The sequence below is a fragment of the Monodelphis domestica genome, chromosome 1, assembly GCF_027887165.1.
Source record: "Monodelphis domestica isolate mMonDom1 chromosome 1, mMonDom1.pri, whole genome shotgun sequence".
NCBI classification, from domain to species: Eukaryota; Metazoa; Chordata; class Mammalia; order Didelphimorphia; family Didelphidae; genus Monodelphis; species Monodelphis domestica.
Genome location: NC_077227.1, coordinates 383,617,788 through 383,689,876, shown reverse-complemented (window position 1 = coordinate 383,689,876; position 72,089 = coordinate 383,617,788). Strand labels below are relative to the sequence as shown.

General features: G+C 35.5%; 2 protein-coding genes across 5 annotated transcripts; both read left to right on the top strand.

Annotated features, from left to right (window-relative positions):
• The first annotated feature begins 21,284 nt into the window (after positions 1-21,284).
• On the top strand, positions 21,285-24,186 carry LOC100031455 (serine incorporator 1-like). Its single transcript, XM_016428548.2, is given in 2 exon segments — positions 21,285-21,883; positions 23,038-24,186. Coding segments are annotated over 2 exon segments (1,368 nt in total). The 5' UTR covers positions 21,285-21,302; the 3' UTR covers positions 23,825-24,186.
• Positions 24,187-32,115: 7,929 nt separating this feature from the next.
• DRD1 (dopamine receptor D1) lies at positions 32,116-38,421 on the top strand. 4 transcript variants are annotated; one of them, XM_007474039.3, is made up of 3 exons: positions 32,116-32,694; positions 33,533-33,768; positions 34,611-38,421. In XM_007474039.3, exon 3 carries the CDS (start codon positions 35,285-35,287, stop codon positions 36,623-36,625), a length of 1,341 nt encoding a protein of 446 aa, XP_007474101.1. In that variant the 5' UTR covers positions 32,116-32,694; positions 33,533-33,768; positions 34,611-35,284; the 3' UTR covers positions 36,626-38,421. The 4 variants fall into 4 exon arrangements, with proteins under 4 accessions (XP_007474101.1, XP_007474100.1, XP_056667571.1 ...); XM_007474038.3 differs by having other exon boundaries at positions 33,533-33,809; XM_056811593.1 differs by lacking the exon at positions 32,116-32,694 and adding an exon at positions 33,079-33,232.
• The last annotated feature ends 33,668 nt before the right edge of the window (positions 38,422-72,089 follow it).

Sequence of the window (72,089 nt, the reverse complement as noted above, 5' to 3'; positions counted from 1 at the left end):
TTTGGAAAAAAAAATCAAAATGTTCTCTTGGTTTCTTAGTTTCAATAATTCTGAGCCTGTACATAATTATTACTATTGAATTAATATGCAAGTTTACCTTAAGAATGTCTTTCAGTCTGAGGCTAGCCTCCCGATTAGAGGCTCAGATCTTTTTAAGGGAAAATTGCTCAGAAAGCAATTTGTAACCATTGCTAAAAAGGTGAGATGAATAAAGGAGAAAGGGGGAACAACACTTCTGGATTTGAAGTCAAAAGATATAATTTCAAGTTCACTTTAGACCAGGTTTCCATCCCCGCCCTCCCCCTTCTCAGCTCTCCTTTGTGTATTATCTTTCTTCATTAGAATGCAAATTTCTTGAGTCAATACTTTTATTTATAGCCTCAGTTCTAAGGCTGGCTTATAGTATACAGTTAAATGTTTCTCTCTGTGTGTCTTTCTGGTTGTCTCTCCTCTGGCCCTTCCTCAAGTCAGGTCATTTTGTAATATATTGCTATAATCTTTTTGCTAGCATTTTATTTAAAAGTTTGGATTAATATTCATTAGTTTATTCTTTCTTTGCTTTGACTTTCCCTAATTTAGTTATTCAAACTGTATATGTATCAAAGAATGAATTTGATAGGACTCCTTTTCTAAACTATTTTTTCAAACTGTTTCTGTAGTTTTGGAATTAATTGTTTCTTAAGTTTTTGTAGAATTTTCTTGTAAGTCTTGCTGGTCTCATTTTTTCTTTCTTTCTTAGGGAGCTCATTAATGATTTGTTCCATATTTAAGTTAGAGTTGTTTTCATATTCTATTTCATTTTCCATTAATCTGGAGAATTTGTATTTTTATAATATATAATCAACATAAAATTCTGCAATATATCATCCTGCTAATTAATAATTTTCCAATATATCATTCTTTTTATCTGGACAAATTATATTTTTATAATATATCATCTATATAATTTGAACATATCATCCATTTAATTTAGATTATCAGTTTTATTGGCATTTTGTTGGGCAAAGTAGCTCCAAGTAATTGCTTTCATTCCCTTTCATTGATTGTGAATTTCCCTTTTTCTTTTTTCATATTGTTAATATGTACCTGAGAAACAGGTATGCTCCTTTCCTTTCCTATTCAATATTCTCTAAAGGTCTATGATAGCTAACTCTTCTAAAATTCTGGTCATTTCCTTATTTATTTTATTGTTAAATTTATCTGTTTATGAAGGGGCAATATTTTTATTTTCTATTACCTTTTATAACTCATTTAGCTTTTCCTTTAATAATTTGGATATAAGGCCATTTGGTGCATATATAGAACTAGAAATATTTTTCTATTTCCTTCCCTCCATATTTTTTTCTCATATATTAAAATTAAATTGTTAAAAGCTACTATCATCCTTGTGACTTAAGGGTTAATTATTTTATAAATGGCAACCATACTAATTTTTTTTACTAATATTATATTTCCAAACCAATTTCTAAATAGTACATTTAGAATACATTCTCTTTAGAATAATATTATTTTTTTTTGGTATTACAACTGAGAGAATCTGAATTTAGCTGGCATAGTATGGTTACTTCTGGGTTCTGAGGGATATTCAGGGAAGACTAGCTCCTCTGGTGTGAGGGGTTATGAAGTCCTTTTAAGGGCTGCTCATCTACCATTGATATCAACCTGTCACCTGTCACTTGTGGCTCCAAGAAACTGTAGCATGTGCAGCAGCAACACCTTGATAAAATGATCTTAGTAAATGGGCTAAACCATGTGAGGAAATTGGTCAGGCCTCAAAACCATTAGTGGATTAGGTGGAATGTGTACCTCAAGTATTTTAAGACTCCTTTCAGAAGAATTGGTAGATGAGAACAATTTGTTCCAGTAGCCAAGAAAGCAGTTGAAACAGTGGCCATGGATCACTTAGAGATTGGTCAGACACTGAAGATCCCAAGGTCAACCATTGCATCCTGGGTCATCCCCAGGCATCCTGACTTATATTGCCACTGGACTTCAATGACTGGAAGAGAATGTGAGAGTGATGTGCAATTCCTTATCACTTACATTTAATTAATGCAAGAGTCGACATAATCCTATGATGTCATTGGTTCTCTTAGAAATGAAGGATGAATAGTAACAACATCAGGATTACATATACACGATAATGAGGCACCATGAAAGGAAGTTTCCTTTTCATTACCTATAATCAGAAAATCCTTTTTAAAAAAGAACAATTTTAATTAAAATTTCTCTTTTGTGCATGGAGGAAAGAGACAAACTAGATGATCTTGAAGATCACTTCTAGTTGAGAAAATCTTTTGATTAACAGCTTGATATAGTTGAAAGAGAATTGGACTTGAAGGTGGAGGACTTAGGTATAAATTTCATCTTATCCATGCATTCTCTTGGGAGTGACCTTGAGAAAATCATTATAGGCCTTAATTTGTAAAATATTTGTAAAATAAGAGAGTTGAACTATATGACCCATAAACCTCTTCCAACTTTAAATATGTACTTCTCTTATATAATGAATGAAAAATCATATTTTGCCATGTTTTTGACTTTTATTAATGACTGTGGTGAAGGGACTATGAATGTTGTGTTTTTTTTTCCTTCAAAACATCAAAAGATCCATAGTCCCATTGGTGTGGACACTGCCTCCACACAGTGAGATTCTAGTATCTCCATGCCCTAGTAGACTGATCTTCATAGGCTAGTATAGGAAAGAAAGAAAAAAAAAGGAAGAAGAGAGAGAGACAGAGAGAGAGAGAGGCACAGAGAGAGAGAGAGAGAGAGACGTAGACAGAGACAGAGAGAGGAAAAGAGGAAGGACAGAAGAACAATTTTCTAGGGATATATATACTGTAGCCAAGGCACCCAGATGATCATATTTTGGCTACTCATCATATGTGATTATCTTCATGTGTTGGCATTTCTTTTGCATGCAGACATTTAATTTGAAAACAAACATCTGGTCATTTCAAGACAATTTGTATCTGATTAGAACATATCCAGAGCTTTTGCCCAAAGTGTTGCCTGCCAGGTGCAGAACCAAATCTCTTTATATATTCTTATTTGTTCAAATTACAAAAATGTGTTCAATCCATTTGAGAGATAACATGCTGTTTTATTTTACTTGAGCTACTTAAATAAATTTGAATCCAAATTTCGTTTTCCCTTTAACTAATACAGATATAACATTAATCATTAAGCTCAGTGTATTTTGACAAGTTCAGTAGGGAGATTTCTATACTTGAATAAATGTAGTTTTAATCCTAGATCCAGGACTTAATAGATATTTGACCCTGAATTTGTCACTGCTCTTCTTTGAGTTTCAGTTTGTTTATCTGTCAAATAGTTATATTTGTCTCACTATTCACCCTTGCAGTTATTGAGTGATGTGAGGTTAGAGAGTGCCTTGAAAACCGTAAACATGATAGAATGTAAGCCATTATTTCATCTAAAAACATAAGTATTTTTACTATTAGATTTAGATATAAAAAAACTTTTTTTACTGAGAAGTACATGCATTGAAACATAAATAAGAATGAAATGAAAGATAACAAAAAACAAGTTTTTTTAATATAATCATACAATTTTATTATTTCAAAATTCTTAAAGGCAAAAAGAAACCACAGGCCAAAAAACAGAATAAAAAAGATATTTAAATCAGCTGTTGCAAGTTAGTAACAAACTCATCTTGATTGTTTTTGTTACCCCTTCTGAAACATCTTTTCTATGTATTTGTTGATATTATTGTTGCTAAGATAATTTATATATTTTTTAAAAATAGAATTCATTTGTTCTCTACCACCTTCAGTGAATATGGAAATCATTACAACTTTCACAAAATGACAACATGAGAAAAGACTTTTGTACTGGCCCTAATTCAGTACTCACATCTACTTGGGCTTGATTATATTTCAGAGTAATTCCATCCTAATGAATCATGCTGATCTCTGACTCTGCTTTAGAATCTCATATTCCCTAATTAGCATTTTGGAAATGGTTTTTGGAAATAGCATCTGTTGGCATATTTTTGTTCAATTTTGACTTACAGTTCATACATTGTCAGAGCTAAAAGGAAGCTTAAATATGAACTTATTTCATACATGGGGAAACTGAGGTCCTAAGATTTCATTTGACTTGGTTTACTTCTCATTTCTTTCTGTAATGAATGATATAGTTTGACCAAGGTATTCTAAAGGAAAGAGGAAAAATCCATTCATATGAGCTGCTAATAATAATAATAAATACACAGGAAATATATATACATATATATTTCCTATTAGAATATGAGTTCCTTGTGGGCAGTGACTTTAATTATTGTGTTTTAGTACCTAGGACCTTGTTCAGAGATAGCAGTAGTAAAGGTAAATACTCATTCATTCATTCAGTCATAGATATCTTTAGGTTAGGTGACAATTATATCTTTGTTATATTTATAGAGGAGGTATTACAGTGGGAGATATTTCACAGGGTTGGGGTTCAGACAGTTTCAGACAGTCTAGATCATGTGAGGTGCCTCTAACTATGTGACTCTGAAGTTCTATAATTCTTCAGAAGTAGCTGTTATACACAAACACATACATGTGCACACATATTTACATATGTATGTATATAGGTGGATACATTTTATGAATATATGTATACATGCATGGATGTATGGTGCATATATGCGTGGATGTATGTTTTTAAGGAAGAAGTTGATCAAGTCCACTTTACAGAATTACAAATTCTTAGGGTTGGAAGACATATCCAAGGTCTTCTAGCTTATCTTTAAACAAGAATCCCCTTTATAGCATTCTTGAGAAGTGGTCATTCAGTCTCTGTAGACAAGGACTATTGATTTAAATTTGTTCTTTCCCATATGGAAGCAACTTTTGGGTCACCTATCACACTCCAACAATATCAGCACTATTATATGGCACCCATCCCTTCTTTAGAACTGTTACTTAGAAATATTAGTCGGGAGGAATACAAAAGTAGGAAAATGTCACTTTAGTAGGTAATTAGGGAAATAACTATGGTAGGTAATACAAGTTCAACACCATGCCTTGAACATTTTAGTATCGATCTAGCTGTATTTAGTGTGGCTCCAGTTAAAAAACGTCACATCTGAATGCTCAAATATGTCCTCGAGTAGTCAGGGCAGATCAATAATACAACCAAAATTGTCTCTGAAAGCTCAGCAGTAGCTAGGAGGCACAGAGGGTAGAGTGTTGGACCTGGGATCAGGAAGTCCTGAATTCAAATTCAGCTTCAGACACTAACTATGTAAACCTGGGCAAATGACTTAATCTCTCTTCATCTCAATTTCATCATCTGTAAAATGAAGGTGATAATAACATCTATTTATTAGGCTTATTATGAAGATTTAAAATAATAGTTTGTAAAGTACTCTGCAAACTTTAAAGGGTTACATAAATGCCATTTATTATTCTGTACAAATAATTCAAAGAACTGTAATAAGATATAAGACACTAGGAGAATCAACACATAGACATTCTTACATGGCAGCTTCTCTGATAGTATATTAAAAAAGAAGCTATCTATATATATTAGCAAAATTCTTCCCCAGAAAATCTTGTCAATCCAAATACAGCCTCATCTACCTCCAAATGATAGGATTATAGACTTAGAGATAAAAAAGACCATAGGAAATACCTACTCCATTCTCTTCCCTTTAGTGATAAAGAAACTGAGGACAAGAGATATTAAGTGATATGGCCATTGCCATATAGATAGTGAGGGTCACTGCCAGTATTCAATATCAGATACCTTAATGCCATTGGATCTTGCCTTTTTTTTTTTTGAGAATTTCAGTGCTTTTAATTTTTTATTTAAATTAATTTATTTAGTCAATTTAGAACATTATTCCTTGGTTACAGGAATCATATTATTTCCCTTCCTCACCTCCCCCACACTTCCTGTAGCTGACACGCAATTTCACTGGGTATTACTTATGTCCTTGATCAAAACCTATTTCCATGTTGTTGGTGTTTGCATTAGGATGTTCATTTAGGGTCAATATCCCCAATCATATCCCCCTCGACCCATGTATTCAAGTAGTTTTTTCTTCTGTGTTTCTACTCCAACAGTTTTTCCTCTGAATGTGCATAGTGTTTTTTCTCATAGATCCCTCTGGGTTGTTCATGATTGCTGCACTGCCACTAATGGAGAAGTCCATTATATTTGATTGTGCCACAGTGTATCACTCTGTGTACAATGTTCTCCTAGTTCTGCTACTTTTGCTCTGCATCAATTCCTGGAGGTTGTTCTAGTTCCATTGGAATTCCTCCACTTTATTATTCCCTTCAGCACAATAGTATTCTATCACCAACATATACCACAATTTGTTCAGCCATTCCCCAATTGGAGGCCATCCCCTCATTTTCCAATTTTTTTTGCCACCACAAAGAGTGCAGCTATGAATATTCTTATACAAGTCTTTTTCCTTATTATCTCCTTGGGTACAAACCCAGCAGTGCTTTGGCTGGATCAAAGGGCAGGAGGTCATTTAGTGCCCTTTGGGTATAGTTCCAAATTGCCCTCCAGAATGGTTGGATTAATTCACAACTCCTCCAGCAATGCATTAATGCCCTGACTTTGCCACATCCCCTTCAGCATTCATTAATTTCCTTTGCTGTCATGTTAGCCAAATTGCTAGGTGTGAGATGATACCTCAGAGTTGTTTTGATTTGCATCTCTCTTATTATAAGATATTTAGAACACTTTTTCATGCGTTTATTAATAGTTTTGATTTATTTAACTGAAAATTACCTATTCATGTCCCTTACCCATTTATCAATTGGAGAATGGCTTGATTTTTTGTACAATTGATTTAGCTCTTTATAAATTTCAGTAATTAGAACTCTGTCAGAGGTTTTTATAATGAAGATTGTTTCCCAATTTGTTGCTTCCCTTCTAATTTTGGTTGCATTTGTTTTGTTTGTACAAACCCTTTTCAATTTGATGTAATCAAAATTATTGATTTTATATTTTGTGATTTTTTTTCTAGCTCTTGCTTGGTTTTAAAATCTCATGATTTCCCTTGATATCCTTTATCTTTTGTTCTTCCAAATGAACTTTGTTATTTTTTTTTAATTCAGTAAAAAAGTTTTTTGGAAGTTCAACGGGTATGGCACTAAATAAGTAAATTAATTTGCGTAGAATTGTCATTTTTATTATGTTAGCTCATCCTACCCATGAGCAATCAATATTTTTCCAATTGCTTAGATCTAGTTTTAATTGTGTGGAGAGTGTTTTGTAGTTGTGTTCACATAGTTCCTGTGTTTGTCTTGGCAGATAGATTCCTAAGTATTTTATATTGCTCTAGGGTGATTTTAAATGGAATTTCTCTTTCTAATTCTTGCTGTTGAAATGGGTTGGAGATATATAGAAATGCTGATGACTTATGCGAGTTTATTTTTCTATCCTGCAACTTTACTAATGTTGTTGATTATTTTGACTATCTTTTTAGTTGATTTTCTAGGATTCTGTAAGTAGACCATCATATCATCTGCAAAGAGTGATAGCTTGGTCTCCTCATTGCCTATTTTAATATCTTCAATTTCTTTTTCTTTTCTAATTGCTACAGCTGCTGTTTCTAGTAAAATTTAAATAATAGAGGTGATAATGGGCATCCTTGTTTCACTCCTGATCTTATTGGGAAGACTTCTAGTTTATCCCCATTGCAGATGATGTTTTCTGATGTTTTTAGATATATATTGTTTATTAACTTAAGGAAAGGCCCTTCTATTCCTATACTTTCTAATGTTTTCAATAGGAATAGGTGTTGTATTTTATCAAAAGCTTTTTCTGCATCTATTGAGATAATCATGTGATTTTTGTCAGTTTGCTTGTTAATATGGTCAATTATGTGGATAGTTTGAACCATCCTTGCATTCTTGGTATGAATCCTACCTGGTTATAGTGAATAACCCTCATGATCACTTGCTAGAGTCTTTTTGCTAGTATCCTATTTAAGATTTTTGCATCTAAATTCATTAAGGAGATTGGTCTATAGCTTTATTTCTCTGTTTTTGACCTGCCTGACTTTGGAATCAGTACCATATTTGTGTCTTAAGAGCAATCTGATAAAACTCCTTCTTTGCTTATTCTGTCAAATAGTTTGTATAATATTTGGATTAGTTGTTCTATGAATATTTGATAGAAATCATTTGTGAATCTAACTGGATCTGGGGATTTTTTCTTATGGAGTTCTTTGATGGATTGTTCAATCTTTTTTTTTTTTTTTGATATGGGGTTGTTTAGATAGTCTATTTCTTCCTCTGTTAGTCTAGACAATTTATTTTTGTAAATATTCCTCCACATCACCTAAATGGCCATATTTTTTGCCATATAATAGGGCATAATAGTTTTTAATTATTCCCTTAATTTCCTCTTCACTAGAGGTGAGGTCTCCCTTTTCATCTTGGATACTGTCAATTTTGTTTTCTTCTTTCCTTTTTTAAATTATATTGACCAGTACCTTATCGATTTTATTTTTTTTTCAAAGTACATTTTCTAGTCTTATTTATTAAATCAATAGTTCTTTGATGTTCAATTTTATTAATTTCTCCTTTGATTTTTAGGATCTCTAATTTAGTCTTTATCTGAGGATGTTCACTTTCTAGTTTTTTAATTTGCATGCCCAATTCATTGACCTTTGCCCTCCCTAATTTGTTAATATATGAACACCAGGATATAAATTTCCCCCTAAGTACTGCTTTGGCTGCATCCCATAGATTTTGAAAGGATGTCTTATCATTGTCATTTTCTTCAATGAAATTATTAATTGTTTCTATAATTTGTTCTTTAACTAACCAATTTTAGAGAGTCCTATTGTTTAGTTTCCAATTAATTTTTGATTTGCCTCTCCATGTACCCTTACTAAGTATTATTTTCATTGCATTGTGATCTGAAAAGGTTGCATTTATTATTTCTGCTCTTTTGCACTTGTTTGCAATGTTTTTGTGCCCTAATACATGGTCAATCTTTGTGAATGTACCATGTGCGGCTGAAAAGAAGGTATATTCCTTTTTGTCCCTATTTATTTTTCTCCACATATATACTAACTCTAATTTTTCTAAGATTTCATTCACTTCTCTTACATCTTTCTCATTTATTTTTTGGTTTGTTCTATCTAGTTCTGATAGAGGAATGTTCACGTCTCCCCCCAGTATAGTTTTTCTACCTATTGCATCCTTGAGCTCCACTAGTTTCTCCTTTAAATGTGAATGTTATGCCATTTGGTTCATACATGTTGAGTATTGATATTTTCTCTTTGTCAATATTGCCTATTATCAGGATGTAATTACCTTCCCTATATTTTTAAACTAGATCTAGTTTTACTTTGTCTTTGTCAGATATCATGATTGTGACTCTTGCCTTCTTTTTCACAGTTGATGCCCAATAGATTTGGCTCCATCCTCTTACTTTTACCCTATGTGTATCTACCTTTCTCATGTATGTTTCTTGTAGACAGCATATGGTAGAGTTTTGGTTTCTAATCCACTCTGCTATTTGCTTGTGTTTTATGGGTGAGTTCATTCCATTCACATTAATAATTATGATTACCAGTTGTGTATTTCCCAACATTTTGATTTCCACTCCTAGTTCTGCCTTTTCTTATTTTACTATTTCCTTCTACACCAATGTTTTGTTTTTAATTGTTCCCCCTAATTCCCACCCTTATTCCCCCTCCCTTCTTATTCCCCTCTTATTTTCTTTACAGTCTTTTTATACTACCCACCCCACCCTTTCCCTCCCTTGGACTGCTTCCGTCCCCACCAGTCCATTTGTTACATATATATATATATATATATATATATATATATATATATATATATGGTGCAAATCAATTCTCTTCCCCAATGTATTTGCTTGTTCTTCCCTCTTTGAGTCAAGTTCAATTCATGTAGGAGTTGAGTATTTCCTATCTCCAACCTATTTAACCTTCCAGGGTATTGATGTTCTTCCTCCTCTGACCATGAGCTTCTTTGTGACATATAAATTTACCCCCTTTTCTTTTTTCCCCATTTCTTTTAGTACTAACCTCTTTTTTAGCTCTAGTAATATATATATCTATATCTATACATATACATATATATACAAAGTTATATATGTATTTATGCATACAAATATCTATATGCATATTTATGTCTTGGTATTTCATCCTGTACTGTTTGTCATTGTTCCCTCTAAGTGTAATTCTTCTAGCTTCCCAGTTGATCACAACAGTTTTTAAGAGTTACCAATGACCTCTTTTTTTATAGGGATACATATCCTTTTAACTTATTGAGTCTCTTAAAAGTTTTTTGTTTTGTTTTGTTTTTCTTTTTTCCCTCTTTTTTAATTACCTTTTGTTGATTCTCTTGAGTTCTGTGCTTGGAAATCAAATTTTCTGTTCAGGTCTGGTCTTTTCTTTGCAAATTCATGGAATTCTTCTATTCTGTTGAATGATCATATTTTCCCCTGTAAGAATATAGTCAGTTTTGCTGGGTAGTTGATTCTTGGTTGTAGACCTGGTTCCCTTGCCTTCCAGAATATCATACTCCATGCCTTTTGGTCCTTCAGTGTGGATGCAGCCAGATCCTGTGTTATCCTCATTGTGGTTCCATGGTATCTGAATGACTTTTTGGCAGCTTGTAATATCTTTTCCTTGGTCTGATAGTTCTTGAATTTGGCTATAACCTTCCTGGGTGTTGTTAGTTGGGGATTAAGTATAAGACGTGATCTGTGGATTCTTTCAATCTCTACTTTTTCCCTCTTGTTCTAGAATATCAGGGCAGTTTTCTTGGATAATTTCCTGTAGTATGATGTCTAGGATTTTTCTGTTGTCATGGTCTCATGGTAGACCAATGATTCTTATGTTGTCTCTCTTGGAATGATTTTCTGAATCTTCTGTTTTATGAATGAGGTACTTCATATTTTCCTCAATTTTTTTCATTCTTTTGATTTTGTTTTATAGTGTTCTGCTGCCTTGTGAAGTTGCTTACTTCTAGTTGTTGTATTCTTGGCTTTAAAGAATGCGTTTCATCCCTGGCTTTTTGGTCATTCTTTTCCTTCTGATCTGTCACCTTTTGGCCTCATTTTCAAGCTTATTGATTTTTGGCTCTCAAGACACTGCTTTCTGTTTCCAGATGACTTATCTTACTTTTTAATTTCTTTTCCCAGTTGTCTTCTGCCTCTCTTAATTGTATTTTGAATTGTGTTTTGAGTTCTTCCAAAGCCTGGGTCCAATTCATTGGGTTTTCTGTTTTATTGCTTGGTATTCCTACCTCCTTCTCTTTTCAGTTTGCTCTTTGTTCATTGCCTGTATAGAAGCTGTCAATTTTAATTTCTTCTGATGTTTGCTCATGTTTACTCTTTATTTACCCCCTGCAGTTGCCTGAACTCTTGCTCCTCTCATTTTTTTGGGGGGAGGGGGCTTTTCTGTCAATCTTCCCTATTGGAGCTTTGTCAGAAAATCTCTCAACGCAGTCTGTGAGGGAGGGGGATTGGAGCTTGAGCTTCCCTGCCCTGTGGAGGCTTTGATTGGACTAAAGTTCAGCATTCTGTGGGGGAGGGGTGTTGTAGCTTGAACTTCCCTGCCCTCTGAAGATTTTGATGGGATTTAGTCTAGCTAGGTTGGGCTGGATGTGTCCTGAGGCCAAAACCTCCTGGAAGGTTGAAGCAATATGGAGGGTCTCTGCTACTGCAACTAGGCTGCCCGCTCTGTGCTCCATCTCTAACTGCTTCCCCACTGCCTGTGTTCGAAGCTCTGAGCCTGGCACAGCTTTTCCCACAAGGTACTCCCTCCAGACCAGCGCCTTTGCCCACCCAGAGGTTCCAAGTGCCACTAGAGGCTTAGGGCTCTTGGTGGGGCAGGGGTCCTGGGAGCTTTCTTTTTCCTTCCCCTTAAACCTTAGTGTTCTCAAATTCTGGCTTTTGGGGGGAGGGGTATACCTTTTACGTTGAATCCAGCAGGAGGGTTCCTTGGCTCTTTCTTGTTGTTAGATCTGATTTTCAGTCCCCTAGGAGGATTTAGTTTGTAATTGGTAAGCAAGTGTTTTCAGAGGTCTGAACTTTTGCTGCACCTCTGCTGCCATCTTGACTACACCTCTGGGTCTTGCCTTTTGAAAAATCCAAGACATATAAAGCCACCATAATGACCACTCCAGATACTTCTACTGACCCTAGTAATAATCCTTTTTTCTTCTTAAGAATCTCAGGAAAATTCTGTCCTTATATAACGCTACAGAAGAATCTCAATGTAGCATCACCCACTCTCTTTACCATAGTACTCTAGCTTACTGTGTTCTTTCCCCTGTCTCAGTGTTAAACCTATCTGCTGTTGCTTTCAGCATAAGCTTCTTCCATGCTGGCCATGGTTTTGATGATTTATCTTGTGACAGTGCTAACAATTAGCCATTTCTCTGATAACTTTCCTGGTTAGCCAACAAATTCTCCTTCCCATAGAAAGCTTATCAAAGTATCTAATACTACATGGAATAGGAATAGGATAATTGTATTTGAAGGTAATCTAGACTGACATGTGTCCTCTGAAGAATTGAAAATTGATTGGACCTTCTATTTTCAAGGTTATTGGAAGGAATACTACCTTTTTGGAAGATAATTAGACTTTTTTCTTATGTTCTATAAAAGAGAACATAAGATTGGAGTAATGAAAATCTTGGTGAACAATTATTGAATGAACTAAATGCAATCCAGAATACTTATGAAATTAGTCTAAATTACTATAGGGACATTATTTTTAAAAATTTAGGGAGATTTGGGAAATCCAAGATAATTAAAAATGTAAATGTACTGATTATTTTTCAACTAAAATTATTTTTGCATTCATTTACTTTTTTTTTTTAAACCCTTACCTTCCATCTTGGAGTCAATACTGTGTATTGGCTCCAAGGCAGAAGAGTGGTAAGGGCTAGGCAGTGGGGGTCAAGTGACTTGCCCAGGGTCACACAGCTAGGAAGTGGCTGAGGCCAGATTTGAACCTAGGACCTCCCATCTCTAGGCCTGGTTCTCAATCTACTGAGCTACCCAGCTGCCCCCTTGCATTCATTTACTTTTAAGTGTTGAGTTCCACATTCTCTTCCCTCTCTCTAACCTTCCCCCTTCACTAGAAAGCAAGCAATGTGACATCTATATTACATGTGAAGTCATGCAAAACATATTTCCATATTCGCCATATCACAGAAAAGCAAAAAATAAACAAAATGAGGAAATTGTACTTTAATTTCCATTCAGAATCTATCAGTTCTCCCTCTGAAGGACAATGACATTGTCTTATCATGAGTCCTTTGTAATTGTCTTGGATGGTTGAATTGATAAGAATAGCCAAGTCTTTCGCAACTGAACATCATTATAATATTGCTGAGTCAGTTATGCAGCTAAGTGGAGAGAGCCAGACTGGAAGAAGGGAGGTGTAGGGTTCAAATCTACCCTCAGAAACTTCCTAGCTGCATGACCCTGTACAAGTCACTTAACCCTAATTGCCTAGTCCTTGCTCCTCTTTTGTCTTGGAACTAATATTAAGTATCAGTTATAAGACAGAGCGTAAGTAGTTTTCAGCTGGGTTTTGGATAGTTTTGTAAAGTGGTTTAGAGTTTAGAACAGGTAAATTGGAATTTATTTTTAACAACATAAAATTATGCTTAAATTATGTAGGACAAGTTTAATGTTATAAAGAGGTGGAGGAATATTTTATTCATAAAAACTTAAAGAAATATAGTTTCATAGGTACCAAAACAAACACACTACAACCACATTGAAATCTTTTAGAGAGCTATAAATTACAATATTTCAGGTAAGTTGTATATACTTATGACTAAAGTAAGAAACTAAGAAAATGAGAAATTACATAAACATTTGTAAATTTAGTCATTATTTTTAAAATGAATTTTAATTTGATTGGAAAAATTTGGGGATTTTGGCCTTTTAAAGGAAAAAGTGAGTTACTAAGAAGCAAGCAGCTCTCATTTAAACCACTGAATACAACAGTATCGACAAGAGGTTCCATGTAAGAAAGCAACAGAAGAGGAGACAAAAAGACAAGAAGATGGAGGATGTGGCAAAGAGGGTAAAGAGGAGGTGCTGAAAGCTTCTTCCTTAGAGTTGTGGCTGCATTTCATTGCCAACTAGATTTGGACAAAGGTAAAGCTTTTGATAAGGGAGTAGTATCAAACTATTGATATAAGAGTTTCACTTAGGCAGTTGAATGGCATGTGGAATGGTAAGGAGAAAAACTGGGAATGGGGGAGGTTAATTAAGAGACTTTTTCAATAGTCTAATATAGAGGTGATGGAGGCCTGAACTAGGGCTATGCTCATGTGAGTGTAGAAAAGGGAATTGATGAGAGATGATAAATATTTTCCAATTGATTAAAATGATGAATGATGTGGGGGAAGCTCAGGGGACTGAGAATCAGGCCTAGAGACAGGAGGTCCTAGATTCAAATCTGGCCTCAGGTACTTCCTAGCTATGTGACCCTGGGCAAGTCACTTAAACCCCAATGCCTAGCCCTTACCACTCTTCTGCCTTAGAATCACTATGGTATTGATTCTAAGATGGAAAGTAAGAGTTTTCTTTTTTTTAATAGTGGATGATGGAAAATGAAAATGGAAAATAGATAATGTTGATTCTAAGATTGTGAATCTATGACTGGAAGAGTGATGGTAAACTCAGTAGAAAAAGGAAAGGGAAGAAAGTGGAGTACATTTTAGTACCGGTTAAGATGCAGATGTTTATGAAATATCCAATTAGAAATATTAAAAATAATGATAAGTTGTGACTTTGTGCTGGAACTCAGTAAAGACACTGGGGTGGGGGTATGTAGACATGGGAATCATTTAAGTAGTGATGAAAATTCAATGCATTGGAGCAAGAGATATCAGCTAGAGACAAATTATAGGAAAATAAGTGAAAAGGTCTTTAAATTTTAGTAATCTGAGTGAAGAAGGCTTTACAACAAAGTTCGACTACTGCTTGGTTTTGTCCAGTGTAGATGTTGGTTGAAAATGACCATTTGATTTAGAAGAATGTAGCTCAGAGTTCACTGGATGGCTCTACAATGTGTTTGATGACCAAATTATCATTGATCCCTAAAGAGGTCAAACTGAACCAATTGTTGGTTTAATTTCTTAAGGTAAGAATTCGATGGCTTTCTTGGACAGTATTGTTGCTATGGTGTCCCCATGAACTTGTTTTTAAATACAATATATGCTCTTTGTATTCTGTAGACTAAGGAAAATTCTGTTTACACAGTAAAAAATATTTCTATAAACCATTTTGACTTTTTAATAATTTGTAAACATATTATTTTGCTCACAGATGTATTTTATTGAATAAAAGAGCACATGCATGTGATACTGATGTCATTAGGAAGAATTGAATATTGAATCAAATTTCCTATGGCACCAAATCTAAATTCCCCAGTGGGCAGAGCCAAGATGACTGAGTAGCAGGAAGAATTACAGTAAATTCCCTCTCCCCTATCTCCTTGCCTCCACAAAATACTCCTCCTCTTAAAAGATCTAGAAAATGCACTCAAATGGATTATGATGGGAAATTCTAGAAAAAGTCCTAGTGTATCATGTTTCCAGCCTAAGTTAGCATATGGACACAGGAATGATCCCTGACTAGGAGCTTACCTGTGGAATATTCCATTTCAGGTATGAGCTGTGCAGCTGGGAAAGAAAAGGTTCCAAGCTCATCTTGGAAGTGTCTAAACTTATGTAGGCAGCATGAACAACTGCCAATTGGCACTCACTACTCAATTTCTGGTCACAAATCCAGGATAAACAGAGATGGAACTCATGCGTAGGCATTGAAATTCAGGATAAGAAGCCAATGTAAGACCTAGTCTAGTCTGTATATTGAGGAAGAAGAAAGTTCAGAAGCAAGCAGAGGTGAAATATCTTGGACCACGGATGTAGAGTAAGATCTTATTTCAATTTTTTATCTCAATCTGAAGCATAAAAAGGAATAAGCAAGGAAGGAATCTGAAACAAATGTAAACCTACTAGTTCTGTCATTCTAAACCATCAGAACTTTCTAGTTAGCTAAAAGAGTCTGAGTAACAGAAATCTACCGTTTCTCAAATCCAAACCTAGGTCAAGAACTTGCACAGCTTTTACAATGGGACAGCAATTGCACTTTGCCCAAGATCAGACTAGTTTGGAAGCATCCATAGCTTGCAGGTCCCCAGTCTGAACTATTCCTGAGAGCCTAGAAGAATACAATATTCATTATCCCAAGAAAGCAGCAGCAGGACCATTCCTCAAGTATATAGAGCCTTTTGATGAATCAATTGTGAAATTTGAGTATACTGGGAAAGTGAGCAAAAAAGAAAAAACCCCAATTCACAATAAAATATATATTATGGTGACAGAGATGCTCCAGATTCCAAACCAGAAGAGAATGACTTGAAAATATTTACAATACCTCATGCAAAAACAGAGCATGAACTCAAATTCCACAGAATTTCTGAAAGAGATGAAACTAAAGTTTTAAAAAGAGCTAATTTTTAAAGTATATTAAATGAGAATAAAATGGAAAAAGGAATGAGAGATATGGAAGAAAAATATGGGAAAAGGAATTAATAGCTTGGCACAAAATATATAATGCCTTACTCAAGCAGTAAATTCTGTAAAAATTAGAAAGGACAAAATTGAAGCCAATGATTATATGAAAAACAAAAAGTATTAAAATAAAGAGACTAAACTAGAGGAAAATATAAGCTATTTAAAAGCAAAAATAACTGACCTGGAAAAAGATGGAGGAGAAAAAAAATTGAGTTGTCGGACTATGCAAATAACAAGACTAAATTTTTTTTAAACTAAAAAAATAACCTGGACATCCTGTTTCAAAAATTCCTAAAAGAAAACTCCCTAGATATCTTAGAACTGGAATGAATATTTTATGATAGTCCTCTGCCAAAAGGGAGACCCTCCTGAGAGGACACAGAATTCTCCTATTTATACTTGATTTCTACAACTTTATTCATGGTGCCTCATGCCTTCAGTATAGTACAGCTGTCAGGAGGTTAAGTACTAATGTAGGTATCTAGTTTATATCTAAGGAAAGGCTTGTGGGCCAAATGTTGGGTGAAACAACCCTTAAGGTGTTCAAGTGCTGAGTACAAAATATAAAAAAAAATGGGAATCAGTTCAATGCAAAGCTTTATTGCAAGCAATTGAGAAGGGGACCCAACATAGAACTCAAATATATATTCTAACACAGACTATGCCTCACATAAAGATGACAATGCTTTGGGGAGCACAGAAATGCATATCCATTAAGCAGAAAGGGGTTGCTCTAGAAGGAAACTATTCTTCTGCTAGAGAGGAGACTTCAAAATGCCTTTCTGAGGGGGAGATAGTATATTCTGATTATGACTTGTCCTCCTGGAGCTGGTGAAGATACATAACATGAGTCAGGGCAAAATATTATTGCGGGAATTGTTGTAATGGAAAAAAATACAAGCTGGTATTATACAAAATATTATTTTGAGGGTTGGCATATCAAGGAGTAAAACAAGCTAGTGGTAAACAAAATTTTATTTGGGGGTCATAGCTATACTAGCCTTAAGAATATTATTGTTAATATTTTTACATGAGTATATTTGATAAGGTTATAACCTTCCTTAGGAGGAGACTGTCATTATTGGCTCAAGGCCATCAGGTCTAATCTTTTAATAATTGTTGAAATGCATAGATTCTATAATCTATAACCGTCCTTAAGTAGAGACTGCCATGGTGGTTCCAAGAATACCAGGTTCAATCTTATGACAGAGAAACAAATAAATAGAAATAATCCACCAGCCACCTACTTAAAGAAACCCCAAAATGAAAATTCCCAAGAATATTGTAGCCCAAAGCTAGAGTTTCCAGGACAAAGAAAAAGTAGTGCAGGCAGCTAGAAAAAAAGAAATCAATTACCAACCAGCCATGTTAGAATCCCTCATGATTTAGTAGCCACCAAAATGAAGACATGGAGAACTGAGAAGACCACATTTCTGGTGGCATATTGTCTGAAGGCAAAGACTGTAGACTTGCAGCTAAGACTAACTTATCCACAAAAATGGAGTAGAATTCTGTGGGAGAAAATGGATTTTTAATGAAGAAAAAGAAATTCCAAACATTTCAGATGAAAAGGCCAGAACTGTAGGGTGAAATTTGATGTCTAAATATAGGAGTTAAGAGAAACATATACGTAAAGATCAATGAATAATTGATGAATAAATGAATAAAATTATATTCTATGAAAGGAAGTGATTCATATGTCTTCTCTAAAACATTTTATCAGTGGAGGTCATAGGAGAAGTCTAATTAGATGAGGCCAGGGAATGGTTCTGTTATTCCTTGATGACCTTAAGAATTGAAAGGAAAGGGAAGAGGCATACACTGGCTTGGAATCAGGAGGAAGAAGATCATAAGGAAAATTTATATTACAAATTATCCCTAAAGAGGAAAAGCACATACAGACAAGTTTTCTTTTCTTATCTGAGAGAGCAGAACTAGAAACAACTACAAGAAATGCAAGGAAAAACTTCCTAATAATTACAGATGTCTCAAATTCAAATTGCAATTGGTTTTTACTAGAAGTCTTCAAGTAAAGACTAGATAAGCACTTATTAATGGTATTGTAGAGGGTTGTAGAGAATTTCCTACTGAGATACAAGCTGGGCCACATGGATTCTGACCCATCTAACTTTTAGATTCTAGGACTACAGAGCAGAACTTATATCCACATAAATACATCTTGTTTGTCTCCATTTTGTTTGGCGTATTCCGCTTGATGCTCCTCACAAATACATATTTATTATCCACTTCATGACCTTGTTCACCAACTCCAAAATACCTTCTCTGGTCAACTCTATCTTATTCTAAAGCAAACCATGTTTATTTTTCTTATATAGTATTCTCTTTTTATGTAATGTGTCCTGATTGTTTTCATTTTTAGTTGTTTTCTGTGTTTGAGGTGAGGTTACTATTTAATTAAATTCAACAAATATTTTTAAAGAATTCATTATGTGATTTATAGCTGTTCTTTTTCTGGTGGCAAAGAATTGAAAATTAAAGGGATATCCATTGATTGGGCAATGGCTGAACAAATTGTGGTATAACCATGGTGATGGAATATTATTGTGCTGTAAGGGATGATGAACAGGATAATGATCATGGGAAGAGAAGTGAGAAAAAAATCTGAATTTTAAAATATCAAAAAACAATTGTTTCTACATGTAAATGAAATGATAAAAGTTAATATATATAGGTATTTCCAGGTTTTTTTTTTTGATGATCATTCTGTTGATAATTTCTTATGGCACAATAGTATTCCATTACAATCATATGCCACACCTTGTTCAGTCATTCCTCATTTGATGAATAATCCTTCAGTTTCTAGGTTTTTGCCACCAAAAAAAATAAAAAGAGCTGCCATAAATATTTTATAGAAATAAGTCCTTTTCCTCATCTTTGACTTAGCTTTGTATTCTTATGCAAATTTTTTTCACTTTTCTAGTTTTCAGTTTCATAGGTAATAGAGCTATAACAATCTTAGAGGGCATCTACACCTCCACCTCACATGCCCTCCTTCATTATATACAAAGAAAGTAAGGACTGGGGAAGATGTGACTCAACTCTTCAGTGTATACAGTTAAGGGATTGAACAAGAGAATCCTCAAAGTCCATCACAATGGAAATGTTGCAATCACTTTTTTTATTTGATATATAACACTCAGCAAAGGATAGAATACACATTTGGTAATCCATAAGTGCTTATTGAGTGAACTTGAATTCACCATCCATGGCTTATCACAATAACCCTTCTAAAAATTGGACAAGTTTTTCCAGGTCCATGTATCTTTCAGTGTTAGAATGTGACTTGAATATAATCAGATTTGCATCTTTAATTCATCCTTAGCTTTTTTTTGTGGGATTATAGAAATGGCTTCCATTTGCTAATACCTTGTATTTCAAGTTTTAGAAAGTATTTTCCTCACAACAGTCCCATGAAGTAGTTAGCAGAAATATTATTTTCACTTTACAAATGAACAAGTTAAGATTCAGTGTCAGTGCTAGATTGCCTAGCTGGTGAGTTTAAGAGTAAGAATTGCAATTCAGGTTTTCTGACATTAAGTCCAATGTTAGTCCCAATTCGGCACTCTGTCCCACCTACTTTTGAAATAAAAAAGACTAAAAATCATTAAAAGTGTGGGTGCTAGAAATATCACATGAAGGAAACCCACCTAGATTTTTAGCAGTCCAATTGAAAAGAAGAATCTTATTCAATAGGGAATTGGTAATCAAACGGGAGATATGCATCTCCATGCCATTGGTTTGAATAAACACCTGGGGTGAGCCCAATTGAAAGTTGTTACAAAGTAAAACTATGTCTGTTTGGATAAAGAGAGCTAAACTTTCAATCTTATTTCTATCATTTTTACAGAGAGTAGATGTATAATATCAGTGCATAATTATATAACTCTTTAGGGTTTAGGAAATTGAATAATAGGGAGACAAAGTGTGCCTAGTAAGAAGCATAACGTTTTAGAAAAGCACATCTAGGGGCAGCTGGGTAGCTCAGTGGATTGAGAGTCAGGCCTAGAGATAGGAGGTCCTGGGTTCAAATTTGGCCTCAGACACTTCCCAGCTGTGTGACCCTGGGCAAGTCACTTGACCCCCATTGCCTAGCCCTGACTACTCTTCTGCCTTGGAACCAATACACAGTATTGACTCCAAGACAGAAAGTAAAGGTTTAAAAAAAATAGAAAAGCACATCTACCAACAGGAGCATGTTCACAGAAGAGTAGCCAAGACAATGAAATGGTTGGTATCGGATTAATACAATGACATCTGGGCTATTAAACATAGCCTTCAAGCGAAAGAAGCCCCAGTTTCTCACAAGACACATAATAGTAACATTTACAAAAGACTTATTATGTTCAAGGCAATGTGCTAAATGCTTTCCAATATCTCATTTACTTTTCTCCACAACTCTGGGAGGTGGATACTATTATTCCCCTTTTACAGTTGAGAAAACTGAGGCAAAAAAGTTGGGTGACTTATCCAAAGTCAAAAAACTAGTAAATATCTGAGTCTGGATTTAAATTCAGATCTTCCTGACTCCAGGCCCAGTATTCTATTCACTATGCTATCTCACTGCCCCTAGAAGGAATGAAGGTGGATATCTTTAGGAAGATATCTCATCATAGATTCAGCCTGTAGAGTAACATTTACCTTTATCCTTCAGGGAGGGTACCAAGTATTGTTACAGTTCTTCAATAGTAGTGGAGCTCCTGCCGTCTTTTGGAGATGGGGGGTGTTCTGGGATTGTGCTCCATGGCGAGCTGGATACCATGTTTGTGTGGGAGTGTCCCCTGTCTGCTATGCAGTTGCTGCTCCAGTGGAAATAACTTCACAGTAACTAGGCTGATTTATGCCTTCTTTTTGCTTATTGGTGTGGGCATATCCTATGTGATGTTGATACCAGGAATGGAAGAACAATTAAATAAGATTCCTGGATTTTGTGATAGTGGGACAGGACTTGTGCCTTGTAATGTATTGGTTGGATACAAAGCTGTCTACCGTTTGTGCTTTGGCATGGCCATGTTTTTCCTTCTGTTTTCTTTATTGATGATCAAAGTGAAGAGTAGCAGTGATCCTAGAGTTGCAGGGCACAATGGATTCTGGTTCTTTAAGTTTGTAGCAGCAGTAGCAATTACTGTTGGAGCTTTCTTTATCCCAGAAGGACTCTTTACTACTGTGTGGTTTTATGTGGGCATGGCAGGGGCATTTTGCTTCATCCTCATCCAGCTGGTTTTACTTATTGACTTTGCCCACTCATGGAATGAATCATGGGTTGAAAAAATGGAAGAAGGAAACTCAAGATATTGGTATTGTAAAGATTAAAATTAGGGAATATGGGGAGACTGAGGCAGGTAGAAATTAGTTTCTCTCTGCAAGGAGTATTATATTTTTTAGAGGTTTATTAAAGGTTAAAGATTAAAGAATATACAAGTAAGAAACATGTGCCTAGGCCAGAGGCCTAGACAAAATAACCTCACATCACGCAAGAGACCGCCTGCTCCAAAACGGAAGTCCAAAAAGAGCCAAGAGCCCCCTCAAAAGCCTTTGAATCAGCTTAAATACCTTCTTGATCTCGGCCCAGGTGAGATTATAAGGCATTCTGGGGAAGTGGAGCAAAGGCTTGTGGGGATTGTAGTCCTGTATTCGAGTCTATTTTTTACATTCCCCGTGTGATCATTTTTGGAAAAATTAATTTTTCCCCAAAAGGATCATAAAAACATAATAAACTTAAAAGATTACAATAGTGTGAGGATAAGAGAAAAAAGAATAAAACCAATAATTGCTGAACACATTGACAAAAAGCCGTTAGGGGGCAGTCCCCTTTGGCATAAAAGTATACATACAAATAAATGTTCAATCAACCACACCCAAAGTTCAATTTTGTGCAACTTGTGGTCTGGAGGCTTCTTCATGGTGGCTTCTCCAACAGTTCAGTTCTGGATTCAGAGAGGTAGCATCTTCTTTGCCTAAAATTCTTCTCAAAAGGAATTTAAACTTTGCAATTTAAATAATGATTTTTTTTACATTCCCCCGTGTTGTGGGCAATTGAAAGATTCAGAATCAGTTAGGGATGTATGGCTGAGGTATGAGGTATACGAATCAATTGGCAAGAGATATTAAAAAGACATCAGAAAATCCAAAAGAAAAGAAAAATTTCTGGATGAAAATATAGACTATCAAAGTCTTATGTGTAAAAATTCCAAGTAGAAGAAAAATAAATCTATAACAGGTCCTTCAATCAGGGCCCAATCAAAATGATCTAAGTAATGATGCATTTACCCAGTCAGTGCCAGGACTACAGAAAGGTACCACACTATGAGAGGCAGAAAAGGGGACCAGATTATAGGAGCCAAGGTTTCAGGGATACTCGTCTGTGAGTATCTTTAGGGTGAGTGTGGATACAAGGAAAGCCTATGTCTTAACACATGTTAAACATAGTAACCTCGAGTCTTCACACTAGGTTCAAATATGCAGCTTTATTATCAGCTACAGTAATGAATTACCTGCTGTCTTTAGTTGCTATAGTACTGTTCTTTCTTTACTATACTCACCCAGATGGTTGCTCAGAAAATAAGGCCTTCATCAGTGTCAACATGCTCCTGTGCATTGGAGCTTCTGTAATGTCTATTCTGCCCAAGATTCAAGAATCACAGCCAAGATCTGGTTTGTTGCAGTCTTCAGTAATAACAATCTACACTATGTATTTGACCTGGTCTGCTATGACAAATGAACCAGACAGAAAGTGCAATCCAAGTTTATTAAGTATAATTGGCTATAATGTCACAACAAGCATTCCAAAGCAAGGGGACTCTGTCCAGTGGTGGGATGCCCAAGGAATTGTGGGACTTATGCTCTTTTTGTGTTGTGTGCTTTACTCAAACATCCGGTCATCTAACAACAGTCAGGTTAATAAACTGAATTTGACCAGTGATGAATCAACACTAATAGAAGATGGCATAGCGAGACATGATGGATCACTTGATGATGGTGATGATGTTCACTGAGCAAAAGATAATGAAAGAGATGGTGTTACTTACAGTTACTCTTTCTTTCATTTCATGCTTTTCTTGGCTTCACTTTATATCATGATGACCCTGACCAACTGGTACAGTTACAAACCTTCTCATGAGATGACCAGTAAATGGACCTCAGTTTGGGTGAAAATCTCTTCAAGCTGGATTGGTATTGTGCTGTATGTTTGGACACTAGTGGCCCCACTTGTCCTCACAAACCGTGATTTTGACTGAACTGGAGTTCTGAAATGAAAGTTCTTTTGCTTCTTGCTCATTTGAATTGACAGTATTCCAGACTTTGATGTAAATATGTGTGTGTGTTAACAAGGTAACCTACCTGGTGTTAGTCTGCATGGCATAGATCGTGTCACTTTCAATTTTACTTGGTATTTTCTTGCTAAGCTCACCGATTTATGTTGGACTTAATAGCAGTGAAATATAGTCAGTATTGTGTGAGGTAATAGAAAAAATAGGGGTTCTAAGGAATACTTCATAGGTATAGAGGAAAAGTGAAATAGTGAAAGCAAAAATGTTTGCTTGAAATTGACATTTTTTAAGTATGTTGGTATTAAAGAAGTTATTTTATCAACTTTATATAAATAAGCAAGTTAGGATTTCCTTCCAATAATACATGATGACTTGCTTCAAAAACACACCCTAGTAAGAAATTTATTATTCTGTAATTCTTTAAAATATGTTCTATGGACATTTTTTTCTGACACCTGGTATCTCCCCAGATTTTTCATTCCATGAAATGTGGTTTTGGATTATATAAATATGCAAATTGTAATTAGTAGTGCCCAAGTAATACATTTAAAATTTCCCAAAGTTGGAAGATTTTTATAGGCAGGTACAGTTTTATTACTTTTGTTAACTACTCCTCCTTAGAGTTGGTGGCATAAGAGTGATCATTCAGTAATAACCCCAAATCAAGAAATCCATTTTTTTAAATGTACATGTTATATGTAGAAGAAACTTTTATTAACTTTTCAAAAAGCGAATTTTGAGTTCATAAAATAACAATCATGGCTTAGAGTCACATTATAGGAAGGATTTTGGAAGTCAGCTAAAGGAAAAAATGAAGTAGATTTTTGACCTGGGGAAGAAATTTTAGAGCTGGAATAAGACCTTAAGAGATTACAACCATCTCATGTTACAGATGAGAAAATAGATCCAGAGATGGGGAGGTCATTGTCAGTTTTAGAACTAGGTTTCCTGACTAGTTAAGTGCATTTGTCATTACACTGACATGGCACCAAAATTTCTTCCACAAAATGTATTGTTCATAGTATGTGTTGTACCTGATCTGTTTTGGATTACTCCTTGTAATTCTTGTGGCAAGCTGGCATGCCTACAGTTAATGGCAGAATTATTTGACCCAATGCTAAGGAATGAAACCTGGCATAAAGTTTTTTGTGCAGTTTAAAAGGTGGTTGGAGCCTGGTGCTTGGAGTGGAGGCCCTCAGACTGTTTCTCCATTTTGGTCACGTGAGTGATAGGGACTGATCTCTTTTCTTTGCCTCGGCTATCCAAGGGCTTGGGCCTTTTGGCCCAGCCTAAGCAGAGTGGGTATTTAAGCCCTATTCCCTTCTCTCCCTCTCTCTCTCTCTCTCTCTCTCTCTCTCTCTCTCTCTCTCTCTCTCTCTCTCTCTCTCTCTCTCTCTCTCTCTCTCTCTCTCTCTCTCTCTCTCTCTCTCTCTCTCTCTCTCTCTCTCTCTCTCTCTCTCTCTCTCTCTCTCTCTCTTCTCTCTCTCTCTCTCTCTCTCTCTCTCTCTGTTTCTCTCTCTCTCTCTCTCTCTCTCTCTCTCTCTCTCTCTCTCTCTCTCTCTCTCTCTCATACCTTTCTTCCTACTGTTTGTAATTAAAAATTCCATAAAAGGTTGACTGCTGACTTGAGTTTTCATTTTAGGAATTACATAGCTGAATTCCTTGGCAACCTTAAATTAATATATCTCAGTCTTTTAAAGTGATTTCCATATCACAGTAGGAGGAAGAAATCATTTCTATGTATACTATACTGAATTTACTACTGTTATAGATTCTATTGATCTTGTTATTTGTTATTGATGATGGATAGCTGACTTGAGTTGTTAGGGTCACTTGGTGGTAGATGGTGTATAAAGCTGCTGGACAATCCAACAGGATTGATTTTTACTATCAGGAGAGGCAGGGATAGAAAAAGGATATTGGAATATGAAGGATATCTTGAATCTAAAACTAAAGTGTCTAACTCCACCCTGAATACCTCTGTCCTGCAAGGGATGTCTTCAAGTCTGAGATCAGACCTAACATAACTTTCTCTCTATCTAAAGATATAATATCTAACTCACTAAGCTATTCTGACAGTTTATTTTAAATTATACAGTTTTCTTAACTTATATTAAAAAAAAATCCTCCAGCTTCCTCAAAGTGATAATCAACTGAATGGCAATGTGTTCTGTCTCTTCTCTCAGCAGGGGGTCAAAATTGACACTATTCAAGTGAGAGTGAAACAGTGACCCCTTCTGGCCACCTTTCCCTGTTTCAAAGGAAAAGCAGTCACTTCACTCAATCATCCTCAGATCTCAAGATGTTCCTGTCTTCTCCAAAATAACTCTTACAAAACTCAGAGTTATCCAAAGCAACCTGCCAGTCACCTCCTTCAAGCAAGGAAGCTAAAGAGAGTGAGCCGTTTCCCAACTGTCTTTCCTTTACTAAAATTCTCTTCCCAATCACTCACAGAAAATTCCTTCCTTACCTGCTTAAAGGAGCCAAGGTAAAAATAAAACCTCTTTCTCTTATACTAAGTCCTTATTCTAACTAGGTTAATTAACTCATTAATTCTTATCATTACACTACCCTGTGCCCCCCTGACTAATACTATCCACCAGGAAGAGAAACAGAAATCCACAGAGACATATGCAAGAATAATCTCTCCTCAGAAAACAGACAATTCACCAATGCTATTCACAAGACTGAAGAGAATCTGAGTCTTATCTTCACTATGTGAAATAATATAGTCATATATATGAATTTACTTTCACTTTAAGAACAGTCCCCAAATTTCTAATAGAGGAGTTTTAATATCTTTTGTGTCATGGATCTCAGTGGAAATCTGGCAAAGTCTGCAAACGCCTTCTTGGAATAATATCATTAAGTCCATAAAATTAAATGCACATACATACAAAGCAAAACAAATTATTTCAAAATTTTAATTTTTTTAGCTAACAAAAATGAGCCTTTCTAACTCTACCTGTTTCCCAGATGAAAATGAAAGAAAACTAAAACTTGTAATAAATCTGAACAATCAAACAAAAAATTATCATATTGACCTGTAAAATGTATGCATGTATGCATACACACACACACATATATATATATATAAAAGTTTCTATCCATGTCCATAATCTCTATTAAGAGGTGGGCTACATGTTTTCTTATGAGTCCTTTGGAATACCGGTTAGTCATTGAACTGTTAAGCCTTTTTCAGGTTTTCAATTTTATTTTTCTTTACAATGGGAAAATAATCATATTAAATAGTTATATATATATATATATATATATATATATAGGTAGGCATAACTATACTATATTATATATGTACATTCACAGCTCTGTAAATACATTGATTCACAGATACATACATGCATATATGCAAACATAGGAGCTCAGTGACCACAGATTAAGAACCCCTGTTCTAAAGGTGCTGCATTTGACTAATTCAATATATTGTCATCAGGAATAGGCTTTCCTCTTTATATTGAAAAAGTCATAAAACAGATATTAAAAATTAAATCTGTATGCAATTTTTTCAAAGCACTACTACTAATATTCAGCCACATGAAATTCCAAAGCATCTACTTTTATCCTTCATTTCAGTGCTGAACCAGATATATGCTCTACCACCACTGGCCATGGTGCTGACTGGCTCTTTGATAACATTGCTAGCACATACCTTCCACTGAAGAAACTAAGTAGGGATTAGAAAAGACTTGGAGGACTAGAGTGGTGTGTCTGTGAGTGTGTGTGTGTGTGTGTGTGTGTGTGTGTGTGTGTGTATGTGTGTGTGTGTGTTGGAGGGATGGGGGTGATCAACCAACAGTTCCTTCAAATATCTGAAGTACTTTCTTATGGAAGAGGAATAGATCTTTTCTGCTTTCCCCAAAGGACAGAGCAGGAGAAATAAAGGAGAAATTGAAGAGAAAAAGATTTCAGGTCTATGTCAGGTATTGCTTCTTTAAAATTTGGAGTTTTCTATCTCTTTTATTTCTTTTGGAAGTATAGAAATTAGGTATTTAGTCTGATGTATGTATCCTCTCTCCCATTAGAATGTAAGGTCTCTATAGGCAAAGATTGCTTTTATTTTTCTTTTGAATCCTTAATACCTAGCACTGTAGTAACAGTATCAGCAGTGGTAGTGAAAAGAAAAATAACTCACACCTTTTAAGTTTTCAAAACACTGCATATACATATTCTCATAACATCTATGTGAGATAGGGCTTATTTTATGCCCAATGTTCAGATGAGAAAACCAAGGCAGACAGAGGTTGCTACATGCCCACAGTCACACAGCTAGTATCCACTGTGTCACCTAGCTACCTATCAAGAACTTAATAAATACTTGCTTACAGATTGGTGATGCCATTCCTATAGAAAGTTATTCAGAAGGGAGCTGAGTTTGTTAAAAGTTATTGAAAGTTAATTAAAAATATTAAAGGATGAACATATTATCGAAATAAATTATACTACTATGGCACTTTAAGGTTTTTACAAAATGCTTTTCTTATAACACTGTGAAATAGATAGCAAAACAATGACTATAAAAGGTTGCCTGGCACAGTGGATAGAGTGTTGGATTTGAAGCCAAGAAGAAATGGGTTTAGAGTACACCTTTGAAACTTAATAGCTATGTGACTTGGGGAAACTGTTTAACCTTCCTAATCATCAATTTCCTTATCTATAAAATAGTGTAATACCATCTACTTCTTTGGGCTAATGTGAGGACCAAATGTCATAGTACATTAATGTACTTTGCAAACCTTATATCACCATTTTAAAATGAGCTTATTATTATTCAAATTGTGCAAAGGGGACATACTGAAGCTGAGCAGATAAATAACTTACTTAAAATCATGAAACTTATTGGTATGAAGGATAGGATTAAAATCCATTCTCTCTAGTTCAAATCTAGTAGCTTTTACCTTAGAGTAGTTAAAAAAATAGAAATGAGCAAAATTTTTGAAAGCATAAAAGATAGGGAGAGGATAGGATAATTTGTTTTGTGACCCGTCCAAATTAAAGTAATAAGTCATGTACTTATCTGTAATATAATTCCGATAAAGAGCTGTAGTTCAGCATAATAGTAATCAGTTTTTATAAACAATTTACAGATCTATGAGACACATTCATGAGTTTTTATATTTTGACCAAGCCAAATCTCACCTAAAATATACTTGGCACCATTTCCAGAAGTAATACATGGCATCCAATAGTTTTTGTTGTAGATCTTATCCCTCCTACACTTTATCCCTCATACATTTTAAAGTATATATTCTACAAATAGTTCAGCACTAGTCATTAGCCCCATGTAATTATGCACATATTTACAATCATTCTTATCACAAAATTCCAAGAAGTAACACTTAATAATGAATTGAACTTAGTCCAATATAATTCATTATTTATAGTTCTAGATCTGCTAGTGGAAGAATGAGATGCTCCCATGAAGATACTGTTCCCTCTTGTAAGTATGTGTCTCCTAGCCTATAACTTTATCCATGTCATCCAGAAGATTACAGATTTCTATCATCTTTGAAATGGAAAGTTCCTTTTGATTTAGCCAATGTTTACTATTTTCTCTAGAAGGTCTGGATCAAGAAAATCCTAAATTATTACTCAATCATCTATAGGAGTTAAGTAAAGTACACTAATGGATATAACTTATCATAGAAAATGGGGTATACATATTTTCTGGTTTACATATATATATACAATTTTAATAATAATTTTCAGCATTCAGACTCCATCAGTTCTTTTTATGGCAGTGGATAGTCCTATGAGGCATTAAGAGTTGTCCTGGATCCTTGTATTGCTGATTGATCATTGTGCATCACTTCTGGTACTGTATTTGATGTTTTCCTGTTTTATTTCACTCTGCATTGCTTCATATAAGTCTAAGATTTTTTTGTGATGATCCTGTTTGTCATTTATTAAGTTATAATAGTATTCCATTACAATCATATTCCATGACTTGTTCCATCATTCTCCAGCTAATGGACATCCCTTCAGTTTCTAGCTCTTTGCTACTACAAAAGGAGCAGCTCAATACTTTTGAACACATAAATCCTCTTCCCCATCTTTGATCTCCCTGCGATATAGACAGAGTAATGATATTACTGAGTCAAAGGGTATGCACAGTTTTATGGCCCTATGGGCATGCTTCCAAATTTATCTCCAAAAGAAATAGACTTTCCAGTATCCTAAAATAGTGACACTGCCCTCTGTAATGCTGACTTGTGCTGATTTTGTAGACTCACAGAGCTACTGAGTTGTTAATAATATTAGAAAGAATCTATTCCACTTTGAATAGATTTAATGCCTGTGATATCCCTGACAACTGGTAATCTAGTTTTTTAGTGTAATGGGAAGAATATTAATTTTGGATTCAGAGAACTTGAATTTAAAAGCTTTGGCTCTGGTATAGGCTACTTGTGTGGCCTTGTCCAAGTTCCTTAAATTTGGGAACCTCAGTTTCCTCATAAAAAAGAAAAGAACATTGGAATGGATGATTTCAAAATTGTTTCAAACTTTAAATCATATGATCTCATGATATACTGTGATTAAAAATTCATCCATTTTCCTTTTTCCCATCAATAACTACAATGAATTATCATAATTAAATATATATATTCTATTTTCTGTTAGACATATGAAGTAAATAATAAAAATAAATCTATTGAGAATTTTTCTTTGGAGATAAAACCTCATATTTAGGGCTAACTTCTCAAAGTCATTTAAACTACAAATGAAAATATGAAAAATAAACACAAGATATTTTGGCCAGAAAAAAAAAAACTTTACTAATGTAAATGTCAGTTGTTTTTCTTGACATCTCCATGGTTTTTGTTTTTTACAGTATTTCTCTCTTCTTTCCCATTGAGATTCACTGACACATTCACTGACTTCACTAACTTCAAGTGAGAATGTTATAAATAAAATTCTAAATGTAGCAGTATTTTAATGTTCTCTTTGCACATAAATCACAGGGAAACTTGAAAGACATGCTAACCATACCTGTTCCTCATTTGTATCTATGTTTTTGACATTTCCTGGTGAGATTTTGTGAGTAAAAGGGGAATCTTTGTTTCACTTTAGATTTTCAAAGGGAAAAAATGAGGAAAAGGTAACTTGAAGTACCTGGAGTAAATTGCTCTGAGTTGCATACTTGGGGAGGAAGAATTGGTAAGACCTGAATGGTGCTTAAGAGCTTTTTAATCTCATTCTGTTTTCCTTAATTATTATTTTCCAAATAATAGCACTAAACTTTCTAGAAAGGTTCTATTAAAAGGTATTTAAGCTATATTTAGGAGTATGGTATAGAAAAAGAAGAAAGAGAAGGGTACAAAATTGAAAAGAGTGGGGAAGAAATGAAACAATAGACACAGACACAGAGACAAGGAGAGTACTCAGACAGATAGAAGCAGATAGAGGGACGGACAGACAGAGATGGTGAGAGACATTTAGCAAATGTCATCTCTTAAACATTCAGGTTCTGAAAAATCTGAGTGCTTGTGGAAGAATTGTGTATGGCCATCAGTGCACACTGTTTTTGAGGGAGTATATAGTATTTTATGCATTTGGGAGGCTGTATGTGAGTAATGTTTCTCTTTCTTTTGAATTCTGTTGTTTAATCTATAGTTTTTATAGTTTATGCCACCTAGAGTTATTTTTTGACTGAATTTTTATGGTAAAAACACTGAAGCTGAATCCTTCTCTTATATTATTGGAGTTAAATGTCCTAATCTTTCTTCTGTAATCATGTCCAGTATGAATGGGTAATATAACTAGGAATCCAAGCAAAGCCATGTGTTTTATATATATATATACATATATATATATATATATGTTAGATTAAAAAAAAGTGAATGAGGCATTCTTCTTAGGATAGATGGAGCCCAGAATTATAAAGCAGTATTTGACAAGGTAGACTAAACCCTTGTTACTCATTTTTGATGCCCGATTTGTATTTCTACATCCAATAACTAGTTACTGTGGGAAATAAAGTGCTGTTTCTTTGTAATTAAAAAGAAAGACAAACTATGGATAATATGTGAGGCAGAGAATTCCGTATTCATTCCTTTGCTCACTGAGAACCTCTGAGGAAACAGGGTTTCGTGACAAATGAACTCAGTTTGGGGTCAACGAACTAGGGATCCAATCTCTGTGCTTTTATTTATTTTCTTTGTGATTTGGCACGAGGTATTTCAGCTCCGTGGGTCTTAGTTTGTTCATCTGTAAAAGGAAATGGCTGGAATAGATTATTTTAAAGGTCTCTTCCCGCAGGAAATCCCAAGAAGTCAAAATGAAATTGGCTGGCTCATTACGTGGTGTCCTCCCATTAATGGAGATATGCAAGCACAATATGGATGAGTTAAATGTTTTATGCTGAAGAATGGGTATTCTTACTTTGGTAACGGTTGAACTGGATAGCTTTTGAGACTCTTTCAAACTCTGACATTCTGTGTTTCTGTGATTTTGTAACCTTCTTCCCCCCCCCCCCCCACCCCCTCCCCGTCCTTCAGCCCCAGTCCACCCAGCTCCCACAGCTAAGCTGGAGTGAAAGCCTCTTCTTATCCCTAAGCGTTCTCTGTCCCCTTCAGTTGGGTCGAGCCTGTCAATAGCCTGGAAAGGCTGAACATCACAGTCGGTCACCAGAGGGCGCTACGTCCTTTCGTACCAAGACCTGAGCTTGGAAGTTAAGGAGCTTGAAGGAAAAGGCAGTGCCCGCGTGGACTGTTACCCCGGCAAAGCAGATCACCAGGAGAAGATGAAGCGAGCATTACTTGGCCAAGTCCAGCAGTACGTCCAGCCCGAACTGTCCAGAGTCTGAGCCTTACTTCGTAAAGGTTCGTAAACGACTGCTCCCTGGCGACACTTGTGGGTCAGTCAGTCTCTGTTCTGAGTGGGCTCGTACAACCACCCATTACTGGTCTCTGGATAGGTGTAGGGTGGCTGTGTACTAGAGTAAGACTATTTGTTGACATAAAGGTTGGCTTTGTATCCTGTTGCCGATGGGGTTGTGCTGGGACGGGTAGGGCTTTTTTGGGGTGGTGGTGGTGGTGGTAGTGGTGTTTAGGATATGTGTGTGTGTGTGACAGAGAGAGAGAGAGAGAAAGAGAGAGAGAGAGAGAGAGAGAGAGAGAGAGAGAGAGAGAGAGAGAGAGAGAGAGAGAGATTGTGTGTGTGTGTGTGTGTGTGTGTGTGGTGTGTGTATTCCTTAACTATCCGACATTGGCATAATGGTCTTCATTTAGCGGAGTTTGTACTCCTTGGAATGGATGGCTTGGTTTCCTTGTGTGTCCCCGAGAGTCTTGCCTAAATTGACGGTAGCTTTAAAAGTCCAGCATAGGAAAGCGTACCCACTCTCCAAGTTGACAATGAAGTGTAAATATCTTAGCTAGGGCTGGGGTGGGCTTCGTGTCTATGCCTCGAGGGAGCGGTTTTGAAATTAAGTTAAGGGAAGAGTTTCCAAAATGCCCTTCTTTGTGCCTAAGGAAGCCAAGTCCCGAGGCAAAGGGAAAGGAGGGAGGTTGGAGAACGGGAAGGGGAGGAGAAAAGGAGGGCCCAGGAATCCGCCCTTCGTGGGATGTGGCCCTTGGGGAAGGTAACGGGGGTGGAGGGTGTGGGTATGGGCAGAACCCATCAGAGACAGGTTCCATCTCTTTACCTCCTGGTCCTTTTCAGGAAGCCGAGAGTGCTGCGGAAAGCACTCAGGCCCCCAGACTGAAGCGGTGATGCAGAAGGAAGGTGGAGGGTCCTGCCTCCCTGGTCGAAGTTGGGGTCAGCCAGCAGCGCAACCTACCGGGGCCCAGATGTGACCTGGCTCCAGGGCGGGGGCGGGAAGAGCTCCCTGGACCAGAGACTTCCCACGGTGCTCTGACCAACCTGCGTTAGAATCACCCACCCAGGAGCTGAGGAAGGTCAGAACCTCAAAGCGACTTGAAAACTGAGAGCAGCTAAGGTTTGAGTCGAGAATCCCTGCGACATCTCTTAAATTTTTTTTTTAATTGCCAGGATTAAAGGGGCCAGAGAGAAGGAAGGGGTGGGGGTGGTTGTTGTATGTGTGGGGTGGATAGAGGTCAAGGCCTGATTTTCATTGTATCTAGGGAGCCTTCCCTTGGTTCCCTCTCAGGATGAAGAAATCCCAGAGCCCAGGATAATTGTATCTTAGTGGAAGGACCTGCTCCCCAGATTCTATCTCGAGTGAAACATACAAAGCACCTCCTGGTTTCTCGTTAAGTCTTGTGGCCTGAGTTCTCTCCTCTCTAAATCTGAGGAATCCCAGGCTGGGTGGGAAGTGGGGAAGGCGGGGCAGGGCTTCAATACACTGCCCACAACTCACTTGCTTTTGCTTCTTACTGGATACCCAATGTCAAACAAACTCAAAGGTTTGTTTGACGGTCAGCTGGGGACCAAAAATCATTCCCTCTCCAGGCCACTTGCTCATTGAATTTGGACAATGAAATTGAATTGGCTTTTTCTCTTCTGAACTCCCAGTTCTGGGACCCAGGCCCCAAAGCCATTGATTAGCTCTTGTTTGTGTTTAGGATTAGATTCTAAGCAAAGCCAGGACTAGCAGAGGGAGTCTGACAAACAGGTATTTGTAGCTAGAACATTTAGCGCCTTCAAAGAAGGAGCCCTAAATAAGATTTAGTTTGGCTGCTAGAAAAAAACTCAAAAAATGTCATTGTTAACAAACCCTGATCACCAAAAAACCAAAATGAAACAAAAACAAAAAAACCTTTGTTTGATTTGTTTCTAGGGCTAAGGAAATTTGAAGCTAGCCAGCAAAGAAGTTGGGGGCTTCCCCAATCCAGTAAGAACATCCAGGAGATCATATGGAGGATGTTAAACAACAAATCAAAGGAGCACTTCTTGATATGGTTGTTGGGAAATTATATTAGAAATCTAATGTCACTTAATGTGACACACTTCAGTGAAAATGAAGAACCAGAGGAATGGACAATAGATTCCTAGATTTACCTGACAATTTCTCCTGTGTGGTGGGTATCATTTTTTGAAGAATACACAGGGCGGCATACACAAGGGACTAGTCAAACTCTAGATGGGGTCATACTGGAATTTGAAAATGGGAATCATCAGCAAATTCTAAGATGCCAAAGGAACTTCATTAGAAGTATTCTGGGACTTGGGTTCAATTCCAAAAATCAGTGATTTATTTATTACCTATAGAACTTTGGCAAGTCATATTTTGACCTTGATTTCCTCATTTTGATAATTAGGAGGTTATAATAGATGTCCTTGAAGGTTTCTTACAGTGCTATTCCTTTGATTCTCTGACTTGGGTTGCAAATTATAAATACATATCTAAAAATTGGCTGCCAGTTGTTACTGGAATACAGACATCTATGTAAAGGTGAAGAAATTTCAACAGAAGCTTTAGATCAACTTGGTGAAAAACACAATAGAGACATAATGCCCTTGAATGACACAACTATGGACAGAGGAGGGCTGGTAGTGGAAAGGGACTTCTCCTTCCGCATCCTTACTGCCTGCTTCCTTTCACTATTGATCTTGTCTACACTTTTGGGAAATACTTTGGTGTGTGCAGCTGTCATCAGGTTTCGCCACCTAAGGTCCAAGGTGACCAATTTCTTTGTCATCTCGTTGGCTGTTTCTGACCTCTTAGTAGCTGTCTTGGTCATGCCCTGGAAAGCTGTTGCAGAAATTGCGGGTTTCTGGCCCTTTGGCTCCTTCTGCAATATCTGGGTGGCATTTGATATCATGTGTTCTACGGCCTCCATTCTAAACTTATGTGTCATCAGTGTTGATAGATATTGGGCTATTTCCAGTCCCTTTCGCTATGAGAGAAAAATGACCCCCAAGGCAGCCTTCATTTTGATCAGTGTTGCTTGGACTCTGTCTGTGTTGATTTCCTTCATTCCAGTGCAGCTGAATTGGCATAAGGCCAGTCCCCTGAGCTCACCAGATGGGAATGTTAGTTTGCAAGATGAGACAATGGACAACTGTGACTCTAGCCTGAGCAGGACATATGCCATCTCTTCTTCTCTTATTAGTTTTTACATTCCAGTGGCTATCATGATAGTAACATACACGAGGATCTACAGGATTGCACAGAAGCAAATAAGACGAATCTCAGCTTTGGAGAGAGCAGCAGTTCATGCCAAGAACTGCCAGAACACTACTGGGAATGGGACAAATGTAGAATGTTCCCAGCCAGAAAGTTCCTTCAAGATGTCCTTCAAAAGAGAAACCAAAGTTTTAAAGACTCTGTCAGTGATCATGGGAGTGTTTGTATGCTGCTGGCTACCTTTTTTCATATTGAACTGCATGGTACCCTTCTGTGAATCTGATTTGCCTTCTGGGGAAACAAAACCCTTCTGTATTGATTCTATTACCTTTGATGTTTTCGTGTGGTTTGGATGGGCAAATTCCTCATTGAACCCTATAATTTATGCCTTTAATGCTGATTTCCGAAAGGCATTTTCTACTCTCTTAGGATGCTACAGGCTCTGCCCAACTGCCAACAATGCGATAGAGACAGTTAGCATCAACAATAATGGGGCTGTGTTTTCAAGCCATCATGAGCCCAGAGGGTCCATTTCTAAGGACTGTAATCTGGTTTACCTGATTCCACAAGCTGTCACCTCCCGAGACACAAAGAAGGAAGAAGGTGGAGGCTCCAAGCCATTGGAAAAAACCTCTCCAGCTTTATCTGTCATTTTGGATTATGAAGTTGATCTATCTTTGGAAAAGATTAACCCCATCACACAGAATGGACAACACAAGACCTGAACCGTAAGATGAATCCTGTAAAATATGCTAGTCGAAACAAAAACAGAAACCTTCTGAGATTTCCTTTTTTTTGTTGTTGTTGAGAAACTAAGCTACGGTGAGTTTTCATGCTCACAAAAAAGCTAACTGCTGCTTCTACTCAGCATACAACTTTGTTTTATATCAGTCCAGTATATTTTTGATTTATAGGTATTTCTGTACTGTTCATACTGAATGAAACAGAATCGGTTAAAGGTATAAGACAAGGATTAGCTCTTCATCTCTATAATTATTTATAGAAACTATTTTTTATCAGTGACTGAAGATAGGGCAAGAAATCATGAATAAACAGTGACACTTAAAAAACAAATGCCACTTCCAGAAAGAAATAAGAGTGTTGAGTTTGCCATGTATAAATAGGTGCTAACATGTTTCAAACCAAGTTTTCAGATTGTAAAGTTGGGTAAATGCCTTCGTAAATTATTTCTGAAAAAAATGAGCCTTATAGAAAGAATGAATATTTTTAAGTTTGGGAGATGCTTTGTTAATACTGGTTTTATTTATTTATTGTTTAAATTGCTATTTTTAATATGTTACAACAAATCTATATTTATCTTATTTAAAAGTATTGTCTGATGGGAGATCTCTGAGACCTCATGATTACAATTTTTAAATATTTGACTGATCAACATGTTAGTGTCAGTCAGTAATGAAAATGTTGAAAAACATATAGTTGGAGTAATCTGCTTATGTATACTTCAAAATTACAACAAAAGCTAAGTAAGAATAAAGTTGAGCTGTGACATTTCTTCTGAATTCATCAGAGATCAATACAGGATCAGAGCTGGCAAGGAAAAAAATGACAGCTCATTTTTTTCCCCAACAAGGATTTAAAAACACAATGGATTGCTCCTATTCTTTACATTACTTTCCCGTTACAAAGAAGTCTTAAGAAAACAATCAGCAGCTCTGTAAATACTTTCCACAGGAAGACCAACTTAAGAGGAATCATGCTTCCTAGTTGAGAGCTGAGTCTCCCGCAACCAGAAGCATCAGACGTTTTGTATTTATGTAAAATAATCGGCTTCTCAGTCTTTTCTTATTTCAAGTTTTGGCTATCTTTTTTTTCCCCCATGAACAAAACCAATGACTGATGGTAGAAATGCATAGTGACTCTGATAAGTCTTGCTACCTACAAGACTGTGTATTTACAGTAACACCAATAAGAAGAGAACATACTGTGTATCCTGCTTCTTTACCAACATCATATTTCTTTAACATCAGACTACCTTTCCTGCTTTACTTTTGACCTGAGAATCAAGTCATTTTTCAGTTTTATTCATGTTAATAGTCCATTGAACAAACAGCAGTGCCTCATTACCATCTGGGATTAAGATGTTTCTGGAGAGGGGACCCCCATCATTTTCAGATGTGTTGCCAGCAGCAAAAAGTCACTGGGATTTCTTTTGTGGCTACAGATGCTTCCACTGTATTTTCAGCAAAGTTCCTGCTTCTCTCATTCCCTCTGTGCTTTAAGGAACATCCCTTTTGCAGCAATGTCCAAGTGATGGAGTAATCTTGTGTAGTCCAAGAGAGGACCTTGGTTCTTAAATGAGAAAAAATGAGAGAAAATCTTATTTGGGAAGACCTGCTTAAAGGAGTACTGAGGGAGGGGGAAAGTAAATATTTACTGAAAGAATTCATCATGCATCAGGTCTGTGTTATATATGTATTGTGAATATGTTTTCCCAAGGATTTTTTTTGGCTTGTATTCTTTCATACATATAATAAAATTATTTTGTGGACACAAATGGAAACAGAAGCATTTACATTGCATTCCTTAAAAGCACATTGCTTGGGGGTCTTTCAGATTCAGACATCAAGAGAAAAATATTAGATTCATATTCAAATAGCAGCCTAGTGTATAGGAAAGGGCACTGGATTTAGAGCCAGATGTGGGTTTGATTTTCTCCCAATATTGACATTTACTTATCACGTGACTCTGGGAAGGGGACTTTAACCTCTCTGAGTCTTGGTTTCCCTAAATATAAAATTAGCAATACTCCTTGAACTTCTTTCCTCACAGGGTTGGTTGTGAGGAAGATGCTCTGTAAATTTTAAGGCAATGGGGAAAATCAGAGTTATTATTTTGATAAGTGCATGGGGTTTTTAAAGCTGAAATGTCTTTCTGCTAGGTGCTGTGCTACCCTTAAACACATGAGTATATTCAGAATCAGAAAATGTGTGATTTCAAAAATATGTCCATGCTTTAAAGTTTCTCATCTTTGAAAAGGAATATTTTTAGATGTCTAAGAATTGTCTTTTTCTGGTTATGATTTCATAAACTTGAAAGGTCACTGAAGGCTACTTTCTATTTTCCATATAGTTCATTTCAGCAAGCATTTAATTATTTTTATTTTCACTTTTTAAAACCATTACATCTTAGAATCAATACTATGTGTTTGTGTATTGGTTCCAAAGCATAAGAGCAGTAAGGGCTAAGCAATGGGTGTTAAGAAACTTGTCTAGGGTCACACAGCTAGGAGAGTCAACAAACATTTATTAAAGGAGAGTGTGTTACAGTTAGGGTTCAAATCCAGCTTACTATTTTAGTAGTCCTCTTTGGGCAAACCACTTAACCTTGTGCCTTAGTTTTCTCATCTGTAAAAAGAAGGGGATACCTCAAATGGCTTCTGCCACTCCTAGTTCTAGATCTGTGATATTCTGACTTACAGCATACAGGGACCTGTGATTGGTTCTGGGGATACAAGGACAAGACAACCTAATCTCTGCTTTTAAATGTCTTATTATCAAACACTATTTAAGTGGGTACACAATATATTTTTAAAATTAAATAGTAGTCATTATTTTGAACATGGTTGCTTGATATTGAGGTCTATTGTGCAAGGTAGGTAGCATAGTGTAGTGTGTGGACTAAGGGGCAGGAAACTTGAGTTCCATTTGTAGCTCCACTTTTAACCTGTGCCACTTTGTATCCCTGTCAGTTCCAAGCACTGTGCTAAGTAAGCACTGGGGCTACAAAACGAAAATAAACAAAAGGACGTGAAAACCCAACCTCCACTCTCAAGTAACTAGGAAATCTCAGGTGGAGACAACATGTAAAAAGCTTTGTATATACACACGATATGTATCTATAGCATGTAAATGACAGGTAGTTTCAGAAGAAGGCCACTTTAATTTCTTCCTTTAAAAAATACTAATGACTTGAATTAACTGTAATGTTTGAAGGTTTCCACAATCCTCAGGAATCTCATGGAATAAGCAGTCCAGGATTTGCTATTCTCATTTTACAAGTGAGGAAAGTGAAGTTCAAAGAATAGAAGGGACTTACTGAGCTAGTCACACTAGATGAAACAGAGGTCTCATTTTCCTTGTTCCATGCTCTTTGTTTCCTTTCTAGTCTAAGCATTCTATGATGCTGAGATACAATACATACATAGATGGGTGCAGGATTTTTAAAAAAGAAAACATGGGTTATGATGCTGAATTTGCCAAGTTCTCCCTGCTAGGAAACAACATCCCTTGGAGCTACTGAAAATGCATGATCTTGCTAAAAGGGTAATCCCCACCCTCACCCCAGAGGAATGGTAGTGACTGACCAGTAGATAAAATGGAGGCTGGGCTTGCAAGCAGAGGATTAAATCTGCCATTCTAAACATCACACAGCAGATGGTGTCTTTTCAAATTCCCTATTTGCCTTTCTGGGCATGAGAAGAGAATAAACATATTTGCAGTTGGCACCCAGAATGCAACATGGTTTTCCTTTTAGCCATATTTCTTTTTCTGTGAACTTTTCTTTCCTGAAGCTGAATTTCCTTTTTCAATGTGGAGTTGCATATTGTGGCAACCAAGATGCTTTAAATGATGTCATTTTTCAATTGAGAAAATGAAGTTAAAAAAAAAAACACCCATCCCTTCTCGTGCTGAAATTATAGATCCAGCTAAATGATTTACTTTGGTGAAAGAGCACAAAGTAAATGACATACCTAGAAATTATGTCAAACAATTATAGGATTCAATACAATATCAAAGAGACTATAATTTTCTCTCTTGGCATGTTGGATTGATAGATAAAATGCATCGTGATAAATGTTAATTTCACTGAAAAGAGCTTCCAAAGAACTCAATTTGCAGCCCTAAAAGCAAAATTATAGCATGACTTTCATTTAACCTTTAACTACTCATTGCTCTGCCTTATTAATACTAAGGTTAAGTAAAACATGTTACGAATATTGACATTTAATTTGAAGAACATTTTTCCTTACATTTCTGAGAAGATTTTTTCTTTCTCCTAATCAAAAATGAGGAACTCTTAACTTGTGTGTGAAATGATGGGAAATGGGATAGACTGATGGAAGCCAGAAGCTTGGGATCCATGAGATCTGGGTTTTAATTCTGACCCTGTCACTGACTTTTCCCAGGAATGTAAGCAGGGATGTTGTAAGGCTCAGATGAGATAATACATGTAAAGTACTCTGTAAACCTTAAAGGGCAATGTAAATGCTATTTTATTAGCATTAAGTAATTGGTATATTGTTTTATTACTCTTATTATTAGCCTCCAGTCACCAGGCCTCAAGTCTGTTGATGATTTCATTCCCCAGTTCTTTTACACTCCTGCTGAGCTTGAGCAATATTTACAGAGCAATACAGGGGCATACTGATAAATATTTAACAACTAGTCTAAACAGGAAAAAATAGCATACTCACTTTCAAGTTTATTTTGTATTATTAACAGTTTCTTAAGTTTAAGAATCAACCCAACAATAAATCAAGCTCTGATTTGAAGTGATTGGCAGTCTCCATGGTGTGAATGCTCACAATGAACATTTTACAACCAGCTTGGAGAATCAGGTTCCAGTTGGTTCCAACATACCCTTCAATATAAGGCAAGCCATTTAATTGCTTTGTATTAATTCTTCACTCCTGTATCATGGGATTGATAGAATTGTCCAATTTTTTTTGGTGTCCAGATTGCTATTTTGGAGATTGTATGGTAAAAACAAATTGAAGTAATAATAAAAACAATGACATTTAATAGCACTTCAGTTTTATGAGGTGTTTTATCCTTTAGATGGCATGTAGTAGGGCTTAATAAATGCTTGCTGACTGATTATCTTCTCATTCTCATAACAAACTTATAGGTTTTATGAAAAATGTCCCAAAAGTTTGAGTGCAGTTAAATGTTTTTTTTTTTTTAAGTAGCTTAAAATTACTCGACAATTCTTTGAGATATCTTCTATATGGAGTATATCGTCCAAATACAGTAGCTTTGATTATCTTCATTTAGAGATAAGGAAACTGAGGCTGACAGGTTAGATTATTAGTTGGTATTCAAATGATTTCTTTTTAAATTCTTTTACAAATATTTTACAAATATCTTTGTCTTTGATACTACAGCAATTTCCAGACGTAACCTCCTTAGACTTACCATAGACTCAGAGAGTGATTGCCTGTAACATCACATGTATCTCACCTCTACAATTCCTCACCTCTCTAATGAGTGAAAGAAAGAGTTGTAGCATCATTTCTTCCCTGGAACTGAGATTGGTCACTTTAATGAGTTTTTTATCTAAGGCTGCTTTTATCTGTCACTGTCTTGTAGTCAATATGTACCTAAAGAATAATAATAACAATAGGAGCCTAGTTAATAATAAAATTAGGTAGAGGGATTTGTTATTGTTTATATATATGTTATATATATATATGAGTATACATGTGTTATACTCATGTACACACATATATTCTGCCTTTCATAACTAGCCCGATTTAAATGTTTTATACATGTGTATTAACATGATCATTTCTGTATAATCTCTTTTTCCTTCTAGCACTGAATTCCTCCCACATAACAAAGATAAATAAGCAGTTAAAGAAAGCCAAATAGAGGGACTACTTTTGTCAATGTACAAAGCATTCTGCTCCTGTTGTTCTTCACCTCTCTTCCCAGAGTCCAAAGTAATCATAACTATTGTATAGATTATGCTTTGCTTTGCATTATATTCTCAAAAGTGGTGATTAACTGAGAGCTCTCCAACTATATTAGAAGTGTTAAACACACTGCCTACAACACCCTCTGTGTCCTGAACCAGTTGAAAATGTAATCAAGAATTATTTAACAAAATACATAAAAATATAATAAAACATAGAAACATTAAGCATTCTAAAGTAAAGTCAGTATGCTTCCCCAAAGGAAATTTATGTACAGAATAAATTTGAGTTTGATGCCACTGCTCTAGATAACTTGGGCAAAAAGCTGACTATAGAATTGGATTACTTAGATAATTGCCTTAAATGTTCACTTGTCTTTGATTCATCATATTTTGTGTGTGTGTGTGTGTGTGTGTGTGTGTGTGTGTGTGAAATTGGCACACAATTGTCTTCTCAGAGTCCTTGAAGAATAGACTGCCATGAATGGGCACACCAACTTAGCAAATTGGTGTGTCCATTTTGATGACCAAAATCCCATTGCTTAGGTTTTAGTCACATATGTATTGCTAATCTGATGTTCTTGCATTGCAGCAAAGGCAGTTTACTTTGGTAATTCTCAAGATTAGATAGATTCCTCAGGTTCTTTCCAGATCTAATGTTCTGTCATTCCAATTGAGAGAATGATCTGCTTCAGAAAATAATAATCCATTTTCTCTAAAATTCTGGTTATGGTCGCCTCAGTTCTCTTTATCTCTTTGTTGTTAGGGACAATAGGAAACTGCTGAGGGAACTGGGCAATTTGTTGGTAGGAACCAAGTATATTATGGAGTTTATGTTTCCAGGAGTGTCAGAGCCTCTGTGGCCTAGTGCTTTCCTGTGCTTTGGAAAAAAAACCTTTTTACCTTTGAGAATGCCCTTGACTTTACCATGAAATCTTAAAGAAGTTGGGAACATGTGAAGAGCCTCTGTGGTTTGTCTGGTCTGTGCATATGTTTTAGCACATGTATCCTGGAAATAATCCATTTTCAAGTAGGCTCAATTTTATGAAAATATGAGGGTATCTGTACTTGTGAGAAGCAAAGCCTACAAAATAAATAACTCATTAGAAAAGATTCCTAAAATACTCAGGTCTTGGGAACATGGCTTGGGCAAATAGGGGGCAAAAAGGGCAGTCTCTATCTTTGAGCAGAATCTCTGAGTTGGAATAAAAATAGATGTCATATAGTCCAAACCTGAATGGTAATCTGAAAAGAGAATGTTTCATCTCTATTGGAAAATCTCTAATGAAGTTGAACCCTTGACCACTAAGGGCAGTCCCTTTCACTCTAGAATAATACTTTTTTTTTGGGGGGGGGGAAAGGCAGGGAATTGATAGGGACTTGATTGGAGTCAAAGTTGAAAGTGTGTATCTTTTTGAATTCTAATACTTTTCTAAATTTGTCCTGAGCGTGTTTACCTCCAGAAGGGATAGTTTTGGGGTATGGGTCATAGCACATGCCTTCAGCTTATGTATAGAGGGGGTATGGTCATGGATATAGAGCAGGGGTCCCAAAACTACATCCTGCGGGCCACATATGGCCCCCTGAGACCATGTATTTAGCCCCCACTGCTCTTTCAGAAGGGGCACCTCTTTCATTGGCGGTCAGTGAGAAGAGCACTGTATGTTGTGGCACCACAAAGTGAGGTGTTGTTCATGTATAGTACTACTTCTTGTGACATAATCCTTTGCATGATGCCTTAGAATGAGGTACCGGGCAAAGGATTATGTGACTGCACAATGCAAGACGTCAGCATGGTGAGCAGCAAACTGGGGGAAGGGATTCCACACTGTGTATACTGCTGTCCAGTTAGGGTTAGGGTTTGGGTTAGGTTTTTATAGTCTGGCCCTCCCATGGTCTGAGGGACAGTGAACTGTCCCCCCTGTGTAAAAAAGTTTGGGGACCCCTGATTATAGAGCTAAAAGATGGGTTCCAGTCTCTGGTTCTTTCATTTACTACCTATGTGACCTAAGGCAAATTATTTCATTTCCCTGGGTCTTGATTTCATAATCTTTACTGTAAAGTTGTTGGATTAAATGACCTCTAAATCCAGTGCTAAATGCAATCTTTCCATGAGAGGATGCATTGCCTAGAGGAAAGAACACTGGTTTAGGAATTAGAAGACATGATTTTGGATTTGAGCATTCTCATACTCGATGACCTTTGGCAAGTTAATTTCATCTCTCTGAAACTTGCTTTATTCACTTATAAAAAGGACAGAATAATACTTGTACTTATTAACTCACTAATAGTGATAACAATGAGAAAACCATTTTGCAAACCACAGTTTTTTTCTGCAATAGCATTTCATTATATTTCCACTAATTACATGTAAGAGACAATTTTTAGCATTTGTTTTTTTGACATTTTTCGATCCAAATTTTCTTTGCAATCCTCTTTTCCTTGTCCTCCCTGAGATGGTAAACAATTTAGTATATGTTAAACATGTGCTATTTTGCAATACGTATTTCCATATCAATTATGTTGTATATAAAACACAAAATTTATAGTGAACCTGAATGCCCAGGGGAGGCAACATCCAATTGCCTAATCTCATGTATTCTCAATACTCTGGCAGAATCCTGTTTCAATTTATATGCATAACAAGCTAAATCATCACTGATGAAGAGATATGGATTCATTTCCTTTGTTTGCTCTAATGTCTTGTGAATTTACTGGAATATCATAATTCATACAAGCCTAAACATCCATTAATGTGTTGCCCTTATCAGTCATCAAATAAGCAATCTGTGTTAAAATAATTGTAATGGATATTTATATAGTACCCTAAATTTTTGAATGTGCTTTATAGACTGTCTTCTCCAGAAGTGTTTAAAAATCCATTCATCATTAATCAGTCCAATCTGAAAACCATTTATTAAGAACCACTGAGGCATTGCAATGGGTTTTGCAAATATGAAGACAATAGCCCTGCCTTCAAGCAGTTTACATTTTTATAGGGGGGAAGCATATGAGTGGAGATATATATATATATATATATATATATATATATATATATATATACACACACACACACATATATATACATAGCATTTGTAGGGAGAGTATATTAAACCTCAGAAAATATTTTCTGTTAGAAAGCATCAAGTTAAGCCTTTAAGGAATCTGGGGATTCTAAGAGGCAGAAGTGAGAAAGGAATGTGTTCCAGGCATGGAGGATAAAGTCAAAGGTACAGACCTGGATGTAGGAATTGAAATACAGATTGCAAAGAATAGCAAGTAGGATGCTTTGATCAGAATGTATCATAGATGAAGTGGAGTAATGAAATGTCTAGAAAGGTAGATTGTAAACTATTTAAAATGCCAAAATCAGTTTTTATTTCATCCTAGAGATGACAGGAAACCACTGAAAGTTTTTGAGCAGAGTGTAATATAGCGAGACGGTTGCCTTAGATAAATTGTTTTAGCCATCATGTGGATGTTGGAAGGTAATAGTAGAGGTAAGGGGAGGGGGCACCAGGGATCATAGTCAAAAGAGCAGTAAGTTTGGAGTCAAAAGACCTGGATTGCCATTCCAGATCTGCCAATCACTACCTGCCCATCATTGTTTATTTCTCTTCTAGTTTCCTTCTTCATAAAATATAGAGTTTGAAGTTGAATATCCCTAAAATCCTTTTCAGCTAAAAATCCTATGCAATCTTAGTTTAACTTCAGAAAAAAATGGCAGAGCAGATGTTAACGGTTAACTGGGTCTGCCTTTTTGTCCTAGTGTTTAGCAATAAATGTCTTTTTAAATAGTTCAGAGAGTTAATGGAGTAAACATGTTGCAATGTGTTTCTGAATCCTGAGCGTCCCTGCAATTTTTTGAGATGGCATTTTTTAGGTCAAATGAATTTGGTTTTGTGGACATGTTGACTGTAATTATGATAATGACCAGTTCAGTCTGAAAGATACACATTTAATGAACACACTGCTGTTTATTTTCTGCTAAGCTGCAAATGAACACCACAGGGGAAATTTCTACTAATTTGCCAGTATAAGTTTTTGACTCGGTACAGTTATGGTCTTCATCTTTCAAAGGCATTTTCCCCTCTAGGTCCTGCCCAGGAAAGCTCTCAGTGCAGAACAAGGAATTCAGCTGGCAAATTTGCTTGTAAAAAAACTATAGACTTGCTTGCAACCTGCACTTAGGAACATTAGAGTCAGATGATAGGGCTGCTGTGTGCATTCTATGTTACTAATGGCGATGCAGCAAAGCACTGTGGAGTGCTTAGGGCGTGTTGGAGCACAAAAGACAACACGGCCATCCAATGCAGCTGAGGAAGTCTCCAGGTGTAACGACTTTTTGTGCCACTGGACCCAGGCTTCCAACGCCGAGAGAGTGGGACTGTCTCTGTGCATCGACTTTTCCTCTTAAATCTCCTTCACGCACAAGTGTCTTTGTGCACACTCATCTATACACCGTAGATGAAAACGCATATATACAATTGTCATTCTCGGTTACCGAGAGACTACTACTACTACTACTACTACTAATAATAATAATAATAACAGCAGGGCAGAAATACAGAAGTCCTGCATCACCTCAAATCGGACCAGTCAGCAGTGTGGCTGTTCCAGTTCTTTTGAAGAGCCTAACTCTAGTGATCAGGAAAAGTAAAAATGAGAAATGTCACTTTTAGGGAGTGGTGTGTCTCCCAGGTATCTTGGGGCATATTTGATTGCTAGCCATGCAACATGATTTAGTAAATTATAACTCTGCGAGGAAGACATTGTGGTGTCCTGGAAAGAACACTGGATTTTGAGTCAGCTAAAGTTCAGAAACTTGCTCTACGACATATTACCAATGTGACCTGAAACAAGTCAAATGAACAAGCATTTCTTTATATGTGACAACGTGCCAAACACAGTCCCAAGTGTTTGGGATATAGAGATAAGAGTATGCCACCTGACCTCATGGAGCCCACACTATAATGGGAATACAATGCAGAAATGAGTCTGTACAAACAAATTAGATATTAGATAAATTAGAGATGATCAACAGAGAGAAGGCATTAACATTAAGGGAGATTAGGAAGGCAAGTGGATTCCCTGCTTTGGACTTCCTCATCTGTCAAGTGAAAGAGTTGGCTTAATTTGTGGCCACGAATATCATTTATTCTCTGAGTTCAAAACTAAGTGGGTCCCAAGACAATTCTATAAATTACATAGGCCTAAGAGTAGATGCCCTTATCCTCCCCGTCACCAACTTTACTTCCAAATTGAAATCCTATAAAATGTGATATTTTCCAAGGATTAAGGACATGAGTTTAACCAGCATCAGAGACACTAAAATATTTCATGTGAATTGCAATGAAAATAATCTATCAATTCCTATGCTGATCTGATTACGAATCGTACTTCTTTCCCTATGTCTAGAATTTGTATAAAATCTATGTTCAGTAAATAACTAATAATGTTTTTCACCAAGCCAAAACATCAAGTGAATCCTGGGGCATTCGCAGTTCTCCTGACTTCTGTCCTGCCACTGGAATTCAGTGACTGAAGGGAGGGCAGCAAGGCTGAAGACTTTGTGCAATCTACTTCACTTAAATCCAAAGCTCAAGTCAAAACATCATCCTCTTGATGTCATTAGTACTCTTCAAAGCAAAGGATGAATGACATATATAGATATATGTGCATGTCTACACACATTTGTATTTATACACAGAAATGGGTAGAAACTGGACGTGTGATTTCATTTTTATTGTGTTTTTCAGTCATTTCAGTTGTGTGTGACTTTGTGACTCCGTTTGGGGTTCTCTTGGCAAAGATACTGGAGTGGTTTGGCATTTTCTTCTACAATTTGCCACACCGATGAGGAAACTGAGGCAAGCAGGGTTAAGTGACTTGCCGAGGATCACACAACTAGTAAGTCTTTGAGTCCTGATTTGAACCCCATTCTTCCTGACTCCAGACATGGTGCTTTATCCCCTGTTCCACTTTGCTGCCCAGGTTATGTAACTTCTATCCTTAAAGAGTTGAAGAGAACATTGATAGATTAAGTGATTTATCAAATATGTGTCAGATGTAGGATTCAAACTCAAATATTTTTCACTTAGGGGCCAGCTCTCTCTTTATTATGCCACATTACCTGATGCAGATTTGTGTATATAGGTTATTCCAGAATTTCAATATAGTTGTAAACTTTTAAAGCATAAAACTGAGAAGTTTAAAACTGCACTAAGATTTTGGGGCCACCTTTTGTGTGTATTTGACTCAATTAAGCATTTTCACATAGATTTTACATATGTGTGTATAAATATCCTATATAGTTAAGTCTTACATTTTAAATATAAATAGATATTCAGAATGAGAAGAAAAACCTAAAACTATGTGTATATTTTTGATAAAGATATAATTTGTGGCATATTTTTCTAAGGGAGCATGAATATAGTTTACTGTTTATTAATATTTACTTCCTTTGGTTTAAATTTTTCTCTCATTAGATTGTAGTTTAATAATATAAAATATATACTAGAAAATCAATATGACTTGTTCATTTACCATTTTGTAATAGTTTTCTTCATTTTTTTAAGGATTTAAAAAAGACAGACTTTTTTCCTTTATTGGTGCTTTACTTTTGTCTTTGTCCCTCCAACCTCTAGCACAGTGCCCAATACACAGCTAATGCCTAATAAATGCTTGTTATTGATTCATTTCTTCACATTCAAAGCAGTACTTTTGTCAAGATACTAGTTGGTAGCATAATGGATAGAAAGTTGAACCTGGAATCAAGAAGACTTGAGTTCAAATCAAGCCTCAGGTAGTTACTAGATAGGTGATCCTGCACAAATCACTTACCCTCTGTTTGCCTCAGTTACCCAAATATAAAATTGGAATAATAGTGCCTATCTTTTATTTTTTATTTTTATTATTATTATTATTTTTTAAAACCCTCACATTTTATCTTAGAATCACTACTGTGTATTGGTTTCCAGGCAGAAGAGTGGTAAGAGCTAGGCAATGGGGGTCAAGTGACTTGCCCAGGGTCACACAGCTGAGAAGTGTTTGAGGCCAGGTTTGAACACAGGCCTGGTTCTCAATCCACTGAGCCACCTAGCTGCCCCCCAGTGCCTTTCTTTTAGAGTTGTAAGGATCAAATGCTTAGCCTGGTGCCTGGCACATAATAGGTAATATATCTTTGTCTATAATCTATATGTATGTGTATATTTATTCTCTTTTCCCTTCCCTTCCCTTTCCTTTAAAATATTTAAATAACCAGTCCATAAATATTTATTAAGCACCTACTAATGTGCCAGGTCCTGTGTAAATGCTTTGGATAGAAAAAGAGACAAGATAATTTCTGCCCTCAAGGAGCTTCCAATCTAATGAGGGAGACAACATGTAAACAAATATAAACAAAGTAAGTTATGCATAGTATAAATAGGAAATAAGTATCAGAGGGAAGACACTGCAAAATATTAATAAAATCCTTTTAAATTGCTTAAATTATAGTTTATTTTCCCCTTCCACAGTTAGGCCACATTTCAGTAGAAGATAGAACTTGTATATACCATGTACAAACACTCTTTTAAAATACTTAAAAAAAAAAGGTGTGAAAGTGCCAAGTTAGATATCCAAAACTTGAAGAAAAATATGTTTGGATCAGCATTAAAGAAAAAAAACTGGAATAGGCTTACATTTACAGCCCTATTTCTTGGAGATCTTTCAGAAGGGAGCTTGGAGATTGAAGCCCTCTTCTTCACAGGCAAGACAACTAAAATATAGAAGGAAATGATTTGCCTGAAGTCACACAATTTATAATCTCACACTTGAATTCAAGTTTTCTTTTATCAAATCTTGTAACTGCACTATTCTGGCTGTGACATTAAGAAATCAAATGAACCTTTACTCCTCTGCTAAGCTACAAGCATTATTCTAGGCCCCTGGGGTCTTGACAAAAGTAAAGCCAACATCGCTCATTGAGGAACTTCCATTCTATGTCATATCTTCCATAGAATTGCATATTAATTGGATTTAATACTCATAGCAACTGTTTAGATAGCACTTCAAGGTCTTAAAAGGACAACAGTCCTGTGAGATAAGTATTATTACTACCAAATTCTACAAATGCCATCTGACTCCAGGCTCCATATCATCTGGATTTAGATTCTTTGCTCTTAAACCCAAAAGAAACAATTTCTAACATGTAGCACATAATGCAATTATTCTGAAAGCAAAGCAAAGGAGTAGGAAGGAAAACAAATTAAAAATAAATAAATAGAACTGTTATCAAGGAATAAGAAATGCTGATTGCCAACTAATTGTGTACTATTTACAAGTTCTAGATTGAGAGTTATTATAGTGATAAGGTATAATGAAAAGATTTTTGGATTTGAAATCAGAAGACTTGGGTTTAAATTTTAAATCTGGAATGGGAAAATGTGGTGTAATGATAAGTGTGTTAGACTTTAAGAAGGAAGCCTTGCTTTGAAGTTCTGGTTATGTTCTTTATTATTTGTGGGACGTTGGACGAACCAAATTAGTTTCTCTGAACCTTAGTTTCCTCATTTCTAAAATGAAGAAATGTAATGTAGCTTCTAAGATCCTGTCTAGTTGTAAATCTATCGTCGAAATTATACAAGACACTACATCTTCCACCTCTGGAAATTTTTTTGGCTGTCCACAATGCCTGAAATTTTCTCTTTCCTCATCTCTGCATTCTGGTTTCCTGAGTTTCCTTCAAATATCTGTTAAAATCCTACCTTCTACAAGAAAACTTTTCTTGAAACTTGCTGATGCTAGTGACATCTATGTTGATTATCCCCCATTTATTATGTAGTTATCTTCATTACATACACACACACACACACACATATATGTTCCCTTCCAGACTACTTGTGAAAAAAGACTTACTTTTCTTTGTGTCCCTAGAACTCAACACAGTATTTGGCACATAGTGTGTGCTTAATAAATGTTTTTTTTTTAAATTCCTGACAATAATTGTGACTTTGATCAAATGACTGATCCTCTCTGAGTTCCAGTCTTCTTTTTATAAAATGAGGGATTTGGGACATTAATTCATTGCTGGTGGAGTTGTGAACTGATCCAACCATTCTGGAGGGCAATTTGGAACTATGCCCAAAGGGCGACAAAAGAATATCTACCCTTTGACCCAGCCATAGCACTGCTGGGTCTGTACCCCAAAGAGATAATGGACACAAAGACTTGTACAAAAATATTCATAGCTGCGCTCTTTGTGGTGGCCCAAAACTGGAAAACGAGGGGATGCCCATCAATTGGGGAATGGCTGAACAAACTGTGGTATATGTTGGTGATGGAATACTATTGTGCTCAAAGGAATAATAAAGTGGAGAAGTTCCATGGAGACTGGAACAACCTCCAGGAAGTGATGCAGAGCGAGAGGAGCAGAACCAGGAGAACATTGTACACAGAGACTAATACACTGTGGTATAATCGAACGTAATGGACTTCTCCATTAGTGGCGGTGTAATGTCCCTGAACAACTTGCAGGGATCCAGGAGAAAAAAACACCATTCATAAGCAAAGGATAAACTATGGGAGTGGAAACACCGAGAAAAAGCAACTGCCTGAATACAGAGGTTGAGGGGACATGACAGAGGATAGACTCTAAATGAACACTCTAATGCAAATACTATCAACAAAGCAATGGGTTCAAATCAAGAAAACATCTAATGCCCAGTGGACTTACGCGTTGGCTATGGGGGGTGGGGGGGGGAGGAAAAGAAAATTATCTATGTCTTTAATGAATAATGCTTGGAAATGATCAAATAAAATATATTAATAAAAAAAAAAGATTGAAAAAAAATGAGGGATTTGGGCTAGATGATTTCTAAGATCCTTTCCAGCTTTATTTCTTATGATAAATCATTATGCTAATAAGTTGTTATCATATACATGTGTTCAGGCATTCCAAATAATACTTAATAATAACTTAAATCTAGGTCTACCTGACTTCCAAATTATATATTTCTGTCTACCCCAGTCCTCTCTCCCTCTTCCTTCCTCTTCCTCCTCCTTTCTTTTTGTTATTGTTCTTCTCTTTCTCCTTCTCCTTCTCTTCCTCTTTCTCCTCCTTCTAATATATGTATGCATATATATATATATATATATATATATATATATTTAAAAGTTTCCTTCAAAATTACCCCAGATCTATTAACTGAATATCAAATCTGATGGTTTTCTTCTTTGTTTCATTTCTTGTTTTTTTGTGTCTTTGTTTGTTTGTTTGTTTCCCTTTGCTTTCTTTCATCCCAGGGAGTCATTTCTTCTAATAAAAAATTTAGGAGAAAAAAGGAAAAATGGAAGAGAAAAAATAAATTACATGTAATGTATATGTATAATGTATATGTAATCCAATAGACTATCTACATTCCTCCATTTGCAAAGGAGTTGGGAGGGGTAGCTTCTCATATCCATTATTTGTTGCAAACCTTGTTCTTTGTAATTTCAGAACATTTGTTTTCAATCACTTTGGAATCATTCTTTCTATCTACCTTGTCATAGTGTACATAGTTTTCTTAGTTTGGTTTACTTTACTCAATAACAATTCATGTATTTCCATAATGTGCTGTATTTATTCTGTCTGTTAAATCTTAAAGAAGAGTAAAGTATAGATCTTGGTGGACATCTACTTTGTTTTAAATTCTTTACTTTCATAAAGTCTGCTGCTATAAATATTTTAGTATCTATGTAGCTTTTCTTTTAGTCAAAGACCTCATTGACATATAAGCTTGATTGTGGAATCTCTGGGTCAAAGAGTAGGTATATTTTAGCTACTTTATTTAATTCCAAATCACATTTCAGAATGTTTAGACTAATTCATAGTTCCACCAACAATGCATTATATTTTCTTACCTCGACACAACCCCTTCCATCACTGATTGTTCTCATCTTCTTTAATTTAATTATCCCCACCCCCAATTACGTTTGAAAATAGTTCCTGTTTTTTTTTTTTTAATTTTAATTTTATGAAGAATTTTGAGTCTCAAATTCTCTCCCTTCTTGTCTTCCATCATGGTAAGCAATCTGATATAGATGTAAGCAATCATGCAAACCATTTTTCTGCATTAATCCTTTTGTGGAAGGAAACTTAAAAAATATCAAGAAAGAAAATGACAAAAGTTTGATTCAGCCTGGCTTTAGATTCCATCAGTACTTTCTTTGGAAGAAGATGGCAGTTTTTATCATGAGTCTTTTGGGATTTTTTTGGATTATTTTATTGCTGAGAATAGCAAAGTTATTCACAGTTATCATACAGTATTACTGTCACTGTTGTATTAGGTGGTTGATCTTTAAGGATTATAGTGATATGGAATCAGATCTGCCACCTTCCTCCCTTGTCTCCTTCCTCCCTTCTCCCTCCTCTCTTCTCCCTACCCCTTCAGTTAGTCACTTTAGTTGGTGACAAACTGGAAGTCAATTCTGAGTAAGTTTCCAGATATATCTAATAAATCATTCACTCTTTGAATGGCTAGAAGAAGGGCTTTATTTAAGGAAAGGGGGAGGAGACTCAGAAGAAGGCCATCAGCATAGCCATTAGTGTAGACCCTCCTAAGAAGAATTTATGGGAAGAACATGGTCAAGAATGCATGGATATGTTGTGAAATGTACCTTTTGATATAGTAACTACATTGATAAGATCACAGACACATTGACATTTTGAAGAGATATCTTTTTAAAAATTACTTATTTTTTTAACAATCTTTTAAAAACATTTGTGTTCCAAATTCTCACTCTCTTCCTAGCCATTCTTCCACTCACTGAGAAGGCAAGTAATATATCAATTATGCATGTGACATCATACAAAACACATTTCCATATTAGCCATGTTACAAAACAAAACAAAAGCAACAAAAATGAAGAAAGTAAAATAGCATACTTCAATTGAACTTGTAGTAATCAGTTCTGTTTGTAGACATGGATAGTATTTTTCATCGAGGTTCCTTTAGAATAGTTTTGGATCATTGTCTTGATCAAGGTATACAGGTTTTTGAGTACAACTACAACTGGCTTTTAAGGTTTGCCAAAGTGTGAAATTCCAGCTCATGTTCTAAGGCAGAGATGGCAAACCTTTTAAAGATGGAGTGTCAGACTTTGCCCCTACCCCCCAGACCAAGTGGCAACCCCCCAATTCTGTGCCCTTCCCCCCACTGAATGCCAGGCAAACTGCTTCCTCCCCTCCCTTACTTCACCCAGGGGAAGTAGGAAGCACTCCAATTTGAGTGCTGGGAAGTGGGGAGGGTGATGTAATCAGGCTTGGGGTGAGAGAGATGCAAGGGGTGCAAGCACTCTTCTCCCCTCTAGTTATATGAGCTATGATCCCCTCAAATCTAGAAAAAATGCAAAAAAGCCCCAACTTACAGGAAACCCCTTATTTATAGGAAAATATAACTCTCAGTTTAAATAACATCATCTTGACACATTTACCCTATCACATTCCAGACTTCCTGAAGCTGGTATCCTTCAAATTAACCTTTTTTAGCAAATGGTCAAGGGTTGAAGTCAGGTTTTAAACTAGATACAGGAATGATTGGGAGATTGACAGGACACTATCATATTTTTCAGAATTTCTAGCCTACCTGTTCTCCCTCAGACAGGCACCCCTTTGAATGCAAACTGAATAGGTTGAGTTAATAAGAAGTGAGGGGTAGAAGAATACATATTAAAGGAGCCAAAGGTTGCTTGTGAAAGAAACTGGGGAAGCTGAAGAGGCTATTGGCTTAGCCTTAGGTTCATAAAACTCATTCCTAAATCATTAGACTACAGTTTTGAACATTTTAAAGTACAAACTCAAAAGACTCATCCCCAAATCCCCAAAATACTCTGTATAGTAAAAACACTGGTTGTTTCTGATAGTAAAGACATAAGTTGTTTCTGTCTTACTCAAGCCCAAACGTAATTAAGATGTCATTGTACTTTGAATGGGCTGGGGAAATCTTGTCCTGTAAGGGATACTGTCTTGAAGAGACCTTTTTACTAACTCCTACTGGGAAGAGGGTTGGGGGTGGTGCAGAGTAGCCCAGCTGCACCTTCCTCAGGCTTTCTAGTTAGGAACTCTGGTGGACTCTGTGCTGCAGGGACAAGTGCACTCGGTCCTTGGGGCATTGGGTCCTTGGCATGCATTCCCACAGAGAGGTCTCCATCAGTTCTAAGGTCTCCTCAGACTCTAACATTTAATGTTTTTTTCAAGTTCTTGCAGTATGTGGTCCTTGAGAGCAGGGACTATTTTTGTTTTGTTTTGGGGTGTGTGTGTATGTGTGGGTGTGTTTTGGAGTGTGTATGTATCCCTTTTCTGTATCCCCAGTGCTTAGCACAATACCTGGAACTTAGTAAATTCCTATTGATGTGATAGTTAATTCTGTCCAAAGTCCTCTTCTATCTCTTCTTTTCAGATTCCAGCAGTCTGGATTCTTTAAGAATTTTTCTTACATTTGAATCTCCTACATTATGAGATCTATTCTAACTCATTCTTTGTCTTATATTCTAACATCCCTTCTATCTGTGACATTAACACTACTAATGAGAATAGTTGGTATATATGAGACACCTTGCATACATTTTCTAATTTGATTATGATAAATCTGTAAGGTTGTCACTTCAGGAAATATTTTCATTTTACAAATGACTAAAATGAAGCTCAGACAGCTGGAGTACCTGGCTCTTAGTCACATGACTGCTGAGTGTCAGAGCCAGTGTTTGGGCTCAATCAGTCAACAAACATTTAGTAAGGACTTATTATGTATGAGGTCTCTCCTAATACCAAGTCTCAAACTCTTTGTAACCCTTTATTCATTTTCATTCTGCGAATTAAGTATGGTCTTTTGCAGGACTTCAATTCTATGATTATATGAAAAATAATAAATCATATCAATATTATCATTAATAACAATCAATTAACAATTATTAATATAATATTAAATAAATAAATTATAACAAGATACATTTATATGTTTGTATACACACATGTATGCATAATATACATATAGTTATGCTATATAGCATTATGCATATATTTATGTCATATTCATATAACATAGTTCATATAAAACATGTATCTATGTATTCATATAATCACATCTATAAATATATTTATATACAAGTATATACATTTATTTAATACTTTATTTTTATTTGTATTTAGTGGGTCTCTGATTTTTATTGACAGAGGGAACTGCCAGTGACAAATGTCCTCTTTCAATTCAGATCAGGCACCTCTTTGGCAATTTATAGTCTGAGATGATTGCCTGGAATACCAAGAGGCTGTGACTTAACCAGGGTAAATAGCCAGTAAATGTCAGAAGCAGGAATTAAATCTAACTCTTCCCAACTCCAAGGTTAGTTCTCTAACATCCACTATTCTATGCAACTTCTCCGCCTTCATTATGTTAAAATACCGAATATGACCTCTTAATCAGGGCTGGTTCTAAATTACATGACTTTTAAAATCTAATTGATTAGTAGAGTAAGAACTCATTTTTAAAAATATAGCTGAATTAGTCAGTGTAGGAGGCAGCAACGCTTATACAGGTGAAAAGAGAAATCATCTTTAACATTAACGAAAAGAATGTAGGAGGAACTAGTCAGGAGCAGATTAGTAATGGAGTGTATATCACAAAATGTGACACTAGTAGTCAGGAGCAATTTGAAAAAGAAGTTTGCCTTCTGAAGAAAGTTAGGCGGTTATATGAAGTTAAATTCTTGAAGCAAGGTCTGGATATTTCTGTGAAAAATGGATGCCTCCGAAGATTTCACTTGAATTCTATGCCAAAACATCTCCTTATAAAACCTGTATTGTTCCATAGCATCGATGGAGTATATGGATATCTCCCTAAATATTAGTGATTTTTAGTTTATAAAGACCAGGTATATTAATTTATTCAAAAATTTGCTTTATGCTTTGAGCTATTTTAAAAATTCTGGTCCTTCTCTTAAAGGTGAATAAGTAGAAGAACAATATCTAATATTCAGTTTACTATTAAAACAAATGAACTTTTAGAGAGAAATTTAGTTCACAGTAAGGAGAGATCTTGGATAGTGAACACAATGCCTCATGGGAAGGGGGCACTAAGAAACTGCACTTTCAGACAATAGAGGAGGATAAGAGGGAGGAGACCCCAGTACCCTGCAAGAACACCAGGAGAGGTAGGAGAAAGAAAAGGCTAGTCTAGGGAAGATCCCATTTTGGGTACACACGAATGAAGGATGGTGTCAGAAGAGGAGGATGCAATCACCTTGAAGCTCCTAATTTTATTTTTTTTCAAATAGGTACTAATTTTATTTCTTTCTATCTGCATACAGAAGAACAAGTGATTTCCACATCTAAATTTTAACACTCTGGGGCAAAGTTCTTGTCACTCCACCTTAGTTGCAGCTTTGTTTCCAGACCTTCAGGGAGTACTTAATAAATGTTTGCTGAGTCGAATTGGCAATTTCATTGCGGTCTGTTCTAAAAATATTATTAACCTTGTGGTATCACAGTGCCTTTATAATTTGTGGTTCATAGGATTTTGTGCTGGAAGGGATCTTAGAGACCATCTAATATATCTCTGTGTCTATATTAGATTCAGACACCCTGGGGAGATTATGTCAGTCTGATTTGATATCATACAATGTTAGGACTAGAAGGGGTTTTGAATCATAGAACAAGAAATGTCAGGTTAGAAGAGACCTTAGAAAATTGAATACTGAGTACCAGTGATGGATATCCAATTCACTCACTAACAAGATGAGGAAAATGAAATCTTAAAAGGCAAGTTACTTGACCAAAGTCACAGTTTTTAAGTGACAGAATCACAAGGTGAACTCAGGTCTTTGTACTCCATATCCAGTGTTCTTCAGTATTATTGTGATTTACAGTAGGGTGGTGAACTGGTCCTCTAGGATATAGGGATTGAGGATGTGTATCTATGGCCCTGGCTTGACTTGGACAAAGTATTGGATCTTCTACTTCCCCTTTAAATCAGAATTTATTTAATAATTATTGTCTTCATGAAAAAATTATCCACTATGTATGGTAAAGAAAGCATCATGAGAAAGGTTAGAATTATGTTCTATTACCAAATAAGGAAACCAAAGATTGCTAACAGTATCACACAGGAAGTCACAGAATTATATAAACAAATTAAAATTATATCTAAAATTTTAAAACATTGCAGAAGTTAATGTACTGGGATATGCATATGCTTGGTTTCAAATTTTTAATGGACCAGAAAGTGAGAATAATTAAGACATCATTTGACTAGAATAAAAGTTAATTATTTGGGCTTCTCTGATCACATCTTCCTTTAAAAAAAGTTTTATAATACAGCATGGTATAGTCAGTGGATAGAAGAATGGTCTTGGAGTTAGGAAGACCGAGATTTAAATCTTGTCTCTGACTCATTGGCAGTGTGACCCTGGGTAAGTTAACCTTTCAGAGTTTTTGCCTACTTTTGAAGACTGTCATTTCCAGAACAGGTGCTTATTGGCACTGAAAGCAAGAGTTTCCTTACTAGGAACTCATATACTGAAGAAATAAAATACAATTTAAAAATGATTTATTTTTGGCTTTTGTTTTTATAAGGCAGTTATTTCCCCTTAATCATGTTACCTAAGAACCTTTGCCTTGAATCTTTCCTTTTAATGAAGAAAACCATTTGGATAGGATGTATCTGACTGTGTAGAACATATTCAACATCCATAGTCCTTCCACCTCCAACCAAATCAATAGACTATGCTTAATAAGATATACAACATTGGCAGGTGCCCACTTTCTTTTAGAGAGGAGAGAAGTGTTTTTTATCATCACTTCATTAGAGGAAAGACTAGCTATTACAAATAATCAGAATGACTACCTTGTAATTTTGCTTTTGCCTATATAACAGTAGTTATATTCTTTATTGTTTTCTTGATTCTGCTTGTTTAATTCTGCATCTGTTTATACAATTCTTCCAAGGTTTTGGTTGCTATTTTATGGAACATAAAGCATAAGAACTCTTAGGCTGGCATTCTTAGAATTGTTGGGTTCTTAAGCCCTTAGTGGAATTTAGATTTAGAAGGGATTTTGCTCTTGTTGTTGCTCAGTCATTTCAGGCAGCAACTGGTATACTCTCTCTCATTTTATAAATGAGGAACCTGGGGTCCAGAGAGTTGAAGTTTAAGACATGTTTATGTATTTATGTATGCATATGCATACACACATATGAATCAATTATGCCAGTGTTTCTTTCCATCATCATAATGTATAATTTAATTAATAAATAAAAAATAAAAAACTAATAAAGTAAATTTAACTAATAATAAATTAGGGAGAAGGGAAATAAGCTAGGAAGTTCAGTGGATAGAACACTGGGTCTCTAGTCAGGAAGACCTGAGTTTAAATTTGATCTCAGTCACTTACTAGCTGCTTGACTCTGGGCAAGTCACTTAGTGTCTTGTTTGTCTTAATCTACCAGAGAAGGAAATGGCAAGCCACTACCGTATCTTTGCCAAGCCATGAACAGTATTATAGTCCATGAGGTCAAGAAGAGTTAGACATGACTGAATGACTAAATAACAACATCCTTTATTTTAATGTCTTTGAAAAGGGGAGCGGTTCATGAGGGAAAAGCCTCAATTCCTAACTTTTCCCCTGGAAAGATAACTTATATAATGGAGGAGCAATGAAGGCTTCCATGTTTCCTGATGGTTCCGCTTGCTGCTAGGCACAATTGTGGGGAAAAAGATCACATAGGAAATGAATTCTGAAGAGGGGATAGAGAGTATTCGTGGTTATTAGAGTAATAAGGCAGTTTGCTTTATGTCAATGTGTAAATGGCATCTTCCTGGACTCTAAGATAAAAAAAATACTGATTGATTTATAGTCTTTGCTATATGTATAGCTATATGCATACTATCCTAATAGTTTCCATGTCTTTCTTTGTCATTCACTGTTTCCTCATTTTAAGTGGAATTATGTTGAGGAAGTGCTTGGGGTGACTTTACTTCTTAGAGGCAGTCAAAAGTAGTGGAAGGAGAAAGTGAAAGCACTGGAATTTAGGGCCTGGATTTTGAATCCTACCTATTATTTACCATCTGTGAGACTTAACACTAGTCATTTCCATTTCTCTCTCCTCTGGAAGATGAAGGGATTAGACCACTAGATGCCATCTTTGTTAGAACATCAATGAAAATGCCTCTCCAAAATGTGGTGACAGGAGCTCAATTTATACATTTCTCTCAACTAAGCTTTGTTCGCTTTGATTTTTTTTTTATGACAATATAGATTCCTTCCTGCTAGAATCTGAGCGAGGATTGATGAAACATCTCCTTCAGGCAGGAGGCACTCAGAGACTAGCTAAAGAATGTCTCCAACCCTGTCTTGGTGAGTCCTAGCAGCATGAGATAATGAAAAGACCATTAGTTTAGGAGTCATTTGGTGGGAACAATACCAGATTTGTATCCAGAGGACCCAATTTGAATCCTGGCTCTGCTCTTTAGCACTCAGAAGGACCTGGACAAATAATTTCATCTCTAAGGACTTTATTTTAGAATATATTGTACCAAAATTCAACATGAGGATCTAGGAATAAAAGTAATAAATAAAACAATTCCTGCTCTCTAAAAGAATTGACATTCTATAAATGGTTTTTAGGTCTCTTTCAACATTAAATCTTATGTTTTTGAAAGTCACAAAGTTCACTTAACTAGCTATGTGACCTTGAATAAGTAACTAGATATAACCAAACCTTAGTTTACTCATCTGTACAATGGGCATAATTATGTTTATATCTCCCACCCACCCTGCCCCTACCCTATCTCAAGCTTGCTGTGAAGAAAGTTCTTTGCAAATTGTAAAGTCTTTATATATAAATATTTTCTGTTATTTTTCCTCACTAGATATTACTTGTAGGATCTGAGCTAGTAACCAAAACCAAAAACACATATCATCAGTAAAACCTGAAGTTCTGAGAGACATTAAAGCCATGCTATTTGACACAGTCACACATGGAAAGCAGATACTGCAAAGCAGCCTTCAGGAAGGATGGAAACATCCACTCATCACCCCTCCTGCTTTGTGATTTCTCTCACTAACATCCTTTATTATTGGAATTGTTCCCCAGGAGAAAATAGATGAGAGCAAAATGCCTACAGGATTAATACAGATGTTCCACTTTATTCCCCCAGAATATTACCAAAAGATCATACTCACAGTAAACCTAAAGATTCCTATATACCCACATAGATGGGAAAACCCCTTTTCCTAGGTTAAACTTCTAACAAAACTGCAGTTAGATTCTCTACCCTCACTACAAGCCAGGGACAACAGATATAATACTTACCTCTCAGGCAGAGATTGGTACATTATACTTCACTGATTTGTTGTGCTAACTGAAGTCTAGATACCTTAGTAAAACATTATAAAAATGAAAGCCTAATATTTAAAAAAAATACCTAAAACTGGGTTATGTTTTTCTTTCCCTTTGACCCCTCAACTTGGCAACAGTGTTTTTGTTGATTATCTCCTAAGAAATCCTGATTGATTATGTAAGTTGATTAAAGTGACAATAATTATTCTTAGCTTATTCGTAAGTCCAAGCACCTCACTGGTTAATGAACAACTGATCTCTAGTTATGCTGCCTGTGATGAGAATACATTTAACTTCTGTAAACGCTTCATATTTGTTGTCAGAATCTATAACAACATACTACGTAGGCTAATCATAGAATGTTAAATAAACAATTTGTTAAAAGTTAATGTATAGGGGGCAGCTGGGTGGCTCAGTGGATTGAGAGCCAGGCCTAGAGATGGGAGGTTCTAGGTTCAAATCTGGCCTCAGACACTTCCTAGCTGTGTGACCCTGGGCAAGTCACTTAACCCCCATTGCCTAGCCCTTACCACTCTTCTGCCTTGGAGCCAATACACAGTATTGACTCCAAGACGGAAGGTAAGGGTTTAAAAAAAAAAAGTTAATGTATGACATCTAATTATCTGTAAGGAATCATGTATGTTGAAAAATGAAGCTGTGTGCCAGGTATCTGTGTAACCACTGAGGGGGTATAAAAATAAAGACACCCTGAGCCAAGTGGAGCAGTTCCTTGTGACTCCTGACTGTAGGTTGAAACTTTTAACTGTCTACCCATCATTTACACTGATGCTGCTCCACCAATCAAGAACCCCCGATGCTTCTGTAAGGGCAGGCCCCACCTGTGACGCTGAAGGAACTTTTTTCAATCTCAGTGCCAGAAGAGTCTTTAGGGGACATTTAATTCAAGGTGTATCTGAGCATGAATCCCCTCTGTAGATCCATGACAAGTGGACATATAGCCTCTGTTTAAAGACTTTCAGTCATAGAGTAGTCACTCTTTCAAAAGGGAACTATTAGTTTTTGACACTTTTGAGTATTAGGAAGTTTTTCATTGTATTGAGCTAAACTCAGGCTCCCTATTTCTTCCTCTCATTTCTTTTCATCTGTCATCACTGGACCTTTCTCTGCATGTTATGTAGAGCTTATTAGCACGCAGTCTAAATGTTTTGGCTGAGATGTTATTTGAGCCCAGAACATGATTGAGGCAGAAGACTAAAAAATGTATTTCCTCTTCTGTGTCCCTTTACCAATGTGTTCCCTTTAATTCAGAAGATATGTCATTTCCCCCCTCCATTTTTTTCTTTCAAAAACAGCAGAAATTCATCATATGGCCCATTTAAAAGTATAGTTAAACATTTTCAAATGGACATATTTTGGTTCAGTGAGGAGTTGAAAAGGCTGGGTTGAATTTCTGAATTTCATTTCTCCTTTGACTGAATAATTTATTTTTGGCTTCCCAGACTTCCTTTAGGGCCCAGCTAATATCCTACTTTCTACAGTAAAGACACCTTTCCTGATCTCCTTTCTAGAAACTTCTTTTTGTTATTTACCACTTATACTGTCTATACTTAATTTCTACATAGTTGTTTGCATGTTGTTTCCCCATTAGTTTGTAAGCCTCTTGAGAGTAGGGGCTATCATTTGCCTTTCTTCTTCCCCCAACTCCCCAGATTTTAGCATGTCCCTAGCAGATGGCAGATACTTAATAAATATTTAACTTAATATTTTATAATCTGGAATTTCAACATTTCAATGGGATCTGGATTTCTTCATGTGTACACTTTGTTCACTGTTCACTGGTGCGGATTATGACCCTCTCATATCTTTTCATTTTATGCTATTATTATCTTTGTATAAAGCTTACTTAAATCATCTGAGCATCAACTCTCTTTCATGGAGACTAGTGCAATACTTGGTCACTTCTACTATTTCTTATTCTCACTTTATTAAATGGAACCCTCTTTTTCATAACATACATGTAGCTGATGATGTTTGGAATAAATCCACAATGATGCCTGTAATACTTAAATTCTTTGTGTCTCATTTTCTCAAGCCAGAAGAGAGGAAGATAGTGACAGTAGTCATTAATCTACTTTTCAGAAGAACAAGAAAATAGTCATCTTTGTCTTTATTTCAAGAGACTTTCTGAGGTAGATTTTCAAGCACAGTGGTAGATATGTGATTTTAAAGATATTTCTATTTAGTTGAATATTTCACATTACATATAAAAATAATAATTAAAAATTTTTGAGTCCCAAATTTTCTCTCTTTCTATCTTATTCTCCTCCATGAGAAGGCAAGCAATTTGATCTTAATTGTATATGTGGAGTCATGTAAAAAATGTTTTCAGATAGTAATCTTCAAAAAATAAAACAAGAAAAAAAATAAAAAAGTATATTTCAATCTGCATTCTTTCAGTGAGGTTCCAAATTGTTCTTCAGAATGGTTGGATAAATTCACAACTGTAATAACAGGATTCCAATTTTTCCAGATCTCTTCCAGTATCTGTCATTTGACTTTTCTGTCATTAGCCAATATGAAAGATATGATATGTTATCTCAGAATTGTTTTAATTTGTATTTCACTAACCAATAGTGATTTAGAGCCTTTATGTGAATTGATAGCTTTGATTTCTTTTTCTGAAAATTACCTGTTTATATCCTTTGATCATTTATAAACTGGGGAATAGATCAAACTTTTATAAATGTGGTTTTATAACATATTTGAGAAATGAGGCTTTTCTCAGAGAAATTTGTTATAAGTCCTCCTACCTCCTTATTTTTTGTTTTCCTTCTAATTTTGGCTGCATTGATTTTCTTTATGCAAAATAACATTTAATGTTATCAAAATTATCTTTACACCCTTTAACTTTCTCCACCTCTTATTTGGCCATAAATTCTTCCCTTGTTTTAAGATCTGACCAGTATTTTTTTCCCATGCTTCCCTGACTTATTTATGATATTACCCTTTGTGTCTAAATCATTTAACCATTTTGACATTATCTTGTCATATGGTGTGAGATGGTAATCTATGTCTAATTTCTACCAGATTGTTTTTTGCCTTTATTACCAATTTTTGTCAAATGTTGAGTTTCTACCACCAAAGCTTGGATTTTTTTGGTTTATCAGACTTTAGATAGCTCATTTTTAGATTTATTATGTTTATTATGTTCTAATTATTCTACTAATCTATTATTATATTCTTAGTCAATATAAGATTATATTGATTATTTGATAAATATTAATTACATATTACTATATAATTGGCAATTAGATAGTCATTTTAACAAAAGATCCATTTATTCCTTATGTTTTAGTATTTTTAGTAGGAATACATATATTTTGTAAAATTTTTTTATATCACCATCTATTGATTTCTATATCATATGATTTTTATTGTTTTGTAATTTATATGGTTAATTATGATAATACATTTCATAATATGGAATTAGCCCTGAATTTCTGATAATAGTACATGATCTTTGCGATATGTTACTGTAATATCCTAGTATTTTAAAAAATTGCAGTACTATTGAGAAAATTGATCTGTAGTTTTCTTTTTATGTTTGGTCTTCCTGTTTTAGTTATACAAACCATATTTGTGTCATAAAAAGAATTTGGTACGACTCTTTCTTTACTGATTTTTTCAAATAGTTTATAGAGTATTATAATCATTATTATCCTTAAATATTTGGTAGAATTTACCTGTAAATCCATCTGGTTCTGGGCTTTCTTTTCTTTGGGAGTTTATTTGATGATTTTTAAATTTCTTTTCCAATGATGGGTTTATTTAAGTATTCTGTATCTTCTATTAATTCTATTAATTATGTTGATAATAATCTGATTAACTAATAATTTATTATATACAATGTAAAATAATATTAGTATAACACATAAGCAATATAGTCATTCTATTAGTTAGCAATTTTATTTAGAAACTTTTCTATTAATCTGGGCAGTTTATATTTTTGCAAATATTCATTAATTTTACTCATATTTTCTGGATTATAACACATAATTGGTCAAAAGAACTTGTAATGCTTTATCTTCATCTTCATTGGTGATGCATTCACCCTTTTCATTTTGATACTGGTAATTTGGTTTTCTTTTGTTTTTAATTCAATTAAATAATGATATACTTATTTAAAAAATGAAGCCATCTCTTAGTTTTTTATTAGTTATTGTTTTTACTTGCAATTTTATTAATTTTCCTTTGATTTTTCAGGATTTTTATGTTGGCATTTAGTTGATTTTTAATTTATTATTTTTGGATTTTTAAAAAAGTTGCACACAATTCATTAACATTCTCTTTCTCCTTTTTATTGATGTACACATTTAGAAATATACTTTTTCCCCTAAGTACTATTTTGCCTGTATCTCATAGATATTGGAATGTTGTTTCATTGTTGCTTTTCTCTTTAACATAATAATGGATTTTTTTCTCGGATTTTTTTCTTTAACCTATTCCTTTAGGGTTATTTAGTTTCCAGTTCAATTTTGATCATAGTGTTCAAGGCTCTTTATTAAATGTAATTTTATTTCATTATTATCTGAAAAGATTACATTTAATATTTCTGCTTTTCTGAATTTGGTTATAATGTTGTTATACTTTAATATGTAGTGGATTTTTGTGAAGCTGTCATATATTTCTGAATAAAAGTTATATTCTTTTCTTTTCCCATTCAGTTTTCTCCAAAGATCTATAATATCTAGTTTTTCCAAGATTCTATTCATATCCTTAACTTCATTTTTATTCATCCTTTGGCTAGATTTATCAAACTCTAAGGGAGGAAAATTGAGGTTCTTCCACTAGTATAGTTTACTATTTATTTCCTCCTGTAAGTCATTTAACTTTTCCTTTAAGAATTTAGATGCTATGCCATTTGGTGCATAAATATTTAGTATTGATATTGCTTCATTTTTGTCTGTGGGTCCTTTCAGCAAGATGTGGTTTCTGGGCTTATCCCTTTTAATTAGGCCATTTTTTCCCCTTTACTTTGTATAAGATCTCAACTGCTACTCTTGCCTTTAATACATTGTTTGAAGCCTAATAGATTTAGCTATAGTTCCTTCTGTTAACTCCACATATGTCCCTTTGTTTTAAGTGTGTTTCTTATAAACAACATATTTTTGGATTCTGGTTTTTTATCCATTCTGCTCTCTGCTTGTGTTTTATGGGTGAGTTTGCCCCATTCACAGTAATGATTAATAATTGTGCATTTCTTTCAATCCCATTTCATTCTTTTTCTCTCTTTTTATGTTGTCCGTCTCCTAAAATCTGTTTTGCTTTTGATAATTAACTTCTGTTATCTGTCTCACTTTTTTTCAGTTTCCCCCTGCCTTTACCTTATCCATTTCCATTTTGGGTAAGATATATTTCTATTACCAATTAAGGATATGTTTGTGTGAGCACACACATATATATGTGTATATATATATTTGTCTACATATTATCTATCTATCTATCTATCTATCTATCTATCTATCTATCTCCCTCTTTGAACCAATTTGAATGACAGTGCGATTCAAGAAGTTGCTACTACCCTCCCACTTCCCTGCCTCCAACATAAAAGCTATTCTTTGTGCACTTCTTTAATGTGAGAAAAAGTTCTCTTCTCCAGTGCATCCTTCTTTCTCACTTCTCCATCTTTTTTGGAAATCACCCTAACATAACTAACTCATGCCTTCTGTCTATGTGGACTTCTTCTAACTGCCTCAACAATGATAAAATTCTTAGAAGTTACATACATCTTCCCCCACAGAAAGATAATTTAATTTTATTGAGTCCCTTATGATTTTTCTTATATATTTACTTTTTAATGCTTCTCTTATATATTATATTTAAAATTCAAATTTTCTGTTCAGCTCTGGTCTTTTCATCAGGAATGCTTGAAATTCCCATATTTCATCACAACAATTTTTCTTCTTTAATGCTTATTTTCAATCTTGCTGGCTAAAAAATGGACAAGAACAGAAGTTATAGCTGGGTTTGTACCCCAAAGAGATAATAAGGAAAAAGACATGGACAAGAATATTCATAGCTGCCCTCTTTGTGGTGGCAAAAAATTGGAAAATGAGGTGATGCCCTTCAATTGGGGAGTGACTGAACAAATTGTGTTGGTGATGGAATACAATTGTGCTCAAAGGAATAATAAAGTGGAGGAATTCTATGGGAATTGGAATGACTTCCAGGAATTGATGCAGAGTGAAAGGAGCAGAACCAGGAGAACTTTGTACACAGAGACTGATACACTGTGGTACAACTGAATGTAATGGACTTCTCCATTATTGGCAATGCAGTGATCCTGAACAACTTGGAGAGATCTACAAGAAAAAATACTATCCACATTCAGAGGAAAAAGTGTGGGAGTAGAAACACAGAAGAAAAACAACTGTTTGAATACATGGGTCGAGGGGATATGGCTGGGGATCTAGAATCTAAATGAACATCCTAATGCAAACACCAAGAACATGGAAATAGGTTCTGATCAAGGACACAGGTAATACCCAATGAAATTGTGTATCGGCTATGGGAAGGGTGAGTGGAGGGGAGGGAAGGAAATAATATGATTCTTGTAACCAAGGAATAATGTTCTAAATTGACTAAATAAATTAATTTTAAAAATAAAGAACAGAACAGAAGTTGCAGGCATTCAAAAGAACATAGAAATTGAAATGGCAGATTAAAGGTTGTATTGTTAACAAGGATAGCAAAAAAATTGTAAAGTGCAATCAACACCTTATAATAAAATATGACCTGTGAAGCAATATTTCCAAAAGAAAGTTGGGTAGGACATGTAGGGACTTATGGGAAAAGGCATTAACATCTCATAAATCCTCCATATATCTTCTTCATTTCTGGAACTTCTTGCATTCTTAAGGTATTTTTAATATTGCTGGACTTCTCAAGGTTATTCTTGATTATGATTTCAGGTCTTTTGTCTTCTGTTATATCATATTTCAAGCCCTCTGCTCCTTTAGCATGATAGCTGCTAAATATTCTGTGATCTTGATTGTGAGGGCACAATATTTTAATGGTTTCTTTCTGACTGTTTGAAATATTTTCTCCATAACCTTAGGGGAATTTGGCTATAAAATTCCTGGGACTTTTCATTTTGAGATATCTTTCAGGAGATGATCAGTAGATTCTTTCAATTTATATTTTACTCTTTGGATCTAAATATCAGGACATTTTTCTGCAAAATTTCTTGACATATAATAGTTTGGCTTTTTCTTTAATTATGTCTTTCAAATAGTTCAATAAATATTAAATCTCTCTTCAACTTATTTTTATGTCAGTTGTTTATGATGAGATATTTCACATTTTCTATTTTTGAAAATTCTTTTGGCTTTGTTTTGTTGTTTCTTGGTATCTACTACAGTCATTAACTTTCACTTGCCCAATTCTAATTCTTTTATTTTCAGTTAACTTTTGTACTTCTTTATTCCATTTGGTCAATTATAAATTTTAAAAAAGTTATTTTTAGAAGTGAATTTTTGTGCTTCTTTTTTTTCATTTGTCCAATTCTGCTTTTTAAGGTGTAAGTGCCTTCAAGGGTTTTTTATGCTTTTTAAGGAAGATGTTAATTGTCTTTTTGTAACTTTCTTCCTTTGCTTTTTTTATATGTATTTTTTCTTATACCATTCTGATTTTGAAAACTTTTTTTAGCTCTTCCAAAATTTCTTCTTGGGATTGTGTCCAATTCACATTTTTTTTTTTGCTTATAATAGTTTTAAATTGTATTCTGATATTGTGTATCCCCTATCACCCTAGCAGATTTTTAAGGTCAGGTTCTTTTATATTGTTTGCTCATTTCCCCACTGTATTTCTTGATTTTGAACTTTATATTAAACTTGTGCTTTCTACTCATTCTTGGAGAGAGACACAGTGCCAAGCTTCAGGCTTTTTTGCACTGATCTTTTCAAAGCTAGTTCTGAGAGTTTGGAAGGTTTCAGTGCTTACAAGGTGGTATGATCTGAGGAGAGTCGTGGCCACTACTCTCCTGGTATGTCGTTTGCTCTTTACCTGGCTGGACTTTACAAGATAGACTCTTGATCCTTTGGGATTTCAACTGATACTGCCCCTCAGGGTTTACTCCCTCTTAACCAAAAGTGTTCCTCTCAGTTTTTTTGAATTATGACCCAGAAATAGGTATAAGCAATGTAGTTGCTAAATAGTTTTTGGTCCAGTGCTACCTCAGGAATCCTTGGGAATATCTTTCTGACCAATTTCTAGGTCCCCTTACCATCTCTGCTTTGAGAACTCCTGAAGTTTCTGCTTCTATCACTGCCACTTTGTCTTACCACTAGTGTTTCATCCATATGGGCTTCAGGTCAACCTCCTCCCCTGGGTTACAAATTTCTTTTTCTGACCTAAATTTTTATGCACTGGAAGAATGTGTCATTCTGACCTTTTATTGGACTTACCAATCCAGAGTTCTATTTGAAGTTGATAATTTTTTTTTTTTTAGGGGAATGTTGAGAGAACTCGGCTGAGTACTTTCTCTGCTTCATCATACTGGAATCTTTATTCCACCCACAGAAGTCAGATGTGTGATTTTTTTGGTGGGAGGATGATTCTACTTTCTCCAATGCTCTTCAAAATATTTTTCAGTAAAAGTATCATAGATTTAGACCTCACAGAGACCCCAGAGATTGCCTAGTCCAATTCCCTTATTTGCAAAGGACAGTAACTGAGTCCCCAAAAGACGACTTTTGTAATGTCCCCTGTCATGATTTTAAAAAGTCATATGATCTTTGGCTTTGCTTTTCTATTAGATATTTTTTAATTTCTAGTTCTAAATTTATTCTTCTTGGTAGAGAAAATAGCATATAAAATTATCAATGATTAAAGCTTTCTATCTTCTCTTCAGTGTCCATTAATATCATCGTAGCCACCTCCGGTAATGGTTCTATCTTTACTTTGATCCTTTTATTTTACCCAGTAGTAACAAAATGATACAAAATCCTATAAACCCATTTTGTCTTTAGATTTCTTTTCTCCTCATGAATTTTGCCATTCCCCAAAACATTAATTCAAGAAACTGCCATGTTTCTGTTCATTTGTCATTACCTGTCTTCTGTATGTCTTTCAAAAAGCTAAGTTGATGTGTTCTTTGTGTATTCATATTAGTATCCTTAGACAACTGCCTTCTTTCCTCATCATTGGAAGCTTTTATTGTGTTTTCAGAATTCATTTTTTTTGGGACATCCTCTTTCTCTTGGGCTAACTTTTGTAGAAATATAGTCCATGGGAATCTACAACTCCTTTCTCTAAGCCACCTTAAATATCTTTTTCTTATAATCTAAGGTGCTTTCCTCAAATTCTCTGTACAGATTCCAAAATAGAGTATCACCAATTTCCATGTTCCCTTACTCCTACCTTTCCATCATTTCCATCCCGGAACTCAATTCCTTCTTACTGATTAGAATCAGGTCCAAAATAGCAAGTAGTTATCTTGTGTGATTATTTCACTTTAGGAAAGTAAAAATAATGAAGCAAGTAATCCAAGAAATTATTAAATGCTACCATTTTGAGAGAGAGGGAGAGGTCCAGAAGATGTGTAGATATTTGAAGTCTCTCATCATTATTATGCAAGGGTTCCTTGTCTGGTTTATAATCTCTTCTGGAATTTACCTTTTTTCCCCTTCATTGGGAATAAAGTTTTTTAAATTTTTATATTTCTATAGAAATGTGAGCTGCTACTGTTGCTGCTGCTGCTACTACCACTACAACAACTGCTACTGATTCTGCTATGGAAGAGAAGAAATGCAGAGTTGTACATGAAGTGCTGATGTTGGAGTCAGCAAAACCAGGCTTCAATTCAATTTAAAAAAGCACTTTTTATATGCCTACAATATACTAAGGATTGTGAAAAGTGGTAGGTGATTTGAACAAAAAAATTCAAATGATCTTTTTACCCTTTACCCTTGAATTATATTAGGGGAAATGGCATGTACACAGATAAGTAATTACCAATATAGAAAAGTTTCAGGAAAGGAGATGTTATCAATTATCAAAACCAGGAAGGGCTTCTCTTAGGTGATGATATTTGAGTTGAACTTTGAATAGCCATAGGGATTTCAAGAGAGAATTGAGGGACATGGAGTTTATTTAGCTTCTGCAAAGATATAGAAAAGGCATCACATTCTGCCTTTGATTAGATATGTGATTTCATGTT

What these genes read in the sequence shown, in the direction of transcription:
- DRD1 (XM_007474039.3), top strand. Translation starts at nt 35,285, where the DNA reads ATGCCCTTGAATGACACAACTATGGACAGAGGAGGGCTGGTAGTGGAA.